General features: G+C 40.3%; 1 long non-coding RNA gene and 7 other non-coding genes across 8 annotated transcripts; 4 read left to right on the top strand and 4 right to left on the bottom strand.

The window, feature by feature from the left end:
* Positions 1-14,720: 14,720 nt before the first annotated feature.
* Positions 14,721-14,793, bottom strand: trnaa-agc (transfer RNA alanine (anticodon AGC)). The gene has a single exon. It is a non-coding gene; the product is annotated as a tRNA-Ala (tRNA).
* Positions 14,794-18,052: 3,259 nt separating this feature from the next.
* trnaa-ugc (transfer RNA alanine (anticodon UGC)) lies at positions 18,053-18,124 on the top strand. Its single transcript has one exon. It is a non-coding gene; the product is annotated as a tRNA-Ala (tRNA).
* Positions 18,125-31,189: 13,065 nt separating this feature from the next.
* Positions 31,190-31,263, top strand: trnat-agu (transfer RNA threonine (anticodon AGU)). Its single transcript has one exon. It is a non-coding gene; the product is annotated as a tRNA-Thr (tRNA).
* A 759-nt stretch (positions 31,264-32,022) lies between these two features.
* Positions 32,023-32,095, top strand: trnat-ugu (transfer RNA threonine (anticodon UGU)). Its single transcript has one exon. It is a non-coding gene; the product is annotated as a tRNA-Thr (tRNA).
* A 2,004-nt stretch (positions 32,096-34,099) lies between these two features.
* trnat-cgu (transfer RNA threonine (anticodon CGU)) lies at positions 34,100-34,172 on the top strand. Its single transcript has one exon. It is a non-coding gene; the product is annotated as a tRNA-Thr (tRNA).
* A 7,221-nt stretch (positions 34,173-41,393) lies between these two features.
* On the bottom strand, positions 41,394-44,903 carry LOC116681991 (uncharacterized). Its single transcript, XR_004330171.1, has 3 exons — positions 44,839-44,903; positions 42,972-43,098; positions 41,394-41,457 (listed from the first exon to the last, which is right to left on the bottom strand). It is a non-coding gene; the product is annotated as an uncharacterized LOC116681991 (long non-coding RNA).
* Positions 44,904-50,148: 5,245 nt separating this feature from the next.
* On the bottom strand, positions 50,149-50,221 carry trnav-uac (transfer RNA valine (anticodon UAC)). Its single transcript has one exon. It is a non-coding gene; the product is annotated as a tRNA-Val (tRNA).
* A 4,015-nt stretch (positions 50,222-54,236) lies between these two features.
* Positions 54,237-54,324, bottom strand: trnay-gua (transfer RNA tyrosine (anticodon GUA)). The gene is given in 2 exon segments: positions 54,237-54,272; positions 54,288-54,324. It is a non-coding gene; the product is annotated as a tRNA-Tyr (tRNA).
* Positions 54,325-72,089: the final 17,765 nt, after the last annotated feature.

Below are 72,089 nucleotides of genomic sequence, written 5' to 3'. Positions count from 1 at the left end.
GAAGATGCCAGAAGAAACATCGGCACTATGGAGAAGATCATGAGCAAAGAAGGTTGCTTACTTTAAGACTTTGATGTTGGTCTAACTCAAGCAATGGCATTGGATTGATTTTAGTTATTGCTAATCTATGGGGTTGTTTTTCTGACAACTGATTCCCAGTATTTTATCTAAAGACTTAACAGTAACAGCTATTTTACGTTGTATTACTAGTTGGACAATGCTAAAATGTGTTATAATTCATTCTAGATTGTGTCTCTGGGTAAATGATTGTTTTGGTAAGTCATTCTTATTACTCTAACTTTAGCATTGACTTGACTGTTGAATTCAGTAAGTGCTACTTGTTGGGGCAGTTGAACATGACAATGGCAATTACTAATTGAAGATGGATGTCATTGTAATAACATTCAGATCACCTCAAATGGAGACTGATGATTATTGTGTTCATAAGTGCTTCTCTTTGGGGTTGTCTTGGTAGTGAGTTTATCATCAGACATATCTCTGAACAAATGCAGAGACAGGCTATTTCACAATTCTTCCCAACACTAGTAAAATGCATTCATCTGGCAGCAGAACTACCCAACACAAGTACTGACTTGAGTTATGTATGCAGTAAGTGCTACTTGTTGGGGTAGTTTTGCTGACCTCTAAAGTCCAGGATTTCCTCCATAAATAAATGTTTAAAAGGGATATTCTCATTGGTTACTGGTTGAACTATGCTGAAATGTTTTCTAAGTCATTCCTATTACCCTAACTTTAGCACTGACTTGACTGTTGAATTCAGTAAGTGCTACTTGTTGGGGCAGTTGAACATGACAATGCTACAGACTGTAAATGAAGATGGATGTCATTGCAATCACATTCAGATCACCTCAAATGGAGACACTGTTGATTATTGTGTTCATAAGTGCTTCTCTTTGGGGTTGTCTTGGTAGTGAGTTCATCATCAGACATATCTCTGAACAAATGCAGAGACAGGCTAATTCACAATTCTTCCCAACACTAGTAAAATGCATTAATCTGGCACCAGAACTACCCAAACAATAAGCACTGACTTAAGTTATGTATGCAGTAAGTGCTACTTGTTGGGGTAGTTTTGCTGACCTCTAAAGTCCAGGATTTCCTCCATAAAGAAATGTTTAAAAGGGATATTCTCCCTGGTTACTGGTTAAACAATGCTAACATTTTTTCTAAGTCTTCCTATTACTCTAACTTTAGCATTGACTTGACTGTTGAATTCAGTAAGTGCTACTTGTTGGGGTAGTTGAACATGACAATGCTACAGACTAACTGAAGATGGATGTCATTGTAATCACATTCAGATCATCTCAAATGGAGACACTGATGATTGTTGTGTTCATAAGTGCTACTCTTTGGGGTTGTCTTGGTTGTGAGTTCATCATCAGACATATCACGGAACAAATGCAGAGACAGTCTGTTTCACAATTCTTCCCAACACTAGTAACATGAAATCATGTGACAGCAAAACTACCCAAACACAAGCACTGACTTGAGTTGTGTATGCAGTAAGTGCTACTTGATGGGGTAGTTTTGCTGACCTCTGAAGTCCAGGATTTCCTCCATGTAGAAATGTTTAAAAGGGATATTCTCCTTGGTTACTGGTTTAACAATGCTGAAATGTTTTCTAAGTCATTCCTATTACCCTAACTTTAGCATTGACTTGACTGTTGAATTCAGTAAGTGCTACTTGTTGGGGCAGTTGAACATGACAATGCTACAGACTAACTGAAGATTGATGTCATTGTAATCACATTCAGATCATCTCAAATGGAGACACTGATGATTATTGGGTTCATAAGTGCTTCTCTTTGGGGTTGTCTTGGTTGTGAGTTCATCATCAGACACTAACACATGCAGAGCAAGTACATTTCAGCAGTTGTCCACCGCTGGCTAAATAAATAAAAGAGTGGGAGTTTTGGAATAGATATTCAGCACTAACTGGTACTTTCTATTACTGAATGAGCTCTGTCTGGAGGAAAAAAGAGTTGCACCAAAGAAAGTTATTGGACTCTAATTGACCACTCATAGACTGTTAATGGCATACATTGAGATGATGGTTGTCTATTCATGAAGCCATTCATTACTTACAATAATCAAGACCACTAAAAGTTGATCAAAAAGAAGGTGTAGTTGAGTAGAAATGGCTGCATTCAGTAATTAAGATGGCAAATCTGTTTAAGGAACCACTTCCACAACACAGAAGATGCCAGAAGAAACATCGGGACTTTGGAGAAGATCATGAGCAAGCAGGTTGCTTACTGTAAGACTTTGACGTTGGTCTAACTCAAGCATTGGCATTGGATTGATTTTAGTTAGTGCTAATATATGGGGTTGTTTTTCTGACAACTGATTCCCAGTATTTTATCTAAAGACTTAACAGTAACAGCTATTTTACGTTGTATTACTAGTTGGACAATGCTAAAATGTGTTATAATTCATTCTAGATTGTGTCTCTGGGTAAATGATTGTTTTGGTAAGTCATTCCTATTACCCTAACTTTAGCATTGACTTGACTGTTTGAATTCAGTAAGTGCTACTTGTTGGGGCAGTTGAACATGACAATGCTACAGACTAACTGAAGATGGATGTCATTGTAATCACATTCAGATCACCTCAAATGGAGACACTGATGATTATTGTGTTCACAAGTGCTTCTCTTTGGGGTTGTCTTGGTAGTGAGTTCATCATCTGTCATATATCTGAACAAATGCAGAGACAGGCTATTTCACAATATTTCCCAACACTCGTAACATGCATTCATCTGGCAGCAGAGCTACCCAAACACAAGCACTGACTTGAGTTATGTATGCAGTAAGTGCTACTTGTTGGGGTAGTTTTGCTGACCTCTAAAGTCCAGGATTTCCTCCATAAAGAAATGTTTAAAAGGGATATTCTCCTTGGTTACTGGTTAAACAATGCTGACATTTTTTTCTAAGTCATTCCTATTACTCTAACTTTAGCATTGACTTGACTGTTGAATTCAGTAAGTGCTACTTGTTGGGGTAGTTGAACATGACAATGCTACAGACTAACTGAAGATGGATGTCATTGTAATCACATTCAGATCACCTCAAATGGAGACACTGATGATTGTCGTGTTCATAAGTGCTACTCTTTGGGGTTGTCTTGGTTGTGAGTTCATCATCAGACATATCACCGAACAAATGCAGAGACAGTCTATTTCACAATTCTTCCCAACATTAGTAAAATTAAAACCAGCAAAACTACCCAAACACAAGCACTGACTTGAGTCATGTATGCAATAAGTGCTACTTGTTGGGGTAGTTTTGCTGACCTCTGAAGTCCAGGATTTCCTCCAAGAAGAAAGTTGTAAAAGGATATTCTTCCTGGTTACTGGTTGAACAATGCTAAAATGTTATTACTATTACCCTAACTTTAGTATTGACTTGACTGTTGAATTCAGTAAGTTCTACTTGTTGGGGCAGTTGAACATGACAATGCTACAGACTGTAAATGAAGATGGATGTCATTGTTATCACATTCAGATCATCTCAAATGGAGACACTGATGATTAATGGGTTCATAAGTGCTTCTCTTTGGGGTTGTCTTGGTTGTGAGTTCATCATCAGACACTAACAAATGCAGAGCAAGTACATTTCAGCTGTGTTCCACCGCTGGCTAAATAATAAAAGAATGGGAGTTGTGGAATAGATATTTAGCACTAACTGGTACTTTCTAATGCTGAATGAGCTCTATCTGGAGGAAAAAGGAGTTGCCCCAAAGAAAGTTATTGGACTCTAATTGACCACTCATAGACTGTTAATGGCATACATTGAGATGATGGTTGTCTATTCATGAAGCCATTCCTTACTTACAATAGACAAGACCACTGAAACTTGATCAAAAAGAAGGTGGGGTTGAGTGAAAATGGCTGCATTCAGTATTTAAGATGGCACATCTGTGTAAGGAACCACTTCCACAACACAGAAGATGCCAGAAGAAACATCGGCACTATGGAGAAGATCATGAGCAAAGAAGGTTGCTTACTTTAAGACTTTGATGTTGGTCTAACTCAAGCAATGGCATTGGATTGATTTTAGTTATTGCTAATCTATGGGGTTGTTTTTCTGACAACTGATTCCCAGTATTTTATCTAAAGACTTAACAGTAACAGCTATTTTACGTTGTATTACTAGTTGGACAATGCTAAAATGTGTTATAATTCATTCTAGATTGTGTCTCTGGGTAAATGATTGTTTTGGTAAGTCATTCTTATTACTCTAACTTTAGCATTGACTTGACTGTTGAATTCAGTAAGTGCTACTTGTTGGGGCAGTTGAACATGACAATGGCAATTACTAATTGAAGATGGATGTCATTGTAATCACATTCAGATCACCTCAAATGGAGACTGATGATTATTGTGTTCATAAGTGCTTCTCTTTGGGGTTGTCTTGGTAGTGAGTTTATCATCAGACATATCTCTGAACAAATGCAGAGACAGGCTATTTCACAATCTTCCCAACACTAGTAAAATGCATTCATCTGGCAGCAGAACTACCCAAACACAAGTACTGACTTGAGTTATGTATGCAGTAAGTGCTACTTGTTGGGGTAGTTTTGCTGACCTCTAAAGTCCAGGATTTCCTCCATAAAGAAATGTTTAAAAGGGATATTCTCATTGGTTACTGGTTGAACTATGCTGAAATGTTTTCTAAGTCATTCCTATTACCCTAACTTTAGCACTGACTTGACTGTTGAATTCAGTAAGTGCTACTTGTTGGGGCAGTTGAACATGACAATGCTACAGACTAATTGAAGATGGATGTCATTGTAATCACATTCAGATCACCTCAAATGGAGACACTGATGATTATTGTGTTCATAAGTGCTTCTCTTTGGGGTTGTCTTGGAAGTGAGTTCATCATCAGACATATCTCTGAACAAATGCAGAGACAGGCTATTTCACAATTCTTCCCAACACTAGTAAAATGCATTAAACTGGCAGCAGAACTACCCAAACACAAGCACTGACTTGAGTTATGTATGCAGTAAGTGCTACTTGTTGGGGTAGTTTTGCTGACCTCTAAAGTCCAGGATTTCCTCCATAAAGAATGTTTAAAGGGATATTCTCCTGGTTACTGGTTGAACAATGCTGAAATGTTTTCTAAGTCATTCCTATTACCCTAACTTTAGCATTGACTTGACTGTTGAATTCAGTAAGTGCTACTTGTTGGGGCAGTTGAACATGACAATGCTACAGACTGTAAATGAAGATGGATGTCATTGTAATCACATTCAGATCACCTCAAATGGAGACACTGATGATTATTGGTTCATAAGTGCTTCTCTTTGGGGTTGTCTTGGTTGTGAGTTCATCATCAGACATATCTCTGAACAAATGCAGAGACAGGCTAATTCACAATTCTTCCCAACACTAGTAAAATGCATTAATCTGGCACCAGAACTACCCAAACAATAAGCACTGACTTAAGTATGTATGCAGTAAGTGCTACTTGTTGGGGTAGTTTTGCTGACCTCTAAAGTCCAGGATTTCCTCCATAAAGAAATGTTTAAAAGGGATATTCTCCCTGGTTACTGGTTAAACAATGCAAATTTTTTCTAAGTCATTCCTATTACTCTAACTTTAGCATTGACTTGACTGTTGAATTCAGTAAGTGCTACTTGTTGGGGCAGTTGAACATGACAATGCTACAGACTAACTGAAGATGGATGTCATTGTAATCACATTCAGATCATCTCAAATGGAGACACTGATGATTGTTGTGTTCATAAGTGCTTCTCTTTGGGGTTGTCTTGGTTGTGAGTTCATCATCAGACATATCTCTGAACAAATGCAGAGACAGTCTATTTCACAATTCTTCCCAACACTAGTAACATGCAATCATGTGACAGCAAAACTACCCAAACACAAGCACTGACTTGAGTTGTGTATGCAGTAAGTGCTACTTGATGGGGTAGTTTTGCTGACCTCTGAAGTCCAGGATTTCCTCCATGTATAAATGTTTAAAAGGGATATTCTCCTTGGTTACTGGTTAACAATGCTGAAATGTTTTCTAAGTCATTCCTATTACCCTAACTTTAGCATTGACTTGACTGTTGAATTCAGTAAGTGCTACTTGTTGGGGCAGTTGAACATGACAATGCTACAGACTAACTGAAGATTGATGTCATTGTAATCACATTCAGATCATCTCAAATGGAGACACTGATGATTATTGGGTTCATAAGTGCTTCTCTTTGGGGTTGTCTTGGTTGTGAGTTCATCATCAGACACTAACACATGCAGAGCAAGTACATTTCAGCAGTTGTCCACCGCTGGTAAATAAATAAAAGAGTGGGAGTTTTGGAATAGATATTCAGCACTAACTGGTACTTTCTATTACTGAATGAGCTCTGTCTGGAGGAAAAAAGAGTTGCACCAAAGAAAGTTATTGGACTCTAATTGACCACTCATAGACTGTTAATGGCATACATTGAGATGATGGTTGTCTATTCATGAAGCCATTCATTACTTACAATAATCAAGACCACTAAAAGTTGATCAAAAAGAAGGTGTAGTTGAGTAGAAATGGCTGCATTCAGTAATTAAGATGGCAAATCTGTTTAAGGAACCACTTCCACAACACAGAAGATGCCAGAAGAAACATCGGGACTTTGGAGAAGATCATGAGCAAAGCAGGTTGCTTACTGTAAGACTTTGACGTTGGTCTAACTCAAGCATTGGCATTGGATTGATTTTAGTTAGTGCTAATATATGGGTTGTTTTTCTGACAACTGATTCCCAGTATTTTATCTAAAGACTTAACAGTAACAGCTATTTACGTTGTATTACTAGTTGGACAATGCTAAAATGTGTTATAATTCATTCTAGATTGTGTCTTGGGTAAATGATTGTTTTGGTAAGTCATTCCTATTACCCTAACTTTAGCATTGACTTGACTGTTTGAATTCAGTAAGTGCTACTTGTTGGGGCAGTTGAACATGACAATGCTACAGACTAACTGAAGATGGATGTCATTGTAATCACATTCAGATCACCTCAAATGGAGACACTGATGATTATTGTGTTCACAAGTGCTTCTCTTTGGGGTTGTCTTGGTAGTGAGTTCATCATCTGTCATATATCTGAACAAATGCAGAGACAGGCTATTTCACAATATTTCCCAACACTCGTAACATGCATTCATCTGGCAGCAGAGCTACCCAAACACAAGCACTGACTTGAGTTATGTATGCAGTAAGTGCTACTTGTTGGGGTAGTTTTGCTGACCTCTAAAGTCCAGGATTTCCTCCATAAAGAAATGTTTAAAAGGGATATTCTCCTTGGTTACTGGTTAAACAATGCTGACATTTTTTTCTAAGTCATTCCTATTACTCTAACTTTAGCATTGACTTGACTGTTGAATTCAGTAAGTGCTACTTGTTGGGGTAGTTGAACATGACAATGCTACAGACTAACTGAAGATGGATGTCATTGTAATCACATTCAGATCACCTCAAATGGAGACACTGATGATTGTCGTGTTCATAAGTGCTACTCTTTGGGGTTGTCTTGGTTGTGAGTTCATCATCAGACATATCACCGAACAAATGCAGAGACAGTCTATTTCACAATTCTTCCCAACATTAGTAAAATTAAAACCAGCAAAACTACCCAAACACAAGCACTGACTTGAGTCATGTATGCAATAAGTGCTACTTGTTGGGGTAGTTTTGCTGACCTCTGAAGTCCAGGATTTCCTCCAAGAAGAAAGTTGTAAAAGGATATTCTTCCTGGTTACTGGTTGAACAATGCTAAAATGTTATTACTATTACCCTAACTTTAGTATTGACTTGACTGTTGAATTCAGTAAGTTCTACTTGTTGGGGCAGTTGAACATGACAATGCTACAGACTGTAAATGAAGATGGATGTCATTGTTATCACATTCAGATCATCTCAAATGGAGACACTGATGATTAATGGGTTCATAAGTGCTTCTCTTTGGGGTTGTCTTGGTTGTGAGTTCATCATCAGACACTAACAAATGCAGAGCAAGTACATTTCAGCTGTGTTCCACCGCTGGCTAAATAAATAAAAGAATGGGAGTTGTGGAATAGATATTTAGCACTAACTGGTACTTTCTAATGCTGAATGAGCTCTATCTGGAGGAAAAAGGAGTTGCCCCAAAGAAAGTTATTGGACTCTAATTGACCACTCATAGACTGTTAATGGCATACATTGAGATGATGGTTGTCTATTCATGAAGCCATTCCTTACTTACAATAGACAAGACCACTGAAACTTGATCAAAAAGAAGGTGGGGTTGAGTGAAAATGGCTGCATTCAGTATTTAAGATGGCACATCTGTGTAAGGAACCACTTCCACAACACAGAAGATGCCAGAAGAAACATCGGCACTATGGAGAAGATCATGAGCAAAGAAGGTTGCTTACTTTAAGACTTTGATGTTGGTCTAACTCAAGCAATGGCATTGGATTGATTTTAGTTATTGCTAATCTATGGGGTTGTTTTTCTGACAACTGATTCCCAGTATTTTATCTAAAGACTTAACAGTAACAGCTATTTTACGTTGTATTACTAGTTGGACAATGCTAAAATGTGTTATAATTCATTCTAGATTGTGTCTCTGGGTAAATGATTGTTTTGGTAAGTCATTCTTATTACTCTAACTTTAGCATTGACTTGACTGTTGAATTCAGTAAGTGCTACTTGTTGGGGCAGTTGAACATGACAATGGCAATTACTAATTGAAGATGGATGTCATTGTAATAACATTCAGATCACCTCAAATGGAGACTGATGATTATTGTGTTCATAAGTGCTTCTCTTTGGGGTTGTCTTGGTAGTGAGTTTATCATCAGACATATCTCTGAACAAATGCAGAGACAGGCTATTTCACAATTCTTCCCAACACTAGTAAAATGCATTCATCTGGCAGCAGAACTACCCAAACACAAGTACTGACTTGAGTTATGTATGCAGTAAGTGCTACTTGTTGGGGTAGTTTTGCTGACCTCTAAAGTCCAGGATTTCCTCCATAAATAAATGTTTAAAAGGGATATTCTCATTGGTTACTGGTTGAACTATGCTGAAATGTTTTCTAAGTCATTCCTATTACCCTAACTTTAGCACTGACTTGACTGTTGAATTCAGTAAGTGCTACTTGTTGGGGCAGTTGAACATGACAATGCTACAGACTGTAAATGAAGATGGATGTCATTGCAATCACATTCAGATCACCTCAAATGGAGACACTGTTGATTATTGTGTTCATAAGTGCTTCTCTTTGGGGTTGTCTTGGTAGTGAGTTCATCATCAGACATATCTCTGAACAAATGCAGAGACAGGCTAATTCACAATTCTTCCCAACACTAGTAAAATGCATTAATCTGGCACCAGAACTACCCAAACAATAAGCACTGACTTAAGTTATGTATGCAGTAAGTGCTACTTGTTGGGGTAGTTTTGCTGACCTCTAAAGTCCAGGATTTCCTCCATAAAGAAATGTTTAAAAGGGATATTCTCCCTGGTTACTGGTTAAACAATGCTAACATTTTTTCTAAGTCATTCCTATTACTCTAACTTTAGCATTGACTTGACTGTTGAATTCAGTAAGTGCTACTTGTTGGGGTAGTTGAACATGACAATGCTACAGACTAACTGAAGATGGATGTCATTGTAATCACATTCAGATCATCTCAAATGGAGACACTGATGATTGTTGTGTTCATAAGTGCTACTCTTTGGGGTTGTCTTGGTTGTGAGTTCATCATCAGACATATCACGGAACAAATGCAGAGACAGTCTGTTTCACAATTCTTCCCAACACTAGTAACATGAAATCATGTGACAGCAAAACTACCCAAACACAAGCACTGACTTGAGTTGTGTATGCAGTAAGTGCTACTTGATGGGGTAGTTTTGCTGACCTCTGAAGTCCAGGATTTCCTCCATGTAGAAATGTTTAAAAGGGATATTCTCCTTGGTTACTGGTTTAACAATGCTGAAATGTTTTCTAAGTCATTCCTATTACCCTAACTTTAGCATTGACTTGACTGTTGAATTCAGTAAGTGCTACTTGTTGGGGCAGTTGAACATGACAATGCTACAGACTAACTGAAGATGGATGTCATTGTAATCACATTCAGATCATCTCAAATGGAGACACTGATGATTATTGTGTTCATAAGTGCTTCTCTTTGGGGTTGTCTTGGTAGTGAGTTCATCATCAGACATATCTCTGAATAAATGCAGAGACAGGCTAATTCACAATTCTTCCCAACACTAGTAAAATGCATTCATCTGGCAACAGAACTACCCAAACACAAGCACTGACTTGAGTTGTGTATGCAGTAAGTGCTACTTGTTGGGGTAGTTTTGCTGACCTCTGAAGTCCAGGATTTCCTCCATGAAGAAATGTTTAAAAGGATATTCTTCCTGGTTACTGGTTTAACAATGCTAAAATGTTATTACTATTACCCTAACTTTAGTATTGACTTGACTGTTGAATTCAGTAAGTGCTACTTGTTGGGTAGGGATGAGCCGAATACTCGGCTGAAACGAGTATCCGGTACGGATAAAGCACTTTTGCCGAGTACAAGTATCATACGAGTAATACGAGTCAATATCCGTACTTGGATTGAATAAGTCTCCACTGACTGTGTCTCCGTTCTGTGATTGGCTAGTCAAACTGCTAGTCACAGCGCCTCTCCCCTACACTATTCTGTGATAGGCTAGTCCCAGCGTCTTTCCCCTACACTATTCTGTGATAGGCTAGTCCCAGCATCCCTCCCCTACACTATTCTGTGATAGGCTAGTCCCAGCATCCCTCCCCTACACTATTCTGTGATAGGCTAGTCCCAGCGTCCCGCCCCTACACTATTCTGTGATAGGCTAGTCCCAGCATCCCTCCCCTACACTATTCTGTGATAGGCTAGTCCCAGCGGCCCTCCAAAGATTCCTCCTGTTGTTGTGTCCCACCGGCCCTGCTCACACACGCTCAGGACACGGAGAAGTGAACGTCTCTCTTCTCAGGTCCGCGGGCTTTTCCGTTAACATTCAGGGTTTCTTCAGCTTCAGGTTTGTTTTATACTTCGGTTCAGACTAGTACCTAGCAACCAGGAGACTTCTGGTAACCGTGGGGATTGTTCAGACATAGTGCTTGGTAGAATGGGACTCGCGTTGCATCTCTAGCGTCTGAGTTTTTTTTTTATTGTTTTTTTTCATACGGCCTGCTGGCTCTAACCAGTTTTTTTGAGTGTCTGAAACTTTCTTGCTGTGTTTTATAAAAAAAATAAAAGGCAGTTGCGGTATAAATAAATAATATTACAAATTAAGATACACACACAAACACATTCCAACCCCCTCTGTTTCTCTCTCTCTGTATCTCTTACTCACTCATAGACACACACACTCAAAAAACCTGTGAAAGTAAAAAATGATTAAGAGTTAAAAAAAAGAGTATGAAAACTCTTGTTCATTACAATTTACTTAATAATTGCAACCACATTGTTGTATTTATTGTTGCAAAACTTGTTATCTACTGTAGGCCTATATAGTTTGTTTGTTACCATGACAACACCACTGATCTGAAGCTCAATGCTGATGCTGTCACGGAAATAGTTTTCTAATCAGCAATAAATATAACAATTTCTGATCAACGCACATCAATTGAATGCTTAAATAACATACCGGTTAAAGCCACGCCCATTTCAAGACAACCCGACCACTTCCGGGTTAGGCCCCGCCCAGTCCGAGTACGTATACGGATACAGATAATTCATGTGGTAAACCGATACAGATACAGATAATGCTGTACTCGCTCATCCCTAATAGTATGTCAAAAAAATCATAAAAGTCATAGTATAGTATGTCGAAAAATTCAAAAATAGTCACAGTATAATATGTCGAAAATTCGTAAAAGTCATATTACAGTATGACAAAATATTCATAAAATGTCATAAAAAGTCATAGTATAGTATGTTGAAGAATTCATAAAAAGTCATAGTATAGTATGATGAAAAATGAATAAAAAGTCATAGTATAGTATGTAGAAATATTCTTAAAAGTCATAGTATAGTATGATGAAAAATGAATAAAAAGTCATAGTATAGTATGTCGAAAAATTAATAAGTCATAGTATACTTTTGGACAGCAGAGGAACATATGTCAGAATGCTGTTTCTAGATTACAGTTTGGCTTTTAACACCATCCACCCGGGTAGGCTGATTGAGAAGCTGACAGACCTCGGCGTTCCGACTCCCACCTGTAACTGGATCCTGGATTTCCTGATTGAAAGACCACAGGTGGTGAGGATGGGAAAGAGGGTGTCCGCGAGCTCATCGCCAGCACAGGGTCACCACAAGGCTGTTGCCTTAGTTCTACACTATTCAACCTGTATACATACGACTGTGTTCCCACCCAGGATAACACCATCATTCCTAAGTATGCAGATGATACTACTATCCTGGGTCTCATTAAGGGGGGGATGAGTCGGGTTACAGGAGTGTGGTAAACATTTGTGTCTTTTGTGAGTTGAACAACTTATGCCTTAACGCAGATAAGACAAGAGAAGTAATTATGGATTTCAGGAGAACCCCACCTCCCTTGCAGCCCCTTATCGTCAAGGGGACTGAGGTGGAGAGGGCTGACAGCTACAAATTCCTGGGACTACAGGCAACATCGGATCTGAACTGGACTGCGAAAACTGTTGCCACAGTGAAGAAAGCCCAGCAGAGAGTGTACTTCATCAGGCTGCTTAGAAAAGCTGGTCTGCACTGTCGCCCTCTCACCCTCGTCTACAAAGGACTGATAAAGAGCATCCTCACCGCAGGCATCACTGTTTGGTACGGAAACACCACCCAGACAGAGAGGAAGGCTCTGAAAAGAGTCGTAAAGACTGCAGAGAGGATTATTAGAACAGAACTCCCCTCCATGGACACAATCTACACAAAGCGCTGCCAGAAAAGAGCAGAGAGAATTATTAGGGACACATCACATCCAGCTCACCCCCTGCTCGTACACAAAAATTGTAAATATAATCTCAGGCACAAGCGTACGGACAGCATCATCACAAAGAGAACACGCTTCTACAAGAGCTTCTTTCGAGCCGCAGTGAGACTTTTGGCCAAAACTAAATGAACTATTCTTCTTAGGGTCTGTGTAATATAACACATATGTGCAATATACCTGTGCATCTTCTTTATTTATTTAATAATAATTGTGCATTTTAATATTTTATAAGAGGCAAATGGCAATATGCAATTATATTTTTGGCAAGTTTAGGAATGCAATTTTATTTACTTTTATTTGTACTTTTTAATGGTTTTGTGCAATGTTATTCATTTATAATGTAAATGCTTTGTGTCTTTTTAAACTTGACTTGACTTTCTGTGCAATAACCGCACAAGAGTTCCTATGTGAGAAAAAAAAAATGGCAAATAAAGTTCTTGATTTATGTAAAAAAAAATCATAAAAAAGTCATAAACAGTCATAGTATGTCAAAAAAAAATTATAAAGTCGTAACAAGTCATAGTATGTCAAAATATTCATAAACATCATTGTTTAGTATGTCGAAAAAACATAAAAAAGTCATACTGTAGTATGTCAAAATATTCCTAAAAAGTCGTAGTGTAGTATGTCGTAACAAGTCCAGATTTATAGTTCTTGTTGTAAAACAAGAAGAATCCAAGGTCCTGTGGAGAATGCGGGCGTTGATCCCGCTACCTCTCGCATGCTAAGCAAGCGCTCTACCATTTGAGCTAATTCCCCTTCTCGAAAAAAGTCATGGTATAGTATGTTGAAAATTCTTGAAAAGTCATGGTATAGCATGTCAAAAAAATTCTTAGTATGGTATGTCATAAAATTCATAAAAGTCATAGTATAGTATGACAAAAATTCATGAAAGGTCATAAAAAGTCATAGTATAATATGTCAAAAAATCATAAAAGTCATAGTATACTTTGTCAAAAATTCATAAAAAGTCATACTATGTCAAAGAATTCTTAAAAAGTTGTAAAAAGTCATAGTATGTTGAAATATTCATAAAGTCATTGTTTAGTATGTCGAAAAAAACATAAAATGTCATACTGTAGTATGTCAAAATATTTTTTTTAAATGTATAGTATAGTTGTCAAAAAATTCATAGAAAGTCATAAAAAGTCATTGTATAGTATGTCGAAATATTCCTAAAAAGTCGTAGAGTCGTAAAGTCCAGATTTATAGTTCTTGTTGTAAAACAAGAAGAATCTAAAGTCCTCTGGAGAATGCAGGCATTGATCCCGCTACCTCTCGCATGCTAAGCAAGCGCTCTACCATTTGAGCTAATTCCCCTTTTCAAAAAGAGTCATAGTATAGTATGTCAAAAATTCATAAAAATTCATAAAAAGTTATAGTATGTCGAAAATTCGTAAAAAGAAAATCATAAAAAGTCATAGTATATTATGTCAAAAATTCAGAAAAATTCAGAAAAAGTCATAGTATAGTATGTAAAAAAAATTCATAGTATAGGATGTCAAAATATTCATAAAAAGTCATAGTATAATATATCGAAAATTCATAGAAGTCATAGTATAGTATGACAAAATATTCATAAAATGTCATAAAAAGTCATAGTATAGTATGTTGAAAAATTCCTAAAAAGTCGTAGTGTAGTATGTTGTAAAAAGTCAAAATTTATAATACTTGTTGTAAAACAAGAAGAAACTAAAGTCCTCTGGAGAATGCGGGCATTGATCCCGCTACCTCTCGCATGCTAAGCAAGCGCTCTACCATTTGAGCTAATTCCCCTTTTCAAAAAAAATCACAGTATGTTGAAAAAAGTCATAGTATAGTGTGTAAAAAAATTCATAAAAGTCATAGTATAGTATGACAAAAAATTCATAAAAGTAATACCCTGATCTATAATTTAAGTAAGTTTTATCTTGAAGCTTTTGAGTGTTCTTCAGGTTTTTATCTGCTTTAACTATTACCGGTAATGGCTCTTTACAGTGAATATGCAAAAGAAGATGTTCACAAGTTTAGACCAGGTAAATGGTAAACGCTCAGCCCATATTCAAAAACACCGAAACGTACTCACTTAATGCTATTACCAATTTTCTAATAATCAATGCCAGAGAAAAATGTCAAAGTGTGATAACATTTTTAATAAAGTATTGGCTTTTTCCTTGCAAAGGTTTTTTTCCCAATAACATTTACAAGCATACCGTTAGTTACGGTCCCTGTGTCTGTCACGATGTGGAGAGCTGATACTTGCAGGTAGTGTGGCTGAGTGGTCTAAGGCGCTGGATTAAGTCTCCACTCTCTGGAAGCATAGCTGGACGCTAACCAATGTGATGTCTTACAGCTGTGGCATTTGGCCTGAACTGGGTGAAGTAACTAGAATCATCCATCAATGACTTTGCTGAGATTGTTCCTTGTTAACCTGAGGTTCAACAATTGGTGATTCCTTCTTTTCCAGCACTTTGGAGAAGAAAATCAACAAATAATTGTATTCTCCATATTGATCAAAGTATTTGTCGTTATCATTTTGGCCATAATCATGCTACTAAAAGAGATTTTATCAAACCAGGTTGGGCAAGTAACCTTTCTGCTGACTTCTTGTAAAAAAAGTAACACAACTGAAAGAAAGCTACTGCAATGGCTGGGAATCGAACCCAGGACAACTACTTGGAAGGCAGCTATGCTCACCACCATACCACCATCACTAGGCGATGCTATATTCACTTCAAATCTTGTAATACATCTGGGCATTGAGACTGAAAGTGCGCTCTAATTATCACAAGAATGGGAAGTGAGTGTGTCAGCGGTAGCTCCCTTCAATAGCTCATTTGGTAGAGCGGAGGACTGTAGAGGGATAAATGTGAAATCCTTAGGTTGCTGGTTCAAATCCAGCTTGAAGGAGAAGGTTTTAACCAGAGTTTAACTTCAGGGATCAATCAAGAATTTCTGATTCTGATGTAGAGATGGACAGACGACCCAAAAGCATAATACTTCTTGCCGAGACATTACATGAAACAAAAAAAAGAGTTAGGGTATATATGAGCGCAGAAATCCTTTTACAACAGGCTTTACGTGATAATCATGAAACGTTCATATCACACCAATCAGAGCGTAAGAATGATCGGACATTGATAAATGCAGCGGCTGGAAAGCGACTACATTTTGCCACTAAGAAGTGATAGTAGTATTGTGATGAATTTGCCTCGCGTATGACACTCTTTTCCATCATATTCAATAAATAAACCGGATTATTCAATCCATTCCTCTACTTATATGCAAAGTAGTCTCATCCAGGACCTACAATTGTACTGGCTCCTAATCTGGGTTAATTTAATAAATTGGATTTTAAAGTACAGATAAGGGTTGAAACAGTACCTTTCTTCAGGGCTCATCAGGGAGTTGAACCCAGGACCTCTCTCCCCGAAGCGAGAATCATATCTTTAGACCAACGAGCCACGTAAAAATAACTCATTAGCAATTTTCCATCAAGTAAATGTGATCAGTCAGTGAATCGAAAGGCAATTGTTAAGTAGTTCGTTTGGCATGTGGTGTTTTTATGGCTCCACTGCCAGACTGAGCTTTCTGATTATATTGGACGAAAGACTATTTTAGAAGCAAAACATTTTACCAACATTAGAACTTGAATTTTTCGGTCAGAAGTGACAGAAGATAAGCCTAGTTTCCACCATCTATTGGACGACGGACTTTTGCCAAAATTGGAAATTGAACATTGGTAAAAAGGAAATGCAGCTTGAAAAAGGAAATGCAGCTTAGATTTGTCACTGACTTGAAAGACTATGGTCAGGTAGATTGGCATGGGGTCTTTTCATGGCTCCACTGCCCGATTCAGCTTTCCCATAACATTTGACAACAGGAAACATTTGATACAAAATATTTTTACCAAAACACAGACATGATTTTGTCAGTAAAAAGTGATAGTAGTAGTGAATTTGCCACGCCGATGACACTCTCTTTTCCATCACACTCAATAAATAAACCAGATTATTCAATCCATGCTTCCACTTCTATGCAAAGTGTTCTCATCCAGGACCTATCGTACCCTAAGCGAGAATCATAAACCTAGACCAACGAACAAGGAGAGTCATGTCCTGCTCGTTTGTTCCTCATATTTTTTCCCCGTTTTTTCTGTTGCGTGCAGTTGAAGCAGGACATGAAAAATTTGCCAACATGCTCTACTACAATTTCGCTTGCTCCTAATCTGTGTTAAATTAACAAAAAACTGGATTTTATGTGACAAATTAGGGTTGTAACAGCTCCTAACTTTAGTGCTCGCCCAGGAGTTGAATCTGGGACCTCTCGCACCCTAAGTGAGAATCATACCGCTAGACCAACGAGCCACGTAAAAACATGTAATCAGCAATTTTCCATCGAGTGAAAGGCAGTAAGTAGTCTGTCTTTCTTTCTAAAGTCCTGTTTGAAGTCTGATTCTAAAGTCTATTCATGGTAATGAGTCTGAACACCAGACCAGCGAGGTTCTCCTGGAGATTAATGACCAGAAGTACTTATTAACTGTAGGGACTTTGGATAAATGCCCTTACTCAGTTATTCTAGGCCAAGAAATCAGGTACAGTAATGTAGGAACGTCCGTCCTCCCCACATTTAGACGGCATTAAAGTCTTTTGTGAGGACTTCCTGAAGCTTCCACAGGCGCATGCTTTTCTGCTGTTAAGACCCCTGATGAGGCTAGGGAAGCCATGAGGGAGGGTGACACATGTTTTGTTTGGTCAGGACACCTCATCTCATAGGTACTGGAAGCCACCCGTCTCCACCAATGCATTACTCGATGCCCAAATGTGTTACAAGATTTGCAGTGAGCGTTGTATTGTCAAGCAGAAAGGCAACAGATGTGTTACTTTTCAACTATGATTTATACCATAGCGGTGTAAGCATTTTGCCCAGATTTGATTTCAAGCCACCGCCATGTTTTGAAAACCATATACAAAATAAATATTACATATTTCACCCAGGTTTCTTCTCTTATTTAATGATCTCAGAAAAAAAGTAAAAACAAATCTGAAAATATTCAGGGAATGTAGCTCAGTGGTAGAGCGCATGCTTTGCATGTATGAGGCCCTGGGTTCAATCCCCGGCATCTCCAACAAGTGTTATTGTCCAGTCTATAACAGAGCTGCAGAAGCTCTTATTCTGAAAGAAAAAAGTATTAAAAGGCAATCTCCTTGTGTTCATGGTGATTAATGCAAAAATCAATCTTTATGTCCAGATGTGTTGCAAGATTTGCAGGGAGCAGTACATTGCCCAGTGATAGTGGTGAGCATAGCTACCTTCCGAGCAGTTGACCGGTGTTGGCTTCTCAGCAATCGCAGTAGCTTTCCTTGAGTGATGTTACTTTTTAACTATGATTTATACCATAGTAGTGCAAGCATTTTGCCATGGTTTGATTTCCAGCCACTACCATGTTTTGAAGCAATATACAACATTAACATTACATATTCCACCCAGGTTTCTTCTCTTATTCAGTGATCTCACCAAAAAGTCAAAAGAATCTGAAAATCATTAGGGGCTGGAGCTCAGTGTTAGAGCCCATTTTGAGTCTCAATACCCAGATGTATTAAAAGATTTTCAGTGAACTTTGCGTTGTCAAGTGATGGTGGTATAGTGGTGAGCATAGCTACCGTCCAAGCAGTTAACCTGGGTTCGATTCCCGGCCATCGCAGTAGTTTATATTGTGTGGTTACTTGCTTTATTTGTCAAGATTAGCCAGAAAGGTTACTTGTCCAACCCGATTTGATAAAATATTAGATCTCTGTTATGGTACAAATAAGGGAGCATATCAATCAATCAAGCTGCCTCCATGAGGATCCACAGACACAGGGAGTGCTCTGCGATTTGCACTTTGCCCGTGTCTGGAAACTACTACTAACCAATTGAAAAGTTTATCAACAGAGCAGCAAGCAGAAGAAAGGCAACAGGTGTGTTACTTTTCGACTATGATTTATACCATAGCAGTGCAATCATTTTGCCTAGGTTTGATTTCCAGCTACAGCAGTTGCATGTACAGGTTTTGAAGCCATATTCACATTAACATTACATGTTTTACCCAGTTTTCTTCTTTTATTCCGTAATATTTCAATTTCCTTGCGGTTAGTCATCCCAAAAGGATTAATAAAGATAAGTCTTAGTCTGTCTCGGAAAAAAGTTTAAAAAATCTGAAATTCTTCAGGAGATGTTTATGGTAATAGAAGACTATTATGGAAGAGTCTTTAAAAGAGCTCCAAAAGATATTACCTCCTGTGGTAATCTGACTGGTAGAGTTATAGACAGGGGTGCACATAACCTTTTCAGTGAGTTACTCAGGTGAGTACCAGGAAATGGTGTTTGGTACTCACTCCTTATGCAGCGAAGTCTTCATAAGTGCAGTCTTCCCCACTGTCCTCTTCAGTGTCGTCCCCACTGTCCTCTTCAGCGTCGTCCCCACTGTCCCCTTCAGTGTCATCCCCACTGTCCCCTTCAGTGTCATCCCCACTGTCCTCTGCTTCAGCTTCCTGCATGGTGATGAAGATGCTGCAGATGCACGTCCCTGTCCTTGGTTGAGCCTCTGATTAGCTGTCTCCATCAACAGGTCAACAGCTTGCTTTGGGTTAAACGTCTCTGTGGTCTGCTTTGACAGGTGAATGTGCATCAGGGCTGAGAGACAAGCATGTGACAGACGAGATCTGTACTTGGTTTTTATTCTGTTAAGATGTGAGAATCCCCTCTTACAAGCTGCACTGCCAAAAGGCAGTGTAAGAGACAGCTTAACCACCTTGTTGGAGTAAGCATCTGGGTTACTTGTATTTACTATTTGGACCAAGTCATACACAGAAGAGGCTCCCAGGTGTTTTCCTGCCTGCTTTAAGCACATCCATTCTGTCACAGTGGTGTCTTTGTCAAGTTGCAAGGTGGCCTCATATTTCTTGAAAATGTTGCAAACTGTTGTGTTTCCCAAACTGTGGAGATCTTGCATTTCCTGAGGCCATGTTGAAGGATCAAATACTAAGAAATGATCACATGACTTAAGGGAGTCATATCTACTTTCAAACTCTTCAATTAATCCCCTGAGTAAGTTTGATTTGTCTATGTCAGCATCAGCAGTAGAAACAGTGTGTGCCCTTTGGCCTTTACCATCAAGCAGAAGTGTGAACTGTCCAATGGCCACTATGAGTTCATCTTTACATTCTCCAATGGTCAGTTTTTCCTTCTGAAACCTAATGGATGTGGTCTTTAAAATGTTGCCAATGCATGTTTGACAGAATGCACTGAAAACGCTCTGTGCCGATATGCTGCAAGTCACTGTTATCACTCGTAGCCAGTTGCGTTTTATTGGCTGGCAATAGTCTTGATATTTTTAACAGTGTTTCATGCCTCCAGGCAGACCATCTGATATTATGAAACTTACCCAGTTTCACAAAGGAAATCCCATTTTCTTTACATTGCTTCTTCAGTGCAGCAGCTTTTTTTGCTCCACCTTTTTGTAAATAAAACTGCAGCAGCTTGACCACAGAGCGATTAAATGTCTCACAGTAAGGAACGTTGCAATCAGCTGATTTTACGCAATTCTCCAATAGGTGCACAGAATGTGCACAAGGGAGTCTCCAACCGCAGCAAGTTGCCGGAGTTTTGGCACAACGCCGTTGTAGATTCCGACGTTGACAGCCATCTGTACACACAGCGACCAACTGTGTTGTCCAGTCATCCAAGCCTGAGTCCTGGAAAAGTCTCACAAGTCCGTCTATTATGGCCTGCGCAGTTCGGTCAGCACCCAGTTCAATCAATCCAATAAAGTCTGAGGTAAACTCTCTGTTGCTGGACACAGACACGATGTAAACGATTTCCTGCTCAGTTTTTGTGATGTCCTCAGATCTATCAAAAAGTTGCCCCCAAAACTCAGCAGACTGCAACCTGGCTCTCTGATGGTGTGAGCGATGCTCTGCATTATCCGTGCGCCCGCTTCACGTGAATGATATGCACCTCCGACATTTACTCCTAGCCGCTTCAGTAACGGAATATCCTCAGAATAGGAAGACATGGGACGTGCGTGTTTAGCTTTATGGAAGGCAACAAGAAAAATTTTAAACAGAGCTTGCTGCTGTTCTTCATTCAGCTTGTCCTGGACATTTTGTGTCGGCTAGCTTGTTTATTAGCAATGGCTTGCGCCACATTCGTGTGCTCCTTGCTCTTTTCATGTTTGTCAAATAAAGGATGGTTGAAATTCTTTGAGCCTTTATAAAACGCACCTGTTTTGTCCGCTAGATGTGGATTTGAGCGGCAAATCTTGCACCACATTTTCAGTGCGCTCATCGGCTCTGGCTCCAGTTGGCGTTTCTTTATAGGTGGCGAAACACCAAATATCTTGACTGTAGACAACAGGGTTGATGTTTTACAAGCTTTTTAAGAAAATAAAACCAGACGGAAATTAAACTGTAAAAATGGCCTCAGGGCCCAGAGCGTTAAAGAAACAAGTAGAAAGCTGCTACCAGCCAGGCTAAAGCTAAAATAGTTCGCTTAAAGAAACAAGCAGAAAGCTGCTATCAGCCAAGCTAAAGCTAATATAGTTAGCTTAAAGAAACAAGCAGAAAGCTGCTACCAGCCAGGCTAAAGCTAAAATAGTTAGCTTAAAGAAACAAGCAGAAAGGCGCTACCAGCCAGGCTAAAGCTAAAATAGTTAGCTTAAAGAAACAAGCAGAAAGCTGCTACCAGCCGGTCTAAAGCTAATATAGTTAGCTTAAAGAAACAAGCAGAAAGCTGCTACCAGCCAGGCTAAAGCTAATAAACAAGAGCCCAAAGAAACAAGAGGCATGCAGGTCTGGTCAGTTTATCAAACTGACGAGCTGGCCGAGCGGGGAAACATCGCTAGAAATCTCTGCTGCCGACCTCAACGGGATCTGATCTCCAGCGAGACATGGAAAGCTCCAGACCCGATAGCAGCGGCACAACCCCCCGGGAGCCCACCGCCAGTGTTGGGGGAATAGCAAGCTAGCGTTAGCGAACTAACCAACCAGCTCGCTTAAAAAAAAAAAAAAAAGTAATTTAAAAGGCACGCATTATACCCACTGATGGTGGTCCGTCCGTGGCTGCAAGACCTGGAGCTCACCGCCAGTGTTTCAGTTTGACTGTTTAAAGTGTTAGGATAATTAAAATGTAGTTATTTATAAGCGGGGTTAGTTTGCTAACGCTAGCTTGCTATTCCACCAACACTAGTGCAGGGCTGCCAACTCTCACGCATTGGCCGTGAGACACACGCATTTGACTGGTTTCACACGCGCACACGCCACACCCCCGATTTCTCACGCTGAAGTGTCAGCCCGGTCGGTCAAATTTCTGAAAGTTTATCTATGTTTTTACCTGTTGAGCCACTTGTGATCGACTAGTTGTGCTTTCAGAGACTGTGAGGGGTTCAAGAGCGCTCCCTGTCTGTGGAATTTTCAAATTGTCGCAAACTGAGAACATTTTTTTCACGATCCATCCCAGGTGCATTCCCGGCTTCAGGTATGAGCTCTGAGTATCACAGACCCGTCCGTCGCTTTGTGTCCTCTCTCTCTGTAAAAATAGAGGTGAGCAGCGCGGCTGGTAGTGTAGCAACTTCAGTTCATGTTATTGGACTCGCTCTGGGGGGGGGGCAATGACGCGTTGCATCCGTGTAGTCCTCTGATAAAGAGCAGCGTACGGCCACCTCTAAACTCTGTCAGAGACCAGAGACCCAAATGGGCCTCTGTGTCCGTCAGACGGTCTGAGTGAGATCCACCATTTCAGCGGAGCAATGACATGTACAGCAGACTATATCACATCTCTCCAAATCTCGTACAACAGAGATGGGAGGAGTTATATTTTGAATGTGCACAAAGTTGTAAATATGAGCAGAAATCTGGTGAAATCTGAGCTATACTATATGTACTATATATATATATATATATATATATATATATACACGATACTGCAACGTTGGGCCACTATTGTGCATCTCTAACCTCTGCATCTCTAAATGTAACTGTAAATAATTAATTTGGTGTTTTTTAAAATGAACAAATAGTCTTTATTTTCACAAAAAAGTAAAAACAGTAAGTGGGGCCAGAGGATGACAGCCAAACATTACTGAGCCTTGGCACAAAGGTTAAAGGATTAGAATTTCTGTAACTCAGTGGTTCTCATTCTTTAGAATTTCAGTGGTCTTAGTTGATCCCTCAACATTAATTTAACTTTGGGTCCCTGGTCCCTACACCAGGGACCCCTGGACCTGTTCACCACAGACCCAGATCTTCTCAGCTGTTGCTGACATATGCTCCTGTCTCTTCATGTGGTTCAATATGTTTGGCACATTGTCTGGGTCAGTTCTTATATCATAAGAAGTTCATAATGTAAATACTGAATGCCCTAAAACCTGTTGATACTACAACAATGCAAAGGTTCTTAACCCTACAGTTTTGCACATATCATGCAAGACTTGATTTCTCCATTTTTTTTGCAAAAAAACTCTCCAGAAAGTGCCATTTAATGGTTTATTTTTCAAATTCTTTTCCTGGGGGGGCATACCCCCAGACCCCCCTAGGGAGAGCCCCATCCACCCACATATAACAAATCCCAATTTAAACCCTAAAGGATAAAGACCCAAAGAAATTGCTTTGTAGGCCTACGCGGAAAAATATTGGCCCCCCCAAATCTCACTCCAAGGTTTTGGGAAAAGTTGGCAGCCCTGCTAGTGGTGAGCGGGTCTGAAGCTATCCATGTCCGTCTGCAGCTGCAGGACCTGGAGCTCACCGCCAGTGTTTCAGTTTGACTGTTAAAAAGTGTTGAGATAATTAAAAAGTATTTGTTTGGAAGCAGGCTGGCTGCTAGTTAGCTAACGCTAGCTTCCATGCTACATAAATAAGCCGGACAGAGTTGTCCCTCACAGAAAAAAACACAGGTAAAATTAAAAAACACTGCATAAGCTTTGCTACTGTGTGTTCATTTTAATAGAAGTACACCTACATGTAGGGTGACGAGATTGCAATATAAGCCTTTATATTAATATTAGGACTATCCATATGTCAAGGGTGTATATTAGGCGGTGCAGTACAGCCCAATCCAGCAGGGGAGAGTTCTAGCCCAACCAGGCTCCTCTCTTTACATTGTAAGCCTCACTGGGTGTCCAAACTAAAATGATAAGAGGCAACTTGGTAGACTCCTTACTGATGTTTATATCTGTTCTCACAATGCCCTTTTTTTAAAAAACACCAGCCAATCACAAGTGTTACATGTGAATAATCAATGTGTGAGTAATCAGGGAGCTCAAATAAAAGATAGTTGCAAGGTCTCCCAAATGTTTAACTTTACTACCCGTAAGCAGTTGGAACCTTGGTTGCCACAGGTTCCCAAATCTCCCCACAAAATGTCAATCACATATTTTCCAGCCCCTGATTGTTATCAGCAGAGCAGAGTGGCGCAGCGGAAGCGTGCTGGGCCCATAACCCAGAGGTCGATGGATCAAAACCATCCTCTGCTAATTCCTGTCCTTTGTATCAGCAGTGTATTTCCAGTCTGTTGATGTTTAACAAAGCCTCTGATGTTGCAAGTGTCTGAAGTGGAATGTCTCTCCACCTGCTGAAGAGTAAACTTATTGTCATGTTGAGATTATTTCATCCATAAATAAAGACAGTGCTCATACACTTTTATTCCTGCTATAACACCCATAAAAACTGGAGTGTAATACAGTAAATATACTACACTACAGGTAATAAATACTGTAAATGGAAACTGTGAAACATGTACGTTCAAAGTCCTTGTTGTGTTGTTTACCAGTCAGATTACCACAGGAGGTAATATCTGTTTCAGCTCTTTTAAAGACTCTACCATAATACCTGCTGGAGATGCCAGGTCCTCATACATGTAAAGCATGTGCTCTACCACTGAGCTACATCCCCTGAAGATTTTGAAATTCTTTTGACTTTTTTCTGAGATAGACTTAGATTTATCTTTATTAATGCTTTTGGGATGACTCTTGCAAGGAAATTGAAATATGTTGTGTATGGCTTTAAAACCTGTAAATGCAACTGCGGTAGCTGGAAATCAAACCTGGGCAAAATGATTGCACTGCTATGGTATAAATCATAGTTGAAAAGTAACACACCTGTTGCCTTTCTGCTGGACAATACAACGTTCACTGCAAATCTTGTAAGACAGATTGATAAGAAATACCTTGGTGGAGACTGGTGGCTTCCAGTACCTATGAGATAAGACAATATTGTTTATGAAAGCACATCTGCGGTTTGGTATACTCTGATGTGTCATTGGTTTGCTACCACTCTTAAAAAACACTGCTCGTTGTCAGCAGGATTTGAACCTGCGCGGGGAGACCCCAATGGATTTCTAGTCCATCGCCTTAACCACTCTGCCACAACAACATGATAAGCCGTGCTATGACTGTTTGCAGAAATGTTCATGTAGCACCTCAACACACCATATAATGCCTAAGCTGCACTTGCAAAATAGCAGGGTGTTCAAATACTTATTTTCCTCACTGTAAGATTCCTATACATTGTGTATGGTAGCCTTTACAATGTTGTTTATTTCTTTTATTACCACACACACATTCATAGCAGAGCTGCCCCCCCATGTTTATACTGATGATTGATTGTAATAAAGCAGTAACAGAGAGTTGTCTCCGTCTGTGTTTTAACAGACACACCTGGGCCGAAGTTGGAAACCAGAATCAGCTTTAAATCCAGTTCTAATCTAGTCCTCACTAAATTTCAAATAATTTCCCTGGAGTTACCATTACAAAATTTAATCTAATTAAATTGGAACATACACAGACTTCTCACAAAATCACACTTGAATTCATATCTTGCTACTCGGTCAGAATCTTATTAACCTGGAGTCCCGGTCTCTGTCAGTATAAATAGGCTATATGTTTATATATGTTTTAGGCCTATTGGCAGACGGCCATTTAAAATGTAGGCAATGGCATATAAAGAATAAAGAATAAAGAGTCTTTTCTCCATGTCCACTGTAGTTTTTCAGTGCGCTCTCTAGTATCATCTGTCTGGTAGAGGTAGCTTTGTCATTCATAAGGCTACTTTTACTTTTATATTTTAAGTATATTGCTAAGCCTGTACTTTGGTACTTTTACTTGAGTAAAGAAGTTAAATCAGTACTTCTACTTTTACCAGAGTATTTGTTAACACAATTATCTCTTCTTCTACTTGAGCACGGGCAGTGAGTACTTTTGCCATCTCTGACGGTCTCTGTATTGTTCTGTTTAGAGTATGTATATATTGTGTGTACAGACTAGTGTGTATATTTTGTTGTTTTGTGTTTTGTGTGTAAGCACAGTGTGAGCAACAATGCTCCAAAGAAAAATTCCTCATATGTGTCCTCATACCTGGCGAATAAAGCTGATTCTGATTCTGATTCTGATTCTGGTATGCAGGTCACTTGATGTAATCCAAGCAAATACATAAGGCCCCCCCCAACAGTTTTGTGATACGTGGCGTGTAACTGTATGATCAAGCTTGTTGCTGTGACCAAGAAACCACCAGCACAATGACTGATACATCATCAGTTCCCAAATTGTCTTGGATGCCAAATATTTGAATTCAAAGTCAGAATCCAATTGACATGTAAGAAAAATACAACGCACGTCCAGCTTCTACATTTCCGCATGAGTCAGCTTCCCCAATTTCTGAGGAACAGGAAAATAGCCTGATAAGCATACATGTGCAGCTCAACCTCAAAAAGCCATAAAGCAAATGCTTGTGGCTTAAAGATGGAGCTCCCTCTCATTAAGTTGCAGCTAGGAGTAGTCTCTGTGGCGCAATAGGTCAGCGCAGTCGGCTGTTAAAAAATCCGAAAGGACGGTGGTTCAAGTCCACCCAGGGACATTTGATGCTTAAAGGGGCGATAGAATGTAAAACCAATTTTACCTTGTCATATGTGAATAATGAGAGTTCAGTGGGTAAATAGGACATACATAAAAGCTCTAAATCCCATTGATATGCCTTTCATCTGCAAATCTCACATTCTGAAACTAACGCTGAAAATTGGTGAATCCCAACAAAGCTAAAAGATGACGTCAATGTCTCAGGACCTCTACCTTTGTCACGCCCATGGATGTATTAGGAGAATGGTCACGCCCCAACTTTTACATACAGGCCACTGACCTGAGACCAGTTCGGAATGTAGCAAGGTTAAGTGGATGTAAAACTGAGAACGCTGCTTGTGTACTTTGAAAGGATTTACGAAGAAGAAAGTTTGGAATATTTTCCAGGATATTGACAATGAACCAGGGTCGTAAATGCAGAGTTCCAGGCTGTACAGGGAATGGAAACACTTCTCATAGTCTTCACAAGGAAGTAACCACTTGACGGGCTCGGCTGATGTTTCTCTACAAGGAGATCCCTGTGAAGTTCAACACTCAATTATTAATTTGCTCGAACCATTTCACCAAAGACAGTTTTCAAAACTATGGACAATTTAAAGCAGGATTTGCTAAACTGCTGTTGCTGAAAAAAGGGGCCGTTCCGACTGCATGGTCATCCCAACCACAAGCTAAGTAGGATTTTGCTAACAGTAACATTAGCAATGCTAACATATCCTGTAGCTAACATAGGTAGAATGTGTGTTGGCAAAGGGGCTAACGTTTCATTTTCCTTTCAAATAACCTTTGTTGTCATGTAGCTCCATCTATAGTTCCCGATTAATGTTTGTGCACTTTGTCAGGTTAAGTTTTATTGTATTTCAGAAAGATAGCTAACTGCAGCTGAGTAGAATCATGATAGATTGGTTGCTAGCTAGCGTTAAGCTGTAACGTTACTCAGCTAGCTAGCTAGCTAGCTATGTCAATCCCGTTTGCTTTGACAACAGAACTGGAAACGTTATCATTTCATATGATATCTAGTCAATCTCGTGAAAACATTGTGTTTGAAGGCTGCAATATATTATTTTAAAAGTTTTTTTTAAGTTCAGAATACACCACAAGAACGACAACACACGAAAGATGCAGCTTGCCAAACAGATGCTCCAGGTGTGGCTTCTCGCAGGACACAACTGTCTCATATGACAATAAGACCTCACATACGAAGTAAAGCTAACCTTTCTAATTATTCTTACAAAACCAGATGTATTTTGGTGTTTGTGTAGCATTATGACTGGGTGGCATTTAGCAGAGCAGTGTTATCCAGCGGTTTGCTCCCAAAAATGTTGTTTTCTCCTTCATTGGAATGTTACGCAGGTATGTACACTCCCTATGAACTTCATCATTCAACAAAACAAGTCTTTAGAAAAGGCGGGCTGGTCAATCAAACAGGTTGTCTCCTCAGGAACCTGGATCATTCTTCTCATGACCTGTAAAAATAAACACAATGAGCCTGCTGCTATTTCATAATGTTGAATGAGCAGAAAGCATAAAGTAGCTTGAGTTAATGTACAGTATCTCTAGTTTTAGTTACCTGAGGTATTTCTCTACAACATATATTTTCTCTCTCCTGGGACATGTGTGCACAGTTTCCACAAGTACACCTGTCACGGTAAGAATGATGTACCGTAGCTTTAATTTTACATGTTAAGGTAATAATCTCATAGTCAGATGATCTAATCAGCAGGATAGTAGTTCCAAGATAACGTTTGAGTAGTAATACGTTAGACGCAGCATACAAACTGAACAGAAATAGTAGGCTCCTGTCCAGCTAAAGGGACGTCCTGTTGTATGATAACATATTACTACTTCATGGCAAAGAATATACGGAACTGATAATCATAATCACAATCAATCACTATTCAGCAGGAGAGTACACGGTAACAATGTCACAAAAGTGAATAAGAGACTTTGGTTGTGAGCAGCTCTATGAACTGGCCACTAACTTTTCAGCCAACTGGACATCTTGACTGAAATTGCGAGGGTACAAGTTGTAAAATATTTGTCTGTGTGCAAATTAATAACTTATGTTGCTTACAATGGTAAAAAAAAAAACTAATACAAAGTTATGCTTAGGCTACAACACTGAAGTGTGAGTATTACACTAGTATAACAATGAATGGCTAATGTTGGGCTATGTGTTGAAAATGCTAGGGGCCTGAAGGGGTTATTTCCAATTTACTGGCAGGTTGCTCCTCTATGTCAGATCCTTACTCTGATTCAGGCTCAAACAGATACGGTTCAACACATAAAGTAACCATGCTATCTCCACCTTGGATCTTTTAGTGCGTGCTGTTGGTCATGTCCAATCAGGCCGCAGCTCATTTCAATATTCATGAGCAGACCCTATAAGACGGAACACCTCTCGTTTCAATCATGGTGAATTTAACAGGGTAGCATGAGGGCCAAAAAAACTGCAAAAACAACATTGTCCGCCAAACAAATGTTACATACCCTATCAGGAGACGTTAAGGAACAGCGTGATATACTCTATATAACCATTCTATTACCTCTTTAAAGACACCTCCTGCTTTTTCCAGTGATGGTGGTATAGTGGTGAGCGTAGCTGCCTTCCAAGCAGTTGACCTAGGTTCGATTCCCAGCCGTTGCATTAGTTTTCTTTGTGTGGTTACTTGCTTTATTTGTCAAGAAGTAACCAGAAAGGGTAATTGTCCAACCCGATTTTATAAAATATTAGATCTCTGTTATGGTAAAATAAGAGAGCATATCAATCAATCAAGCAGCCTCCTCACAAACAATATTGTATTATCTCATAGGTACTGGAAGCCATCCGTCTCCACCAATGTATCTCTTAGCATTTATTTTTAGTCTGTGTTACAAGATTTGCAGTGAACGTTGTATTACCTCCTGTGGTAATCTGACTGGTTGGGTTATAGAACGTAGTGGTAGACTAAGACCTCCTGTGACACAAACTAAGCGGTATGCTCTCTCTTTTATCAGACAGCACAACAAGCCCTTTAAGAATACATGTTTTACAGTTTATATTTTACTGGTAAAGTCTACTCCAAGGTGCTGGAAAGGAGGGTTCGGCCGATAGTCAAACCTCGGATTGAAGAGGAACAATGCAGATTCCGTCCTGGTCGTGGAACACGGATCAGATCTTCACTCTTGCAAGGATCCTGGAGGGAGCCTGGGAGTATGCCCAACCAGTCTACATGTGTTTTGTGGATCTGGAGAAAGCGTATGACCGGGTCCCCCGGGAGACACTGTGGGAGGTGCTGCGGGAGTATGGGGTGAGGGGGTCCCTTCTCAGGGCCATCCAATCTCTGTATGACCAAAGTGAGAGCTGTGTACGTGTTCTTGGCAGTAAGTCGGACTCATTCAGGTGAGGGTTGGCCTCTGCCAAGGCTGCGCTTTGTCACCAATCCTGTTTCTAATATTTATGGACAGGATATAGAGGCGTAGTTGGGGTGGGGAAGGGTTGCAGTTTGGTGGGCTCAGGATCTCATTGCTGCTTTTTGCAGATGATGTGGTCCTGATGGCGTCATCGGTCTGTGACCTTCAGCACTCACTGGATCGGTTCACCGCCGAGTGTGAAGCGGCTGGGATGAGGATCAGTACCTCTAAATCTGAGGCCATGGTTATCAGCAGGTAACCGATGGAGTGCTTTCTTCAGGTAGTGAGTGAGTCCTTACCCCAAGTGAAGGAGTTTAAATACCTTGGGGTCTTTTTCGGGAGTGAGTGGACTATGGAGCTTGAGATTGGTCGGAGAATCGGAGCAGCGGGTGCGGGTGCTTAGCCAGAAGTCAAAGCTCTCGATCTACCAGTCAGTGTTTGTTCCTACCCTCACCTATGGTCATGAAGGCTGGGTCATGACCGAAAGAACGAGATCCAGGGTACAAGTGGCCAAAATGGGTTTCCTCAGGAAGGTGGCTGGGGTCTCCCTTAGAGATAGGGTGAGAAGCTCAGTCATCTGAGAGGAGCTCGGAGTAGAGCCGCTGCTCCTTTGCGTTGAAAGGAGCCAGTTGAGGTGGTTCGGGCATCTGGTAAGGATGCCTCCGGGCGCCTCCCTAGGGAGGTGTTCCAGGCACGTCCAGCTGGGAGGAGGCCCCGGGGAAGACCCAGGACTAGGTAGGAGAGATTATATCTCCAACCTGGCCTGGGAACGCCTCGGGATCCCCCAGACGGAGCTGGTTGATGTGGCTCGGGAAAGGGAAGTTTGGGGTCCCCTACTGGAGCTGCTGCCCCCGCGACCCGATACCGGATAAGCGGATGAAGATGGATGGATGGATGGAAGGTGAAAGTACACAAGGAGGTGCTGTGGCTTAGTTGGTTAAAGTGCCTGTCAAGTAAACAGGAGATCCTGGGTTCAAATCCCAGCAGCACCTTGTCGTTGTAGCGATTACCTCAGTTTGCTTCATCATTGCTACACATTAAGCCCTTGTAGCAAATGAAAAAGGCATGTTACATTCCTACAAATACAATAGATTAATGCAGATTTAAGATGACACATGAAATGCAGAGCAATTAACCTTTAAGCTACAATATACACCTAGTTCATTTATCAGGGTTTGTGGTTCGGTTTATAGAAACAACCTCCTGTTATATTGTGTGATCATACATGAATTCGCGAGATCCCGTGGGTCCATGTGACTTCAGCTGTCAGTCATGGCCTGCAACAAATCCGGACCTGGTGGATGTTGACGAACTGTGGATCACAGAGCAGACACGAAGCAGAGTGGATCCGCAGCTGGTGGGAGTCAGGGGCAAGGCCTCCTGTGTGGCGTGAGCATGGCATTTCTGTTGCGTGGCATTTTCTTGGTCTTTGCACACCAGAAACGTTTCTGACGCAGCGCTGCTCCTATCCTTGTCTGTACACATGTATGTTTCTCATTGACATGTGATTCAATAACTTGTTAATTGTTACTTTGGACTTGTTCGGAAATGAATCAGATCATCTAAAGGGGGTGGATTAACTACCCACTTTACACCTGGAATACCCTCAAGATGTAAATGATCCTTTGGAACTGAAATGCCCGGGAATCCCCATCAGTCATTCAGAACTGCCCAAGGTACTTGTGAGATCGGCTTGTTGTTGTCTGATTGATGGTACTAACTGTAATGAAGTCTGTCAGGGCTCTGTAGAAGGTGCTGTAGCTTAGTGGTTAAAGCGCCTGTCTTGTAAACAGGAGATTCTGGGTCCAAATCCCAGCAGTGCCTGGTTATCAGTAAATGAAGTGTTTCCACATAGTTGCCGATACTTAACATGTGCAACCTGATTTTTTTAGATCACTAAAGTGACATGTGATGTTGTATTGTACCCTAACATTACATGTGTCCATGTAAAGCGAATAAAAGCTTTTTGTTGGAGGTGTTTTTGCAACTTTAGTGTGAAGATTATAAAGTTTTTATTATCATGAATTTCAGTCTTACCTTGGAAGCTTAGGGCTCCTGCACACTGCCTGCGTGGCGTGAGCGTGTCAGCTGAGGTTAGAATGCCTACCGTATTGGTCAATACTGTTAACATGGGAGGAATAAAAACAGACACGCCACACAGCAAACGCTATGTTGACTGTTGAGGAGGACTAAACTAGGACTGTGTTTTAAGCTTTCCATGGCTTGCCATGATAACAGCTGTTTTCAGTGTTGATGGAACATGGCCTGACCGGAGGGAGTGGTTAATGAACTTTGTGATGAGGGGACTTATGGCATGGAGGTTGGATTTTACCAGGGCTTTGGGGAAAGGGTCTCTCATCTCTCAAGGTCCTTGCATAGGACTTCTCTTGTTCCCGGCCCTGCTGGGTGAGAAGCTGACAGCGATGAAGATGGATCCCCCCCTCGTGTCCTGGATTGTTGACTACCTGACTGGCAGACCACAGTATGTGCGCCTGCAACACTGTGTATCAGACAGAGTGGTCAGCAACACCGGGGCCCCGCAGGGGACTGTCCTCTCTCCCTTCCTCTTCACCATCTACACCACAGACTTCAACTACCACACAGAGTCCTGCCATCTTCAGAAGTTTTCTGATGACTCTGCTGTGGTTGGATGTATCAGCGAGGGGGACGAGGCTGAGTACAGAGCTGTGGTGGGGGACTTTGTCACATGGAGTGAGCAGAACCATCTCCAGCTCAATGTGACAAAGACCAAGGAGCTGGTGGTGGATCTAAGGAGAGCCAAGGCAGCAGTGAGCCCTGTTTCCATCCAGGGGGTCAGTGTGGACATTGTGGAGGACTACAAATACCTGGGAGTGCACTTGGACAATAAACTGGACTGGGCCAAGAACACTCAAGCCCTCTACAGGAAGGGCCAAAGCCGTCTCTATTTTCTGAGGAGGCTGAGGTCCTTTAACATCTGCAGGACAATGCTGAAGATGTTTTATGAGTCTGTGGTGGCCAGTGCTATCCTCTTTGCTGTTGCATGCTGGGGCAGCAAGCTGAGGGTAGCGGATGCCAACAGACTCAACAAACTGATTCGCAAGGCCAGTGACGTCGTGGGGGTGGATCTGGACTCTCTGTCGGGTGTGTCAGAGAGGAGGACGCTGTCCAAACTACATGCCATCTTGGACAATGTCTCGCACCCACTCCATGGCTTGTTGCTCAATCACAGGAGCACTTTCAGTGACAGACTCATTCTCCCAAAATGCACCACAGAGCGCCACAGGAAGTCATTCCTGCCTGTGGCCATCAAACTTTATAACTCCTCCCTCTAAGTGTCTGACACACACACACTTAGAGAGGTTGAAACTGGACAATATTATCTGTATTATCTGTTTTGTGCAATAACACTGGCCTGACATGTGTGCAATTTCAAATACTACAATTATTATTATTATTATTATTTAACTTTTCACCATTCCAAATCCTTAATTATGTTCATTATGTAAATAATGTATAATAACATTCCTTTATGTAAATACCGTACGTATCCAATTCCTTATATTTCTTTATTTCTTGTATTTCTACTCTATTTATAATATTTGTGCAACTACAACACAGAGTTTCCCTTCGGGGATCAATAAAGTATTTCTGATTCTGATTCTGATTCTGGTAGGCCTGCCTATGAACACTGAGTCCTGAGGCGTCGCTCAACGACACGTCCAGCTGTTTTCATTTGCCGGAGTTCATAGGGGTCCCCTGCTGGAACGGCTGGACGAAGACGAATGGATGGAATCAACCCTGTTCATTAGCTCGTTGTATTCTTGCATGACAGGGTTCTCTGTAGAAGGCGCCGTAGCTTAGTGGTTAAAGCGCCTGTCTCGTAAACAGGAGATCCTGGGTCCAGTTCCCAGCAGTGCCTGGTTCTTACTAATGAAGTGTATGCATGTGATTCTTAACAGGTGCAACAGAATTACCAGTTGCCTGATTTTTCCAGAGCACAAAAGTGACATGTGATGTTGTCTTATAACATCATATGTGGCTGAAACAGTCTATACAGGGGACTTTAGATTCTTCTTGTTTTACAACAAGATTTATAAATCTGGACTTGTTACGACATAATATACTACGACTTTTTAGGAATATTTCGACATACTACAGTGTGACTTTTTATGTTTTTTTCGACATACTAAACAATGACTTTTAGGAATATTTCGACATACTATGACTTTTTACAACTTTTTTAGAATTTTTTGACATACTATAGTATGACTTTCATGATTTTTTTGTCATACTAAACTATGACTTTTATGAATTTTATACATGTTATACCATGACTTTTTAAGACTTATGATTTTTTTGACATACTATCCTACGACTTATGATTTTTTTGACATACTATCCTACGACTTATGAATTTTTTGACATACTATACTATGACTTTTATGAATTTTAGAAATACTATACTATGACTTTTATGATTTTTTTGACATATTATACTATGACTTTTATAAAGTTTTTGAAATACTATACTGTGACTTTTTATGAATATTTTGACTTACTATACTATGACTGATTTTTTTTGACATTTTATGAATTTTTGACATAGTAGACTATGACTTTTTACGATTTTTGACATACTATACTATGACTTTTTATGATTTTTTTGACATACTATACTATGACTGTGAATTTTTTGACATACTATACTATGACTTTTATGAATTTTTGACTTTTTATGGATTTTTGACATAGTATACTATTACTTTTTATGAATTTTTGACATGCTATACTATGACTTTTTATGAATTTTTGTCATACTATACTATGACTTTTATTAATTTTTTGACGTACTATACTACAAATTTTTTGAAAAGGGGAATTAGCTCAAATAGTAGAGCGCTTGCCTAGCATGCGAGAGGTAGCGGGATCAATGCTCGCATTCTTGTTTTACAACAAGAACTATAAATTTGGACTTGTTACGACATACTATACTACACCTTTATAGGAATATTTTGGCATACTATACTATGACTTTTTTTGAATTTTTTTGACAACTATACTATTAATTTTATACATGTTATACTATGACTTTTTGTGACTTTTTATGATTTTTTCAACATACTATCCTATGACTTTTCCTTTTGAATTTTTTGACAAACTATAGTATGACCTTTTATGATTTTTTTGTCATACTAAACTATGACTTTTATGAATTTTTTGACATGTTATACTATGACTTTTTATGAATTTTTTGAAATACTATACTGTGACTGTTTATGATTTTTTTTTACTTTTTATGAAATTTTTCGACATACTAGACTGACTTTTTATGACATTTTATGATTTTTTGACATACTATACTATGAATTTTACAAAACTAAAAGGATCTTACTCTCTAACTAAAAGCTCTATCTCTGTAGGGATCCCCCCCTCATAATGTTGTCACACACTTAGCATAATAATCTGAGTCTTTCAACACTTTTAGTGGATGGAAACGTTCTCTTATCAAGGAGTTTAAACACAGAAAGGGCAGGAAGGATAAATCCACCATATCAAGTCTCAAATAATCAGCACGAGGCCTCGTTTACTTTATTTTATTTTAACTATAAAACAACAATAACTTGAGAGCGTACAATTAAAAATGGCCAACTTCTAGTGTGCTGGTAATGATGAGAGGACCAATTTACACAAATATTTAATTTGCGCTTTTTCTAAACTCCCAACTTTTCATAGTTTCATCCCAAACCCACTATATAAATAAAAATTACAATGACTTTCTGTCAGCCAAAAAAAAGTATGTTTCTAGAGATGAGAAGAAAGTTTTTACAAAATAAAAAAGTTTCAAACATGTCTAAGTTTTCCAACCACAACATCTTTAAACGTCTTAATGTTTCTCCTTTGGGCCTTCTCCTTCCCACGGCGGGTGCCGTAACACCCGGTATCTCTCAGACCGAATAGTAATGGGGATTTTGGGGCCTCATTTCGGTGCTACTGAAACACCAGCGCTGCCTTTTTCCATCTAGTGGTTGTTTTTGTCATTTAGCAGCAATTTACTAGAGAAATATGTTATTACATATTTTTTCTTACATTTAATTTGGACCATATAGAAATAAACAAGCGGTTCTTAAATGTTGCTGGCTGTCTTGTTGTGCTCCCTTTTTTTTATTTAAACATATACATTTAAAAAATATATTTTTAAAAGAACGGGTTCAGGCACCGATTCTGGTGCCTAAATGGTAAAGGGTTCTGAGGAAAGGCAGAAAACAGTCCAGCTGATCCACAATAACATACATGTTGGTCAGAAGATAAAGTTACTGCTGGTCAGCCTTCAATGTGGAGAGAAGATCAGAATATAACAACACAGCTATCAGGGCATGAGGAGGAGGAGGAGGAAACAGCTTGGCTCTGAAACATGTTCACAACGAGGCAGCGTGAACGCGCTGGTGTCTATTAAGGTTACAACTCTGAGAAAAGGTTTTCCCACATTGTTCACACCAGTACGGCTTCTCTCCAGTGTGAATGCGCTGGTGTCTTTTAAGGCTACTACTCTGAGAAAAGGTTTCCCCACATTGATCACAGCTGTACGGCTTCTCTCCAGTGTGAATGCGCTGGTGAGCTTTAAGGCTACCACTCAGAGAAAAGGTTTCCCCACACTGATCACAGCTGTACGGCTTCTCTCCAGTGTGAATGCGTTGATGTCTTTTTAGGTGACTCAGTACTGTGAAAGCTGCCCCACATTGCTCACAGCTGTAAGGTTTCTCTCCAGTGTGAACTCTCTGATGAATCTTTAAATATCCTGATGTGAAGGATTTGTCACACTGCTGACAGCGGTGACGTTTGACTCCTCTTCCTCTCCATTTCTACCAACAGAGAAAAACCAAGAGAGTGAGTTAGTGAGGTGCCATGCTGTAGAGTTCTATCTTAAACTAGAAACAACATTTAGAGCATGTCTATGGAATATTGTTTGACTGACGCATTACTTTTCTTTATTATCTGCCAACCTCAATATTATGGAGTTGCATTATGGGAAATGTAACATTCAGTGTTGGTTAGTTTGTGATAAATAAACTACTTTTGATAAATTTATGTGTGGCCTCCATTTTGTTGCCAGCCAGTCCCAAATGGGGGATTATCCGGGATTTTTAGTGCCGGGAGAGTTGTAAATATAACATATTCCCACAGATTTTTAGATTTCACTGGTATCTGTAGGGGTTACCGTGTTGTCTTCATGTTGCTGGAACAGCTCTTCTCCAGTAAAGTAAATTGGAACCATTGTCCCTGATAGACATTAGCAATGAGGAGCACCAGTTGACCTTTGACCTTTAGTTTTAGGTTGTTGTTTTTGCTAAATCAAACTTGTGTGGACAACTGGTATTGTCCACACAATTGAAAGGAGCATGTTCAAAATAAAACATTGTGTTGTGTAAAATTAGTGAGCTGATTGATTCTGTGAAGAAACAGGTGTCAGTTATGGCCAATAATTAATCTATATACTGTATATTAGGGCTGCAGAATTAATTGAATTTTTATCGTGATCACAATTTTGACTTCCCACAATCAAATTTCAAATCAGTTGTCCCTGCACAGCGCAGCTTAGTTTCTAGATGGAGACATTCACAGAGGACAGAGTAACGGGAGAAAAACTCAACAGATAGCAGTCGGTTATACGTCTGTCTCAAGGTTTACCAGTTTACCAGTAAACGCAACATTTTGTCCCGTCTGTGTTATTCAGAGAACAGCAGTGACCAGTGCTAGTCGGTGCTAGTAGCGTCTGTTAGCCGTTAGCTCCTCTAGGACGCAGCGGGGCTAATGTCCTCGCATCCGCTGCAATGCTGTTAATATGGATGTGGTTTAATATTGCGATACATGACCCATTTCGTCTGTAAAGCCGTGCCTGTGTTGAATCTCTCTACTCTCTCTCCTCTTACTGTCCGCATCTGGCCACACAGCGCCGGTCCACACTTCTGACATTTGTCTACAGTTTTATTTTTTAATTAACACAGCTGTATATTGTTAAATATGAGGGGCAACCCTGTATTTGTACCATTGTTTCTGCGGGTAACTCTGCTATCGTGGCCGCCACGGCAAAGAACACAGAAGAAATTATTGAAAGCAACTAACTACAGATGGTAGAGTAACAGCGTGTGAGACGGAGCTGCTGGACCTGGACCAGGACCTGGACCTGGGCCAGAGATGTGACCCATTGCGAGAATATCATAGTTCATAAAAATGCAGTGAAGATACAGACGTTTCATACACACGACGTGTATCCACCATTCAACCTGAAATGTTCATAATGATCAGCCGTCTCTCTGTGAGTAGCGTCCATCACACTCCCTCTCGCAGTTATAAATAGCCTACATGACGATAAAATTTGTTTTGGTTAAAATCAACAAATAATTGTGAGAATAATCGCGATCAAAATTTTGATCAAAATAATCAGGATTTTTATTTTGGCCATAATCGTGCAGCCCTACTTTATATATACATATTTAAGGAAGGAAGGAAGCACATGTTGAACATGGAGAGGTTATAGTGCATTTCACACTGAAATACTCAGCAAAATGGCTCGTTCCAGACATTGCTCTGAGGAACAGAGGACTTTGATTAAAAAGTTGATATGAGAGAGGAAAACATATAAAGAAGTGCAGAAGATTATAAGCTGCTCTGCCAAAAGGATTTCAGATGCCTTGAAATGGCATCCAAAGCCTGACCGACGTGGGAAACAACCAAAGGACACATTGACTGGCCAACGGAGAAATAGAGCAACATTCTGGGGACTGATGAGAGGGAAACTGTTCTTTTTGGGTCTAGGAGCCGCAGACAGTTTGTCCTCCGACCCCCCTGCACTGAAATCAAGCCCCAGTCCACTGTGAAGACAGTAAAGCATGCTGGTTATGGGATGTTTCTCATACTGTGGTGTTGGGCTTGTTTATCACATACCAAGGATTGTGGATCAGTTTCAATACATCAGAATACTTGGAGTTAGCTCGCTCCACCATGGCGCCTTACTAAGTAAAACCAGAAGCATCGTTCACAGGATGTCTGTGTCCAAGTTCGACTGCTGCATTACCATTGTTACACTGTGTGTTTGTGTGTTAATAAAGTTTGGATTGAATATCTGTGTGGCCTTTTTGTTGCTGGCCTTGACCTGCTCTCTATGGAAAGACCAGGGAGATACAGTGAGGAAAATAAGTATTTGAACACCCTGCTATTTTGAAAATTCTCCCACTTAGAAATCATGGAGGGTCTGAAATTGTCATCGTAGGTGCATGTCCACTGTGAGAGACCTAATCTAAAAAAAAAAAATCCAGAAATCACAATGTATGATTTTTAGACTATTTGTATGATACAGTTGCAAATAAGTATTTGAACACCTGTCTATCAGCTACAATTCTGACCCTCAAAGACCTGTTAATCTGCCTTCAAAATGTCCACCTCCACTCCATTTATTATCCTAAATTAGATGCACCTGTTTGAGGTTGTTAGCTGCATAAAGACATCTGTCCACCCCATACAATCAGTGAGAATCCAACTACTAACATGGCCAACACCAAAGAGCTGTCCAAAGACACTAGAGACAAAATTGTCCACCTCCACAATGCTGCAAAGGGCTATGGGAAAATGTCCAAGCAGCTTGGTGAAAAAAGGTCCACTGTTGGAGCAATCATTAGAAAATGGAAGAAGCTAAACATGACTGTCATTCTCCCTCGGACTGGGGCTCCATGCAAGATCTCACCTCGTGGGGTCTCAATGATCATAAGAAAGGTGAGAAATCAGTCCAGAACTACACGGGAGGAGCTGGACCTGAAAAGAGCTGGGACCACCGTTTCCAAGGTTACTGTTGGTAATACACTAAGACGTCATTGGTTTTGAATTTGTTTTTTTAGATTATGTCTCTCACAGTGGACATGCACCTACGATGACAATTTGAGACCCCTCCATGATTTCTAAGTGGGAGAACTATAGCAGGGTGTTCAAATACTTATTTTCCTCACTGTAAATAACATTCCAGAGTCCAGTCTAGACCTGCTCTTTATCTTTATGGAAAGCGCAAAGAAATAACTGTTAAAATTGAATTGAATATCTGCGTGGCCTTTTTGTTGGCGGCCTTGAGCCAGGCGGTAATAACCGGGGGATGGTCTGGGATTGGTAGTGCTGGAAACTTTGAGGGAGTGTTTGACTCCCAGTTGAACTTGATCTAGTATCTGTAGGGGTCATCAGCTTCTCCGACTCAGGGGATTGGTTGGCACTCTTTGTTTCTTAATTAGATCAAAAATAAAAATGTGATAACAAAAAATAATACTTTACATGAGAACAATAATCCAGAAAAACAAAGTGTGAATATATTGTTGAATCTGTTACGTTAAATTGGTAGTACATTACAATACACTTGACTGCACATTATATGAAAGGCACCAAGGAGATTATCCACAATTACTTTTTCCCGGCCTTTATTTATCCGTGTTGCCCCCCCGGCCACTATCAGAGGGCCGCAGTTTAATTGACCATCGGTTTTTCTTTGAGGAATTACGGTATGATATATAAATCCTAAAAGACATTTGTGAAACCTGTGTGCATTCATAAATATTGAGATTAGATTTCTGGGACTCTTCAGTCTGGAGTACCCTCTTTCCTTCACTCACCTCCTCCTCCCTGACACCTTTCCTCTTGCCCTCCTTCTTCTTCTTCTTCTTCTCCGTCTCCTTGTGTTTCTGCAGGTACTCGGTGATAAGGTCCAGGTCCAGGTTGTCTTGCGGCTCCCATGTGTTATCCTCACTGGAAAGGTGAGTGCAGACAGAAGAACATCTCCTCACACTTTGTTCTTAGACAATCCATTCTCACTTTAATTATCCTTCCTATTATTCCTTTTTTCTATTGCCATCTTGTAAGGTTGTTTGTGGGTCTGCAACGTAGTGTCAAAATACCAAACCTTCAACTTTGAGGGCATGATACCATGCTGACACTTATTTGCAATATGTAAATATATATTATATATCTCAGGACCAAGAACACCAAGCATTAATATTATAGACTCATACTTACTCTGAGAACCCCTTCCATTTCAGCAGAAACTCCACTCTTCCCTTCACCACTCTGCGGTCCAAAACCTTCTCCACCACATACTCCTCCTCCTCTTCCACCTCCTCCTTCTTGCCCTTCTTTCCTGCTCTGGTCGCCAGCTTGCCGTCTGCTGAAGGTGCCTTTAGTAGACCCATGGAGGTGGAGGGGGGGGGGATGACGACATGCAGAGATAATGATACAAGGGTTAGAAGAACTAATGGGAGGTGTAAGTGAATTCTAGTTGACCGTGTTTTACTAGATTCAAATCTTCTGTGTGAATGGAGAAAATGCAAGGGCTGATGAGGGGACCAATCCATAGGACTCCAGAGTGTCAAGTATCTCCTGCATTCAAACTGAAAGAACTACTAAAATGTAAGGCCCAAAAGTCATTAACTGGAGCAACAAGCTACATGCACAGTAGTCTGGACCAACCACACTTCATTTGTGAAAATGGAAAATTCAGAAAGACGTTTTGATGGTGCAACAAGGCAGGCCTGGTCGCTTCTTTAAGGGAATAACTGTAAAGATTCACAAAGAATATGTTTACCATTAGCGAGGGCTGTGCAATTAATAGAATTTTGTTTTTAATATAGATTTTGACTCCAACGATCACAAAAATAGTATAATCGAGAAAAAAAAATTCTGTGTTGAAGAACACTCATTTTGTCTTGTGTTCTGAATGACACACGCATGCACACATCTGCCCTTCCCAAAGCCATCAAACCTCTCAGCAGTCAGGGGGCAAGGTGTGTGCATCCAGTGGAATTTAAAAAACTCAGCACGAGTAAAGATGGCAGAAGGAGGGCAGCAAAAGCAGCGTTTGGTCTGCAAAAAAGGCAAATCCAACTCCGTTGTCTGAAAAAAGTTAACGTCAGCTAACTTTGCGGTTCCTCTGCCTGAGCCGCACAACAACGTGTTGTAGAGCCCAGGAGCCCTGGCTCTTATCTAACATGTGTCTGTGTAAATAATATTTAAAAAAAGACAAAAATGGTTTGACTAAAACTTGGCCATGATACCCGAGTTCTCTTTGGACTAAAACGATAAATGGACTGTTCTCTATAGCACTTTTCTAGAGTCAACGACTACTCAAAGTTCTTCTACATAATACAGCAACCATTCACACACAGAAGTACACTGTGGCCGAGGCTGCTGTACAAGTACACCCCGTACTCAGGGTTCAGTGTTTTCGACTTTGACGTAGGACTGCAGGGATTGAACGACCAACCTTCTAATTGGCAGGCGACCGCTTTTCTACTTAGCCACAGCCGCCGTCTTTTAGTGTTGATATGTTGATGGCGGCCCACCACGGTATAGGGCAGACGCACAACAGGGTTTCTGCTATGTACACCGCCGCTCCTTCAGCTGGTCATGAAAAGTCATGAAGTCGTAATTACGCGACTCTGCAGAGCCGTCTGCTCTACTGGACTCGAGCCAACTGTCATCCGCTCTCTTTCGCCAAAGCAATTGGAATTGCCTAGTCTTACTATTTTGCATGTATGTATGTATGTATGTATGTATGTAATATGCACATGCATATTGTAATGACGAGAGTCATTTATATATAAATCCTAAAAGACATTTGTGAAACCCTCTGTGTGCATTCATTAATATTGAGATTAGATTTCTGGGACTCTCCAGTCTGGAGTACCCTCACCTCCTCCTTCCCGACACCTTTCCTCTTGCCCTCCTTCTTCTTCTCCTCCGTCTCCTTGTGTTTCTGCATGTACTCGGCGATAAGGTCAAGTTCCAGGTTGTCTTGCGGCTCCCATGTGTTATCCTCACTGGAAAGGTGAGTGCAGACAGAAGAACATCTCCTCACACTTTGTTTTTAGACAATCCATTGATCATTTGAGGGCATGATACAATGCTGCAATCTATGCTGTAGATTATTTGCATACAGACACATATACAGTACAGGCCAAAAGTTTGAACACACCTTCTTATTCAATGCATTTCCTTTATTTTCATGACTATTTACATTATAGATTATCACTGAAGGCCTCACAACTATGAATGAACACATGTGGCATTATGTACTTAACAAAAAACTGTGAAATAACTGAAAACATGTCTTATATTCTAGTTCTTCAAAGTAGCCCCCCTTTGCTTTTTTGATAGTGCTGCAAACACTTGGTGTTCTCTCAATGAGGTTCATGAGGGAGTCACCTGAAATGGTTTCCACTTTACAGGTGGGCATTTTCAGGGTTAATTAGTGGACTTTCTTACCTTATTAATGGAGTTGGGACCATCAGTTGTGTTGTGCAGAAGTCAGGTTGATACACAGCCGACAGCCCTATTGGACAACTGTTACAATTCATATTATGGCATGAACCAATCAGCTAAGTGAAGAGAAACGAGTGGCCATCATTACTTTAAGAAATGAAGGTCAGTCGGTCCGGAAAATTTGAATGTGTCCCCAAGTGCAGCCGCTAAAACCATCAAGCGCTACAACGAAACTGGCTCACATGAGGACCGCCCCAGGAAAGGAAGACCAAGAGTCACCTTTGCTGCTGAGGATAAGTTCATCTGAGTCACCAGCCTCAGAAATCACAAGTTAACAGCAGCTCAGATTAGAGACCAGATGAATACCACACAGAGTTCTAGCAGCAGGCATAGCTCTAGAACAACTGTTAAGAGGAGACTGAATCAGGCCTTCATGGTCAAATAGTAGCTAGGAAAACACTGCTAAGGAGAAGAAGAGATTTGTTTGGGCCAAGAAACACAAGGAATGGACATCAGACCAGTGGAAATCTGTGCTTTGGTCTGATGAGTCCAAGTTTGAGATCTTTGGTTCCAACCGCTGTGTCTTTGCGTGACGGAGAAAAGGTGACCGGATGGGTTCTACATGCCTGGTTCCCACCGTGAAGCATGGAGGAGGAGGTGTGATGGTGTGGGGGTGCTTTGCTGGTGACACTGTTGGGGATTTATTCAAAATTGAAGGCATACTGAACCAGCATGGCTACTACAGCATCCTGCAGCGACATTCCATCCCATCCGGTCTGCGTTTAGTTGGACCATCATTTATTTTTCAACAGGACAATGACTCCTAACACACCTCCAGGCTGTGTAAGGGCTATTTGACCAAGAAGGAGAGTGATGGAGTGCTTTGCTTCCACACTCACCGGACCTGAACCCAATCCAGATTGTTTGGGGAGAGCTGGACCGCAGAGTGAAGGAAAAGGGCCAACAAGTGCTAAGCATTCTGGGAACTCCTTCAAGACTGTTGGGAAACTATTTCAGGTGACAACCATTCAAGAGAATGCAAAGAGTGTGCAAAGCAGTAATCACAGTAAAGGGGGGGTACTTTGAGGAAACTAGACTATATATGACATGTTTTCAGTTATTTCACACTTTTCATAATTCCACATGTGTTCATTCATAGTTGTGATGCCTTCAGTAATAATCTACAATGTAAATAGTCATGAAAATAAAGGAAATGCATTGAGTTATATGATAATGATATATACACAGTATATCAGGACCAAGAACACCAAACATTAATATTCTAGACTCATACTTACTCTGAGAACCCCTTCCATTTCAGCAGAAACTCTACTCTTCCCTTCACCACTCTGCGGTCCAGAACCTCCTCCACCACATACTCCTCTTCTTCCTCTTCCACCTCCTCCTCCTTCTTGCCTTCCTTTCCTGCTCTGGTCGCCAGCTTGCCGTCTTCTGAAGGTGCCTTTACTAGACCCAAGGAGGGGGGGGGGGGGGACATGCAGATATAAAGATACAAGGGTTAGAAGAACTAATGGGAGGTGTAAGTAAATTCTAGTTGACCGTGTTTTACTAGATTAAAATCTTCTGTTTGAATGGAGAAAATGCAAGGGCTGATGAGGGGACCAATCCATAGGACTCCAGAGTGTCAAGTATCTCCTGCATTCAGACTGGAAGAACTACTACAATGTAAGGCCCAAAAGTCATTAACTGGAGCAACAAGCTACATGCACAGTAGCCTGGACCAACCACACTTCATTTAGCAGAACATCTCCAAGGCAAGGCAGCTTTATTTGTAGAGCACATTTCAGCAACAGGGCAATTCAAAGTGCTTTACACGAAATCAGTTAAACAGATAAAACACAAGTACAAACAGTTAAAAATCATAAACATTAAAAATTAATAAAACACATGAATAGACAGTTAAAAACAAAATAGAAACATTAGGACACATAAAACACAAAAATAAAAGTTACAGTGCAGCATAAGAAATTTAAAGAAATGAGCATTCATTTAAAGAAAGGCAGCATCAAAAAGAAAGGTCTTCAGCCTTGATTTAAAAGAACTGAGAGTAGCAGCGGATCTACAGGTTTCTGGGAGTTTATTCCAGATATGAGGAGCATAGAAACTGAATGAAAAAAAAAAAACTCCAGATGTTCCAGTGTGAAAATGGAAAGTTCAGAAAGACATTTTGATGGTGCAACAAGGCAGGCCTGGCCGCTTCTTTAAGGGAATAACTGTAAAGATTCCCAAAGAATATGTTAACATTAGCCATCTTATATCTAACTGGGATGTTTTGGGAGTGATTGGAGCAGGATTGCTGAGGACGAAGTAAAGTTACACAGACTGATAAGCCATGGATGCAGCACATTGACATAGTGTGTGTGTGTGTGTGTGTGTCTGTCTGCTCTCTGTCGACATGCACATGTGTTTCTTCTATCAGGGTGAACAGTTCCTTCCTGAGACTATGTAGCAGAGCCAAAGTCGTTGCGTCCAGAGCTCAGCCCCGCCCACGACTATTCTGATTGGTTTAAAGAAAACAAACAAGCCAAAACATTTCTTCTACAGTAAAAGAACGAAGCAAAAAAATCCCAGTTAAAGCTGTTTTTAACTTTAATAAATGAAAACATCTTTCTAAGAGACAACAAGGAATCCTGTTAAATAATCCTGATTTCAATAGAAACCAAAGTAATTGGGATTCATATCTCTTTCCCTAACGTACGACACGGAAAAGCTTCAAATGATCACATTTCAGAAACATAAAAATCAGCAATTGTTTGTTTGTTTGAAGATATATTTCAGGCAACGCATTAAAGCTTGGTCTATTTGCTGGAATGTTCCAAGGTAACTGTTGGTAGCTAACGTTAGCAGATAAGCCCGTTGACAGTGTTGTCATGAAAAGTTAAAAACAATGTACTTATGCTAAAGTATGCTGCAGTCGGGTTGAGAAGATTTGATTTAATTCAGTGGTGAATGCTCCATATCAAGCTGTTTAATTATCATCTGTTGTCTCAGTGACGAGTAGATCAGGACGGCCCTATTGTCCCCCCCCCCGCTGTCTTAGACTATAAGACGATACGATGTTGATTAACTGTATTTTTGTGTCTCTTTTATGTAGTGTTAACTAGCATGTTAGTTAGCAGTAATTGGCCTGTGTCTATGTTAATGTTAACTAGCATGCTTGTTAGCAGTAATTAGCCTGTGCCTATGTTAATGTTAACTAGCATGTTAGTTAGCAGTAATTAGCCTGTGCCTATGTTAACTAACATTTTAGTTAGCAGTAATTAGCCTGTGTCTGTTAATGTTAACTAGCATGTTAGTTAGCAGTAATTAGCCTGTGCCTATGTTAATGTTAACTAGCATGTTAGTTAGCAGTAATTAGCCTGTGCCTATGTTAATGTTAACTAGCATGTTAGTTAGCAGTAATTAGCCTGTGCCTATGTTAATGTTAACTAGCATGTTAGTTAGCAGTAATTAGCCTGTACCTATGTTAATGTTAACTAGCATGTTAGTTAGCAGTAATTAGCCTGTGTCTGTTAATGTTAACTAGCATGTTAGCAGTAATTAGCCTGTGCCTATGTTAATGTTAACTAGCATGTTAGTTAGCAGTAATTAGCCTGTGCCTATGTTAATGTTAACTAGCATGTTAGTTAGCAGTAATTACTTACAGTTACAACTTTCAGACAGGTTGCTCAGGTCACATTTACGTCGTCAGTTGGAGGCTGCGCAGTAACGCTCAGCATCACCGGAAAAGCGCTTCTAATAGACTTCACTGGTCTCCATGGAAACAACGGGACCTGTTGGTCCACTTCTTTAACTGTCTATAGTTTCACTCACTCACTTAAAACAACTACTAACCGGCTCTATTAGACTACAAGCTAGTGCTAGCTTGTAGGCTAATAGAGCCAGTTAGGTCAGTTGGGTCAGTGTTTTCTTTCTTTCATTCCAATTTCAGGTCTGTCAGTCACAGTGAAAACCGGGGACATTTCCAGGGACAGGTCACCAAAACAGGGGACTGTTCCCGGAAACCGGGGACGTCTGGTCACCCTCCACAAGGACTTTAGCTTGTGCTACACTAACTGCTAACGATGCTAACGGGCTAACGATGCTAACAGCCATTGGTATCATAACTTTAACAAACTGTATGGATGTAAAACAATATTAACACACACACACACACACATATGTATGTTTTTCATATGTTTACATATGGAAATGAATGAATGTATGAATGTTTACCTTCTGTCTGGTTCACTAAGTGTAGCTAATCAGCCCCGGTAAAGATAACTGATTCTCTTCATAATCACGGATAACGGTCGCCGAAGGCCCGCCCCTCTGCCCTCACATCGACAGCTGATTGGACGGGACGTTAACAGCAACCAATAGAATTGAAGTAGGTCAACAGATTTTAAAACACTGTATTTTTACTGTAACACTGAACACATTAAAAATAAATTATTTAACGGTTACAAAAAACAAAGGAAAAACTACAAAATAATATGTAATATAGAGTATACATAATTAAATCAACCTGACATGTGTGTAGTAATAACAATAACTGAACTTTTCTTTCATAAACATTATATTAATATTTAAAATCCTGAAAATGTAGAAAGTATATGTGTGTGTGTGTGTGTGTGTGTATGTGTTAATATTGTGAGTACATTTCTTGAGTTATTATTGTATGAAATTATGGTTTAAATTATGATAAATTATATATTAACTCAATGTTCACATCACTCCAGTTTGGAGGTCTTTACACTTTTTTCCTGCCCCTCAAAGAATGTATTTCAAAATGCTACTGCATACACAGAACCACGGGGGGGATGGAGTCCAGGTTGAAATATACACAAGTTATACTTTAAATATTAACAGATTATTAAAATGAAAAGTGGGCGTGTACAGGGAGGGATAAGAGGCTGATTCACATATGCACACTTGTAGGTAATATGTGATTTATAAACAGAATATTACATACAGATGTGCATACACATGGTTTTATCGAGCTGATTTATTTTTGGCTTTTGGGTGTACGTACACTTTCCGTAAGGATCCTACATGCAGTTTTATAAATAAAACCCCAGATTATATGGATTATGGTGGGTTTGGTGATAGTGCTCTATAAAAGTAGTGATTATTTACATGGAGTCTGGTGGAGAAATGCTGTTCTATACACGCTAAAAGTAGTGATTATTTACATGGAGTCTGGTGGAGATATGCTGCTCTATACACTAGAAGTAGTGATTCTTTAGATAGATAGATATTCATTGATCCCAAAAAAATGGGAAATTACAGTGTTACAGCAGCACACAAAATATACATACATACAATATACATGAAATAATAATAATAATAATGACAAAATATAAGAATATAAGAACAAATATTTAAATATGTACAAGATGGGAAAAACAAAATCTGCAACTGTTTAAGTATGCTAAAATGTAAATGAACCAATCGTGCCGGTTGCCCTTATTGCAATATTGTGGTGTCTCAGAGTCTCCTCTAGCACCCAGGGATGACGCGTTGAAGAGTTTTATTGCCTGTGGTAGGAATGATTTCCTGTAGCGGTCCGACAGTTTAAATGCAGCACGGACTTCTTGTAAACAGCAGTGCTGTTGGTCTTCCAGTTCAGCCTGCTGTCAATGTTGACACCCAGGTATCTGTACTCCTCCACCATGTCCACGTCACTTCCCAGTATGCAAAGGGGCTGCGGAGCCGTTCCCTTCATCCTGAAGTCAATCACCATCTCTCTGGTCTTATCCACGTTCAGAAGCAGGCAGTTCTTACCAGACCACTCCACAAATTCATCCACCAGTGCCCTGTACTCTCCCTCCTGTCCATCCCTTATACACCCAACAACTGCAGAGTCATCAGAAAACTTCTGTAGGTGACATGACTCTGAGTTGTACTGGAAGTCTGTGGTGTACAAGGTGAACAGAAAAGGAGACAGCACAGTCCCCTGTGGGGCCCCCGTGCCACTCACCATCAACTCAACATCAGATGGAACACGGTCCAGACCGACGAACTGTGGTCTGTCTGTCAGGTTGTCAGTGATCCAGGAGACTGTGGACGCACCGACACCCGTCACCCGCAGCTTCTCACCTAGTAGCACAGTAAATGGGTCAGTAAAACAGTAATATTTTTCATTCATGGGTACACTGCCAAGAATGAGAGACAAAACATATTTGTAGAACCTGTAAGAAAGTCCATTTTCCATTCATTTTTACAATTCTATGTATAACTATGCCCTAATTGACTGAGAAGAGAAGGCATTGCTGTGGGTTTTTATTCAATTGTTGAGCAACCCTTTTCAAACGGTAACAGGACATAGTTCTCACTTCAAACCATAAGTCTGATTCCACTAGGGATTGAACCCAGGACCTTCTGCATGTAAAGCAGATGTGATAACTAATACACTATGTAACCTCTGACGTACTGCCATCTTTAACATAATCAGAACAATACAGTAAAAATAATGGTTTGAGGTGAGGTTCCGAAAAGACATGGGCTTATATTTTATTATTTGCATTGAATTCTTTCTAAAGACTTTTTAAATGACAATTGCCAGGTGGTACAAAATACATAGTTCTTACTTTAAAGCATAAGTCTGGTTCCACTGGGGATTGAACCCAGGACCTTCTGTGTGTAAAGCAGATATGATAACTACTACACTATGGAACCTCTGTAATACTGTTACTTTTAACATAATCAGAACCATACTGTAAATAAAATGGATGGAGGTCAGGTTCTAAGAAGTGAAACCAATGCAAGAGCACTGAAGAAGTCTTTCAGATAGACGATATGTCTTTGGAGCATGTTTTTTTTGATTGTCGAGTATAGTTCACTCCAATTTTTAAGACCTTTCAAGGGACGCCTGCCAGGTGATAACAGGACATAGTTCTTACTTTAGATTGACTGTAGAATTAGCTGTACTGTAGCTCCGGTTCTGAAAAGTGAAAACAATGCAATGGTGAACGAAGTGAAGTGAGGTTTCTTTTCAGCACTGTAGCCAGGCTGACGGAAGGTCACAGCTCTATTGAGCCAAGTATTCCCATAGCTCTTAGTAGTAATGACTTTATGAGATTCGTCAATGATAAAATTACAACTATTAGGAGCAAAATTCACCAAGACATGCCTTTAACTGGCACTGACTTATCTCTAAAGTCAGGAACCTTAGAAACATCAGTAAAACCAGATACGTGTTTAGACTGCTTTGCTTCACTTGATCTTTATCAATTTAATTCAATTATTTCTTCATCTAAACCATCAACCTGCCTCTTAGATCCCATCCCGACTAGGCTACTTAAAGAAGTTTGACCATTAGTCAACACTTCTTTACTAGATATAACCAATCTGTCTTTATTAACAGGCTATGTACCACAGTACTTTAAAGTAGCTGTAATTAAACCTCTTCTGAAAAAGCCCAACCTTGATCCAGATGTTTTAGCCAACTATAGACCTATATCCAACCTTCCATTTCTTTTTAAGATTCTTGAGAAAGCAGTCGCCAAACAGCTGTGTGACTTTTTGCATAGCAACAGCTTATTTGAGGATTTTCAGTCAGGATTTAGAGTTAATCATAGCACAGAGACAGCACTTGTGAAAATTACTAATGACCTCCTAATTGCATCAGACACAGGACTTATCTCTGTATTGGTGTTATTAGATCTTAGTGCTGCATTTGATACCATCGACCATCTTATCTCATTATAGAGATTGGAACATTTAATTGGTATTAAAGGAACTGCTCTAAGCTGGTTTAAGTCTTATTTATCAAATTGATCTCAATTTGTGGTCCAAGATTGTTGAGCTCAAACGGCTCACACATTATGATTGCAGCCTTCACAGGAAGAAACAATTAGCAGTAAATACCTTTAACTGTCTATGGCAAATACAGATGTTTCATAAAAACAGTAAAAACATGCAGGGCTATAACATAACCTTATGTCTGCACTAAATAACCAAAACAGTGGCATTAAGATGGAAATAGACTAGATAGTTCAACTTGATGTCCCTTAAATTCACAGTTTATTTTTGTAACATATTGGTGTATGTATAATTAGAGATTTTTTTAAGATGTGTTAAGTCCTGACCATTCCCTGACCGGGAATTGAACCCGGGCCACGGCGGTGAGAGCGCCTAATCCTAGCCACTAGACCACCAGGGAGTCACATTTATCAAATTTATTTTTGTAGATGTGAGTTTCCTTTGAGGGTAATTTAGCATCTTTCTTATCTTTTCTCTCATTTCCTCTTTTTTCCTCCTTTTTCCTCTTTTTCCTTCTTCCCTACCTCTTTCCCTTTTTCCTCTTCTTGCCCCCCCCTTACAGATTATTGCTCCCCAGCTTTGGCGCAATGGATAAGGCGTCTGATTAGGAATCAGAAGATTCTAGGTTCAACTCCTGGCTAGATCGTAGTGCTCTTTAGCAACTAAATCCCTTGTTTGTCATTTCCAACTTTACCCCCCAGGACAAACTCTACAAAAATGTACATCTATAAATAGCCAAATGATGAGTAATTATTGTTTCCACATGTGTGTAAGTTCATCTATAGTCATCATAGTGTCAGTCAACTACAGCAATAATCAAGCTCTTGTTGTTGGTTTTCTGTTTTTGCTTGCTAATCATTTTTCCTTGAACATAAAAATTGTCCCTGAAGGACAGAATCAGCAGTGCTAGATAAACCATCCATAAAATGTTCATTTGTTAGTCATTAATCAGGGAAAGCGGGAAAATATTAGTAGAGTTGATATTCAGAGTTCCCACTATGCTTTCACAATAACAAGGCCCTTCTGCTACCAAGTGGCCGTGATCGTAAGTGGTTAGTACTCTGCGTTGTGGCCGCAGCAACCCCGTTCGAATCCTGGTCACGGCAGCTTTGTAAAGCTAGTTCTCTTTTATGCCTCCAAATTGTTCCATCCTCCGCTTCATTTTACATTGATAGAAACTGCAAAGCAGGGGGGGCCAACTAGTCAAGGAACAGCAAGAGACTTGGTATTTAAGACTACAAACTGACTATGTGACAGATGTGTAATCTGTCATGTCCTGCCTTCTGAAGCTCTAGCCAGGCGCCATTCCTCGCCTAAAACAATATGAGTCATTCCAGTAAGTGAAAAGAAAACTCACATCTACAAAGATAAATTTCATAGACGTGACTCCCTGATGGTCTAGTGGCTAGGATTCGGCGCTCTCACTGCTGCGGCCTTGGTTCAATTCCTGGTCAGGGAATAGTCTGGACTTGAAGGATTCAGGTGTAAGATTTGAAAGAATAAGTTCCTGGACTTGTTTTTGGTTCATTTAGATTTGTCAAATTCTTCCTCATTAGTTTAACGTTAGAACCCCAACACTTTTAAAGAGTACCATTTCCTTTAAATCAGACCCCCGACAGCGGATGTATCCTTTTGTCATCATTGATGGGTCATAAACACTTCATCTGCCTCTATCTCAATAACAATTCTTTTCGTTTTTTTCAAGCAGTAACTTGTGACGGAAAATTACATTTAACCAATGATTTTCATATCAATTGTTCATAATAAGATCTCCAATGCCTCTCAGAATATATGACTTCTGTATCTTTCCTCAGTGTCTTCTCCTTGTAGGAGACAACTGGATTTGTTATGACTTTGCATTTTCCCACCAAGGACAAAATGGCCTAAAGTCTGACAGAAACAGTTGTCTAAAGCTGTGTTTATCATAGCAGGTCCCAGGTCAAGACCATAGCCTATCCAAGAGACAAGATGTCCTTATTCAGCTAAGATACAATGACCGGTCAGGAAACTTGGACACACAAGGGGCAGATTCAGAAATACGTAAGAGCTCCAACCGTCTGCCTGAGGTCCACTAATTGTGTAACTGGTTTCCAAACAAGGGTTGGTTTTCCTCTGGGGGCATTGGATATAAAGAAGTGTATTACTGAATGTATTCAAACAGAACTGTTGTGACTCTGTAACTCTGTTCATTGTGAAAGCTGTTCTTGTCATCAAATTGTTTTCTTGAGAAAACAATTAAACCTTTTCACCAAATACCAAAACCTGTAATTCAGTTTGCAGCCTGTCTTTATTTTGTTTCAACAAGGTCTCTTCTCCAATCCAAAATTCCTCCTTCGCTGTAACAAGAAACATCCACAACAAACTTGGCGTTGTCGGCAGGATTTCAAGGAGGGATCAGATCGGGACTCCACCGGTGACTGATGACGGTGCACTCCAAGGAACTGATGGTCACCTGCCTCTAAACCTCGCCAAACATCTTTGAGAGAGAGGGTCAGAAACCACGGAGGGCTTGCTGATTCAACTCTGAAATCCAAAAGACAAGGAAGCAATTTCAAACAGCGGGGGTAAGTTAAAGTTTCAATTCTGTCAGATAAATTATTTAAATTGGACATTGAGACGGTTTGTGAGACAAATATTGACTGTGTTTTAACTGAGGGATTCGGTGAAAGTTATCTTTTGTTTTGTACAAAACAGGTGAAAAGAGAAGCTAGTTTTTTTCCCAATTCTTTTGGTCACACTTGGCTCTATTTCACAACTTTTGTCTGTAATTCTCTATTCTGTCGGGGCTTAACTCTATCTCCCCCACCTCTTCTTTTTTTTCTTGTTATGTATGACAAGAAGTATTATGCTTTTGGGTCGTCTGTCCATCTCTACATCAAAATCATTTATTCTTTATGGATCCCTGAAGGGAAACTCTGGAAAAGAGCACTCCTTCGAGCTGGAGTTGAACCAGCGACCTAAGGATTTCAGCGTTATACCTCTACAGTCCTCCACTCTACCAACTGAGCTATCGAAGGGCATCCATCTAGATGAATGCACTTCCCATTGTTGTGAATGTGAAAACACAGGACCCCCTGGAGGGAATTTCTGAATCATCAGGGGCTGTAGCTCAGTGATAGAGCGCACTTTCAGTCTCAATGCCCAGATGTATTACAAGATTTGAAGTGAACTTTATATAGCACAGTGATGGTGGTATAGTGGTGAGCATAGCTGCCTTCCAAGCAGTTGACCTGGGTTCGATCCCCAGCCATCGCAGTAGCTTTCTTTGAGTTGTGTTACTTGCTTTTTTTACAAGAAGTCAGCAGAAAGGTTACTTGCCCAACCTGGTTTGATAAAATCTCTTTGAGCTGCATGATTATGGCCAAAATGATAACGACAATTACTATCAATATGGAGATCACGATTAATTATCACAACTATTTGTTGATTTTCTACTCCAAAGCGCTGAAGGTTTCATCAAACGTTGAACCTCAGGTTAACAAGGAACAATCTCAGCAAGGTGATTAATTGATGATTCTAGTTACTTCACCAAGTTCAGCCCAAATGATACAGCTGTAAGACATCACATTGGTTGTCTTCCAGTAACGTAAATGAAAAATGGCAGTGGTGGGATTTGAACCCACGCCTCCAGAGAGACTGGAGCCTTAATCCAGCGCCTTAGACCAATCGACCACATTACCTGCAAGCAAATGGCATCTTTGATGGCGGCAAAGGCCACTGATTTGCAAAGTGTATAGCTGTAAATCTGCTCCTTAAAAACAATAACAGGTCCGGGACTCCTTTCCCTCTTTTCTCTTTTGGCTTCTTCATCACTCTTCTTTGCGCTCGTTCCCACTTGGACCTCCACAGGAAATAAAAGATGGCTCGTTCCAGGTCACAAATCACTTAAAAAAAGAGCTGATGAGTAAATCAAAGCTAAAATCACTGCCTTTTTTAAAACACCAATGTGAATAGTCAACATGTGAGCAATCAGGAAGGTCACATAAAAGATAGCTGTTGGAACCTTGGTCCTTCTCCAACCTTCCCTCAAAATGTGAATCACAGATTTTCCAGCCCTGGGCAGGTTAAGGAGAGCAGAGTGGCGCAGCGGAAGCATGCTGAGCCCATAACCCAGAGAACGATGGATCCAAACTCTCCTCTGTTAATTGCTATGAATTCTTTCTACTTTTTTCTGAGATAGACTTAGACTTATCTTTATTAATGCTTTTGGGAAGACTCCCGCAAGGATATTTTAATATCACTGAATAAAAGAAGAAACCTGGGTAAAACATGTAATGTTAATGTTGTGTATGGCTTAAAAACCTGTAAATGAAACTGCAGTGGCTGGAAATCAAACCTGGACCCTGCACTGCTATGGTATGAATCATAGTCAAAAAGTAACACACCTGTTCCCTTTCTGCTGGAAAATACAACGTTCACTGCAAATCTTGTAAGACAGAGTTAAAATAAATGATAAGAAAGACATTGGTGGAGACTGGTTTCTTCCAGTACCTATGAGATAACACAATATTGTTTATGAAGGCACATCTGCGATTTGGTATACTGTGACGTGTCATTGGTTTGCTACCACTCTTGAAGAATGCCTCTCGTTGTCGGCAGGATTCGAATATGCATTCAAACATTTAATTCCTATTTTTAGTGAACTTCAGCACCACTGTATGCATGTATACCTGCATCCATTTTCAAAATGTAGGCCAAGTATGTACAGCAGAAAGCCCCATTTTATGGACACACAGCAGACCTACAATGAAAGTGTAATTGCACTGCTATGAAAATAGTAAGAACCTTCTTCATCACAAACCTGATGGTGCAGTACTTGATCCACATGGATCCACTTGCTGTCCCTCTGGCTGTTCCTCTCTCTGTCCCATTTATGTTTTCTTCCTCCTCACTCTCTTCTTCATCCTCCTCACCCTCTTCTTCATCCTCCTCACCCTTGTGAATATCCCTCTCTGTGTCAGAGCCCTCCCTTTCATCACACGCCCTCTCTCCAAACTCCCAGAACTCCTCTGGCTCTCCCTCTTCCTGCTCTTCAGTCCCTTGATTTGTTTCTCTCACTGCTGTTTTTCTCACTTTTTGTTTACTAGGGCGCTATATCGCTTCCTCGTTTCATGATAAATATTAGAAGAAGATAAAACGTAGGAGTATGCATTACATTTCCCTCCCTACTCAACACGGGCATAAAGCCTGTCAATTACTTTACACAAATGTAGCTATTTGTTATTGCAATGCAACAGCAAAGACTAATGAAGTTACGTGTTAACATCCAGAGATGCCAAAAGTACTCACTTCCCGTACTCAAGTAGAAGTAGACTTAATTGTGTTAACAAATACTCTGGTAAAAGTAGAAGTACTGATTTAACTTCTTTACTCAAATACAAGTAACAAAGTACAGGCTTGGAAATTTACTTAAAGTATGAAAGTAAAAGTAGCCTTGCTGATGTTACTAGAGAGCATAAAAGTAAAAGTAGCCTTATGAATGACAAAGCTCCCTGGACCAGACATATGTTACTAGAGAGCACACTGAGAAACTACAGTGGACATGGAGAAAAGACTCTTTATTCTTTATTCTTTATTTGCCATTGCCTACATTTTAAATGGCCGTCTGCCAATAGGCCTAAAACATATATAAAACATATAGCCTATTTATATTGACAGAGACTGGGACTCCAGGTTAATAAGATTCTGACCGAGTAGAAAGATATGAATTGAGTTATTTTGTGAGAAGTCTGTGTATGTTCCCATCCAATTAGATTCAATTTGGTATTGATGACCAAAAATAATAACTAACTCCAGTGAAATTATTTGAAACTTAATGAGGACTAGATTAGGATTTAAAAAGATGTAAAGCTGATTCTGGTTTCCAACCTGGTCCCAGGTGTGTCTGTTAACACACAGAAGGAGACAACTTCTCTCTGTTGATGCTTCATTACAATCAAGCATCAGTATAAAGATGGGAGGGGGGGGGGGGCAGCTCTGCTATGGCTGTGTGTGTGGTAATAAAAGAAATAAATAACAATGTAAAGGCTACCGTACATAATGATGTTGATACAAATCTCAGCTGATTATCCTTCGGGCAGCTAGTCTCTTTTTCTTTTCTCTCATTTTTTTTCCATGGGGTGTGCGCGCCCGCTCGCGGTGTGAGGCGCGTGTCCGCGCTATTCTCCGCTATTCCCAATCACTCCTGATACACGACCTTTAGTACAAAACTAAAGTAACGAGCCAATTTTGTAAAATGTAAGCAGTAGAAAATACTGATATTCGTTTTAAAATGCAAGGAGTACAAGTAAAAAGTCGCCAAAAAATAAATAGTAAAAATCAACTTGAGTACAGTAATGAAGTGTTTGCACTTCGTTATCGAAGTATTTGTACTTTGTTACTTCCCATCTCTGATGACAGTAAAGATTAATATGTACAGGGTTTGTACAAGCGCTATATAAATACATTACATTTATATGGTTTGCATAACTGCACCTTCTGATAGACATAAGGCCACTTGGGTTATCTTTGGGCTGCTCTATGGTCTCCTGCAGAAGGATAAACCCTAGAGTTGGCTCACTCCAGATTATTTAAGCATCAAACGTCCCTGGGTGGACTTGAACCACCATCCTCTCAGCTAATAGCCGACTACGCTGACCTATTGCGCCACAGAGACTACGCCTCCCTGATGTTTTATGAGAGGGAGCTCGATCTTTAAGCCACAAGCATTTGCTTTATGGCTTTTTGAGGTTGAGCTGCACATGTATGCTTATCAGGCTATTTTCCTGTTACTCAGAAATTGGGGAAGCTGACTCATGCTGAAATGTAGAAGCTGGACGTGCATTGTATTGTTCTTAAATGTCAATTGAATTCTGACTTTGAATTCAAATATTTAGCATCCAAAAACATTCACATGAACTCGCAGATCAATTAATGAGATTTTGGGGGTCAAAGGTTCAATGTCAAGGTGACTGTGTCCTCATGTCTGTCCATCCGATTCTTGTGAATGCAATATCTCTGAACGCCTAGAGGGAAGCACTTTAAATTTGGCATACATAACCTCTTGGAGTCGCCGATAAACTGATTTTGACCTTGGAGGTCAAAGGTCAAGGTTACTGTTTCATTATGTCTCCAGAACTGTATATGTATTTCTCCTGAACTGGTGAACTTGGGTGATGTAAAGCCCCGGTGGCCTAATGGATAAGGTACTGGCCTCCTAAACCAGGGATTGTAGGTTTGAGTCCCTTCTGGGGTGTTTTCAGCAGAGTGGTGCAGCGGAAGTGGGATGGCCATAACCCAGAGGTTGATGGCTTGAAACTATCCTCTGATAATCCTATTTTGCTGGTGACACAATGGTAGACACTCTGAAAGGGTGATGCAACAAGAGATGATGACCCTCACCCTGATTTCCATGGTGAGATGAGTCATGATATAACTGCTGGAAAAGTTGTTGACAGCCCATGAAAAGTGGCAAGTCATGTTCGCCACAAAAATAAATAGTAAAGTAAAAATATCTAAAAAAAACTACTTGAGTTCAGTAACAAAGTATTTGTACTTCGTTAATTCCCATGATCAGTATTGCAAATTAGACTTCATTTTAAGAGCATGTCCCACATTATGAGTTGAAAATATTGAAATTTTTGAGTGAATTACTCCCTAATTTTAAGATGAAAAATATTGAAAATATTTTGAGTTAATTACTCCCTAATTTTAAGGTGTAAAATATTGACATTTTTGAGTGAATTACTCCCTAATTATAAGTTGAGGAATATCAATATTTATAAGATAAAATTAAAATAATTTAAGGCAACTGTAAATCTAATTTTTATTTTACGTATACTTAAAAAATTTAATAACATCACTTAAATATGTTTGTGTAATCTGTTACAAAATAATTTTGGAGTTCTGTGAACTTATTAGGGTTTACAGAGCAGAATATGTGGGTGTGGGACGCCCGGGTAGCTCAGTTGGTGCATGTCATTCCCTCTCTCTCTTCCCTTACATGTCTTCAGCTGTTCTATATAAATAAAGACCCAAAATGGACAAAAAAGAATCTTAAAAAAAAAAAAATGTATAGGTATGGTCCCCTACCATGCCACAGTTTCTCCAGCAAATGTTGGGAGCATTGCAACATTGATTAATGGTTAATATATTTGAAAGTTTTTCATTTAATTTTCTTTCATTATATTCAATCTAGTACTCTTCTTATTAAAGCAACCTTCTTTATAGCAACTGTGCCTCTTAGACATCTCATGGTATTCAATACATTCATCTTCAGTGTTACTGATATGAATTATAACCCCGGGCATTTTATCAAACCAAGATCCCCAAAATGTAAAAGTTGTCTCCCCTTGTAATCTTTTATTACACAACTTCAGACAAACATCATTGACTGGCACAGGAACCAGTTTCTCTTGGTGACTGGAGTGATGGCAGCTGTTTGGGTCTTTGTTGTTTGTGCGCTGACTGTTTGGATTAACAAAGGTTGTTACATTTCTTCTGTTTGAAGCTTGTATTCAAATATGTAGTGGAGTACAGCAAATTTAAAGAGTATGGTAAATTATTAAATTACTGAAATGAACTTTAGCTGGAACAAGTTGATATGTGGCGTCAAACAGCAGAAACATTTGATTAACAGCAGTTGCACTGTCCTCAGGCTTGAGTTTGCCAGTTGGCGGCACATATGAAAGACATGATGATGAGCTGCAGAGGAGAATGATTAGAGGTAAGAACGTTCGTGACAAACCAAGTAAATGCAGCACATGAACACAACTGCTGTGTTAGCTCGTTACAGTTTCTGTAATGTTGTAAAAAAAACTCAAATGGCCTAATTACCAATGAAGTGTTTTGGGGATATCGAGTCTTAAAAGGAAGTGCTTTGCGTTTTAATAAAACAAAATTAAAAGACTTGTAAATTCTTTACAGTGTCAAAGTCAAGGGTAGTTGGAACTTAACAATTTCTACAGATCTTTCAGCACAACTGGAAACCTGACGTTGGGCTATCCGCCAGCCAACCAGACGTCCCTTAAATCATTGATTAGAGGCTGGTAAAAAATCTCCCCGTTGAGAAATGGAACCCTATGTGTCCTTAAAAATGTTTTTTTTTTGTGTCAACATGGCTCTGTATCTTTTAAGTACATACGTGGCCTACATTTTCAAATGCATGCAGGTATACATGCACACAGTGGTATGCATGCGTTTATGAACCTATGCTGAAGTTGACTAAAAAGAGGAATTAAAAAAATATCCTCTTGGAAATTGATCTTAATGCCTTAAATTAATATAAAGGAAAAATCTCGACCTTTCAGGACACCAACTTTGTTGTCCAGTGATGGTGGTATAGTGGTGAGCATAGCTGCCTTCCAAGCAGTTGACCTGGGTTTGACTCACAGCCGTCACAGTAGTTTTCGTTGTGTGGTTACTTGCTTCATTTGTCAAGAAGTAACCAGAAAGGTTGCATTCCCAACCTGATTTAATAAAACATTAATCTCTTTAATGGTACAAATAAGTAAGTATATCAATCAAGCTGCCTCCATGAGGATCCACAGACACAGGCAGCGCACTACGATTTGCACTTTGCCTGGCAACTACTTCTAACCAATTAAAATGTATGAACATTTTTGCAAACAGGTATAGCACTGCTTTTCAGGTTGTCATGGCCGAGTGGTTAAGGCAAGGGACTAGAAATCCATTTGGGGTCTCCCTGCGCAGGTTAGAATCCTGCCGACAACGTGAGGCATTAAGATTGGTAGTAAACCAAATCGCAGAGGTTTCTTCATGAACAATATTGTGTTCTCTCATAGGTGGAAGCCACCAATGTATTTCTCAGCATTTCTTTTGTCTGTGTTACAAGATTTGGAGTGAACGTTGTATTGTCCAGCAGAAAGGCAACATATGTTACTTTTCGACTATAATTTATTTTGTAACAGTGCAAGCATTTTGCCCAGGTTTGATTTCCAGCCACCACAGTTGCATTTACAGGTTTTGAAGCCATATACAACATTAAACACAGAAACGGCAGGAAGGATAAATCCACCAAATTAGGTCACAAATAATCAGCACAAGGCCTTGTTTAATTTCTTTTATTTTGTATTTAATTGTTCCACATTGCAAAACATTTGAAACAATTCAACCAATGTTATTTTACAAGTCAGATGAATAAACTAGCTGTTTGCTTTTTATTTTCTGATTTTGTATGACATCATCAGGGTCTTTACTTTCAGTCTGAACAGACCTCGACAGATTTAAAACCACATTCAGTCACAGAAAATATAAAATGTCAGACAAAACCCGGTGCTAGTACGGCACCGGTGCCTTAACACCCGGTATCTATCGGACCGAATAGTAACGGGGATTTTGGGGACTCATTTCGGTGCTACTGAAACACCAGCGCTGCCTCTTTCCACCTAGTGGTTGTTTTTGTCGTTTAGCAGCAATTTACTGGAGAAATATGTTATTACATATATTTTTAACATTTAATTTGGACCATATAGCAATAAACAAGCTGTTCTTAAATTTTGCTGACTGTCTTTTTGTGCTCATTTCTTTTTTTTAACATATACATTTAAAAAAAATATTTTTAAAAGGATAGGTTCAGGCACCGATTTTGGTGCCTAAATGGTAAAGGGTTCTGAGGAAAGGCAGAAAACAGTCCAGCTGATCCACAATAACATATATGCTGCTCAGAAGATAAAGTTACTGCTGGTCAGCCTTCAATGTGGAGAGAAGATCCGAATATAACAACACAGCTATCAGGACATGAGGAGGAGGAAACAGCTTGGCTCTGAAACATGTTCACAACGAGGCAGAGTGAATGCGCTGGTGTCTATTAAGGCTACCACTCTGAGAAAAGGTTTTCCCACATTGTTCACACCAGTACGGCTTCTCTCCAGTGTGAATGCGCTGGTGTTTTTTAAGGTGACTACTATTAGAAAAGGTTTTCCCACATTGTTCACAGCTGTACGGCTTCTCTCCAGTGTGAATGCGCTGGTGAGCTCTAAGGTTACCACTCTGAGAAAAGGTTTTCCCACATTGTTCACACCAGTACGGCTTCTCTCCAGTGTGAATGCGCTGGTGTTTTTTAAGGTGACTACTATTAGAAAAGGTTTCCCCACATTGTTCACACCAGTACGGCTTCTCTCCTGTGTGAATTTGTTGATGTTTTTTTAGGGAACCCTGTACTGTGAAAGCTGCCCCACATTGTTCACAGCTGTAAGGTTTCTCTCCAGTGTGAATGCGTTGATGTGTTTTTAGGGCACTCTGTTGTGTGAAAGCCGCCCCACATTGATCACAGCTGTACGGTTTCTCTCCAGTGTGAGCTCTCTGATGAATCTTTAAATATCCTGATGTGAAGGATTTGTCACAGTGCTGACAGCGGTGACGTTTGACTCCTCTTCCTCTCCGTTTCTATCAACAGACAGAAAAACCAAGAGAGTGAGTTAGTGAGGTGCCATGCTGTAGAGCTCTATCTTAAACTAGAAACAACATTTACAGCATGTCTATGGAATATTGTTTGACAGATGAATTACCTTTAATTATATGCCAACATCACTATTATGGAGTTGCAGCATGGGAAATGTAACACCCAGTGTTTGTTAGTTTGTGGTAAATAAACTACTTTTGATCAATTTATGTGTGGCCTCCATTTTGTTGCCAGCATTTAGCCAGCCGGTAACACATGGGGGATAATCCGGGATTTTTAGTGCTGGGAAAGTTGTAAATGTAACATTTTCCCACCGATTCTTTACCTTTCACTGGTATCTGTCAGTTATGGCCCATATTTAATCTATATACTGTATACATAAGTATTTAACCTCTTTAGAAACACTTTTCTCACCTAAATGTTTACCCCCCAAAAAGTGATGCACTTCCCACATCCTTCTGCCCTCTGGGATGACCCTGAGGTCATTGGAAAATTAACACTCAGGTTGTTGTTTCTAGTGGCATTGTGACACTAGGCCTTACTGACACAGAGCTAAAGAGATTAGAATAGAGAATTTCTATTTACGTCCAAGTAAATCATCTGAAAAATTAATAAAAAACACTACTGTAAGCATATTACATGGGCTATATCCAAAAATAGTACCGTAGCCACATGTCTAAACTTAGAACAGAAAAAATCCAGAAAAATATTACTCATTAAATGGATTTTATATAAATTTATTTATACAGATATGTCTGTGCGTTTTTTCCTATTTCCAAAAAAGCCAAAAAAGTGCAAAATACAAAACACAAAACACATCCACATCACTCACACACATACCTGAAATAACTACATACATAAATGTATAGGATTAAGTAATTATAAATTGATGAAATGGTGAAATGACATAAGGCGGCCATATTTTTGCTTTGACACCGCTGGCGCCATCACAGGGTTAATATTTTCTGGTCATGTTTGGTATCAATCAACTCGTCTTCTTATTGGCTACACAGGGAGCCCGGTTTCATAACCTCTACTTCTAACTGGAAGGAAAAACCGTCAATCCTTCCCACGTGGGCCCAATGGGGACTGTGGAACTTGATAGGCTTGTCTCAGGGACAGCTCGGGTTAGACTGAAGCGATTGGCTGGGAACAAAGTGAAATCTGCAGAAGCCAGAGAGTCTGGTGGTGTACGGAGTGACTTTGTAGCGCGCCGAGGGAATAAGATACAAGTTGTCAAAACCCAGAAATTATGATCTATCTAGATTTCTCCACGTCGAAACTTGGCTAGAAACTACAAGATTGTGAGGGGACCAGCTCATTTTGGATTACAAAGCTTGGATATTCTAATACCTTGGAGAGTTGGCGATGTAGGGAAAAAAAGTTTTTGGCGATCTTTCACCGCTGTGATTAAAGACACGAGAAGACAGGTTGGAAAACACTCAACTTAGACTCAAATCTTTCTGTGTTTCCTTACTTCATAACATGATTATAACCGCTGTGAGTCACCTTATTGCTTGTGTGTGGGCTTGATGGAGTCATGAAACTTTAAACTTTCAAATGATGTGCTGCTTGTGCGTGTTTATGAAGATGTAATGCTTGCAACAACGTGGGAAACAACCAAAGGACACATTGACTGGCCAAAGGAGAAATGGAGTAACATTCTGGGGACTGATGAGAGGGAAACTGTTCTTTTTGGGTCTAGGAACCGCAGACAGTTTGTCCTCCGACCCCCCTGCACTGAAATCAAGCCCCAGTCCACTGTGAAGACAGTAAAGCATGGTGGTTATGGGATGTTTCTCATACTGTGGTGTTGGGCCTGTTTATCACATACCAGGGATCATGGATCAGTTTCAATACATCAGAATACTTGAAGAGGTCATGTTGCCTTATGCTGAAGAGGAATGCCTTTGAAACGGGTCTTTCAACAAGACAAGGACCCAAACACACCAGGAAGGAGCAAAGTCTTGGTTCCAGATGAACCAGATGGATGTTATGGAGGGGCCAGCCCAACCCCCGGACCTCAATCCCAGAGAACACTTGTAGGTTGACATCATAAATGCTGTTTCTGAGGCCAAACCCAGTAATGCAGAGGAATTATGGGATGTAGTTCAATGGTCCTTGGCTGGAATACCTGTTCACAGGTGACTCCATGCAACACAGATATGAAGCAGTTCTCAGAAATAATGGTTATGCAACTAAATATTAGTGCAGGGATTCAAACCCTGACACATTTTTCAGTTTAAATAGTCCACATTTGAGTTTGTAAAGAAAAATGCAAATACTGCTAATATTCCTCTTTTTTTAACACAAACTTGATCCATGTTGGTCATGTTTTGATTTGGAAATGAATGGGCAGTGTTCCCAATGCATTGGTATTATGGAATTAAAAGCTATTCGAAGGATTTTGAGCATTATTCACTTCTTTAAAACACAGCTGTTATTATGAACACAACTGTATGTAAAGGTTTTACATACAAAGATGTAATGATTGGTCGAAAGGGGGGTGGCCTCATACAGCCCCCCCCCCCAAAAAAAATTACATGCATCTCCATTGATCTGCATTTGTATATCAACAGACAGAGTGAGTGAGTTAGTAAGGCGCCATGGTGGAGCGAGCTAAGTAAAACCAGAAGCATCGTTCACAGCATGTCTGTGTCTAAGTTCCCCTGCTGCATTACCATGGTTACGCTCTCTGTGTGTTAATAAAGTTTGGATTGATATATCCAGGTTCCAGTTTGGGTTCAGGAGGCAGACACCGTCTCCACATTTAAAAGTAGGCTTAAGACTTTCCTCTTTGATAAAGTTTATAGTTAGGGCTGGCTCAGGAGAGTCCTGAACCATCCCTTAGTTACGCTGCTATAGGCCTAGACTTTTGGGGGACTTCCCATGATGCATTAAGCACCTCTCTCCTCCTTCTCTCCATCTGTATGCAACCTCATCCCATTAATGCATGTTACTAACTCTGTAACAACTCTTTCCTGGAGTCTTGTGTTTTCTCGCCCCTCTCCTCTCTCTTCCTGCAGGGGTTTCTGGCGCTGGATCTGTGGTTGGAGTCACCTGCTGCCTCCATGTTCCTGCTCTACACCCTCTGCTAAAATTCTTCATGTCTGTCTGTCTGTCTGTCTGTCTGTCTGTCTGTCTGTCTGTCTCTTTCTCCCAACCGGTCGAGGCAGATGCCCCCCCACCCTGAGCCATGGTTCTGCTCGAGGTTTCTGCCTCTTAAAGGAAGTGTGTCCTTGCCTCTGTCACCTAGTGCTTTCTCTTGGTGGGAATTGTTGGGTTTCTGTTAATAACATCCCAGAGTCCGGTCTAGACCGGGGGCCTGTTGCACAAAAGTAGAATAAAGATATCCAGGATAAGAAAAAGAGCAGCTTGACTTAGTGTGATCTGCTCATCGCGGCTTAATCGGTTGCACGTTTGTCGAGCCAGGACGAACAGGTGAAGCTATGTCCAGCCAGGTGGAGATAGCTGGGATAAGTGCACGTTCACAGCTTTTCTTAAATAGACCATGGTATCGATCACAGATTTACTGATGCAGAAATGAGAATACGCATGCGCCATATGTTTCACCCAATGAGCAGCAGCTTCTAATGGAAAGTAACGAGGAGGGGAAGAATATAATATGTAAAGTAACGAGGAGGGAAGAATATAATATGCAGGAAGGGAAATACGGCTCTTATCAAACAGAGAGAAAAAGCCCAACATAGCGGGCCCGACTGAATGTGTAAGGATGTAAAAATATCTCCTTAGCCTATAGTCACTCCACATTTTTTCCAAAGTTGTAGGCTGTGTGCCTAAATGTGCTGGTTTTACTGTAAAGTGTCTTTGAGTAGCCTACCATGTAAAGCACTACATACAGTGAGGAAAATAAGTATTTGAACACCCTGTTATTTTGCAAGTTCTCCCACTTAGAAATCATGGAGGGGTCTGAAATTGTCATCGTAGGTGCATGTCCACTGTGAGAGACATAATAGAAAAAAAATGTATTTGCATAATACAGCTGCAAAAAAGTATTTGAGCACCTGTCTATCAGCTACAATTCTGACCCTCAAAGACCGGTTAGTCTGCCTTCAAAATGTCCACCTCCACTCCATTTATTATCCTAAATTAGATGCACCTGTTTGAGGTCGTTAGCTGCATAAAGACATCTGTCCACCCCATACAATCAGTAAGAATCCAACTACTAACATGGCCAAGACCAAAGAGCTGTCCAAAGACACTAGAGACTAAATTTTCCACCTCCACAAGGCTGGAAAGGACTACGGGGACATGTCCAAGCAGCTTGGTGAAAAAAGGTCCACTGTTGGAGTAATCATTAGAAAATGAAAGAAGCTAAACATGACTGTCAGTCTCCCTCGGACTGGGGCTCCATACAAGATCTCACCTCGTGGGTTTCAATGATCCTAAGAAATGTGAGAAATCAGCCCAGAACTACACGGGAGGAGCTGGTCAATGACCTGAAAAGAGCTGGGACCACCGTTTCCAAGGTTACTGTTGGTAATACACCAAGACGTCATGGTTTGAAATCATGCATGGCACGGAAGGTTCCCCTGCTTAAACCAGCACATGTCAAGGCCCGTCTTAAGTCTGCCAACGACCATTTGGATGATCCAGAGGAGTCAAGAGAGAAGGTCGTGTGGTCAGATGAGACCAAAATAGAACTTTTTGGTCATAATTCCACTAACTGTGTTTGGAGGAAGAAGAATGATAAGTACCATCCCAAGAACACCATCCCTACTGTGAAGCATGGGGGGGGTAGCATCATGCTTTGGGGGTGTTTTTCTGGGACAGGGCGACTGCACTGTATTAAGGAGAGGATGACCGGGCCATGTATTGCGAGATTTTGGGAAACAACCTCCTTCCCTCAGTTAGAACATTGAAGATGGGTCGAGGCTGGGTCTTCCAACATGACAATGACCCGAAGCACACAGCCAGGAGAACCAAGGGGGGGCTCTGGAAGAAGCAGATCAAGGTTCTGGCGCGGCCCAGCCGCTCTCCAGACCTAAACCCAAAAGAGAATCTTTGGAGGGAGCTCAAACTCTGTGTTTCTCAGCGACAGCCCAGAAACCTGACTGATCTAGAGAAGATCTGTGTGGAAGAGTGGGCCAAAATCCCTTCTGCAGTGTGTTCAAACCTGGTGAAAAACTACAGGAAACGTTTGACCTCTGTAATTGCAAACAAAGGATACTGTACCAAATATTAACATTGATTTTCTCAGGTGTTCAAATACTTATTTGCAGCTGTATCATACAAATAATAGTTAAAAAATCATACATTATGATTTCTGGATTTTATTTTTGATTATGTCTCTCACAGTGGACATGCACCTACGATGACAATTTCAGACCCTCCATGATTTCTAAGTGGGAGAACTTGCAAAATAGCAGGGCGTTCAACTACTTGTTTTCCTCACTGTAAATACAATGTATTATTATTTAGCCTTTGCCTTAAAAGTCAGCAGAGAGAATTATGTTCCTGGGGAAATGGACCCTAAGGACTCTGCATCATTTCTGTCTTTCCCCTTTTTTTGCGCGTTCACGCAGGACCTAGTGGTGTCCCAATACGTTTTGTGATAGAGGGCTACGGGGTGCATGGCCCTAGAAACCATAGACAGTGAAAGACAAAATCTAGGGAGAACGCGAGCATACTTGAAACCGAGGGGTAGGATATACATGGTGCAACAGGCAACAATGGCTGCCGCATCGACCAGAGAGACGCATAAATGTAAGTATTTTCGGCTTAAATCATTGATTTAAATTGATTTAAAAATTACGACAGTCTTGTTTTATGGTATAGTCCTTTACATATATACTTGCAACCATGATCCTAACTGAAACTTTTTTTAAATCGCTAGCTTGCAATGCTAACGTTAATCGATAACGCTAATCGCTAACGTTGATTAGCACAACAGTCCCACATTTCTCTGCCTTGAATGGACTGTATACATTGCATAGACTGTATATATATATATATATATATATATATATATATATATATATATATATATATATTTTTTTTTTTTTTATTAACAGTCTATGATACATTGCTACGTGCTTTACATATACCGTCCTGTATCACACAGGAGGACACAGCAGCTGATCCACTTTGGGGCTGAAAACGAGCAGAAGTTTCCTAAATCATGTGTTCATGTTGTACCCATTCATTATTGCATTGGTACTGTATTATTGTAATCATGATATTCTGGCCATGGGTTCCATCTCTGGCCAAGGTACAGCAGCTCCGTCTCCCACGCTGTTACTCTACCAACTGAAGTTAATTGCATTCAATAACTTCTTCTGTGTTCTTCGCCGTGGCGACCGCGACAGTTACCCGCGGAACACTGGTACAAATACAGGTTTGGCCCTCATGCTTAACAATATACAGCTGTGTTAATAACAAAACTGTGGACAAATGTCAGAAGCGTGGACCGGCGCTGTTTGATCGTGGGAAGCCAAAATCGGCATCGCGATTAAAATTTGATTAATTGTGCAGCACTACCTCTTTCCTTCACTCACCTCCTCCTCCCTGACACCTTTCCTCTTGCCCTCCTTCTTCTTCTCCTCCGTCTCTTGTGTTTCTGCATGTACTCGGCAATAAGGTCCAGGTCCAGGTTGTCTTGTGGCTCCCATGTGTTCTCCTCACTGGAAAGGTGTGCAGACAGAAGAACATCTCCTCACACTTTGTTTTTAGACAATTCATTCTCACCCTAATTATCATTCCTTTTATTCCTTTTTTCTATTGCCATCTTGTAAGTTATTTGTGGGTCTGCAACATAGTGTCAAAATACCAAACCTTCAACTTTGAGGGCATGATACCATGCTGACATTTATTTGCAATATGTAAATATATATTATATATCTCAGGACCAAGAACACCAAGCATTAATATTCTAGACTCATACTTACTCTGAGAACCCCTTCCATTTCAGTAGAAACTCTACTCTTCCCTTCACCACTCTGCGGTCCAAAACCTTCTCCACCACATATTCCTCTTCTTCCTCCTTCACTGCTGCTGCAGGCTCCTCCACCTCCTCCTCCTCCTTCACTGCTGCAGGTTCCTCCTCCTCTTCCTCCTTCACTGCTGCAGGCTGCTCCTCCTCCTCTTCCTCCTTCACTGCTGTAAGCTCCTCCTCTCCTCCTCCTTTCCTGCTTCGGTCGCCAGCTTGACGTCTGCCCCAAGGGGGTTGTTTCAAATCGAGTAACCGGGGTAACAAATGAATTTTCTTGATTGGGGTTCACTACTTAACTCTCATTAGAGAAACCCTGGAAAGCAGAATCATGGAGTCAGTGAGTGAGAGAACGAACCGCCGTCCTCCTCTCTAAATCTCTGTCTGTTTATTACAAATTCTCCCAAACACAAAAGCATAAAACAGTCCTCAACAACAACATTCCCCTCGTGGAAACACGTTTTACTTCAATTTAAGGACCGTAACACCATTTTCTTTACTCCCCAAATCTTCCACACTCAAATTCCCAGAAATAGTCTTGTCCTTACCAAAATAAATATCACCTTTACTGTACCGTTTCAATGATAATATATATCTCTTCTTTCTACCTCCAAAACTCCTCCATTATACTAATGTCATCATGGAAATCATAAACCCTTTTTGGCTGGAAATAAATATTCAAACAACTTCAGAGTCAAAACATGAACCATCATACACCTGGGGATAATAGTTCAACTTATAATACATTCCTTTTCTAGTACTCTGTAGAACTTTTAGGAGGAACTCCCCTTTAAGAGTTAATCAACATTTTAACATCAACAATCCTGTCAGGATACATTAAAAACCACGAAATAACTCATTACCAGGGAATGGAAGCAACAGCACCCAGAATCACACACACAACAACCCTACGTTAGTAGCAATAATTAGCCTGTGCCTATGTTAATGTTAACTAGCATGTTAGTTAGCAGTAATTAGCCTGTGTCTATGTTAATGTTAACTAGCATGTTAGTTAGCAGTAATTAACCTGTGCTTATGTTAATGTTAACTAGCATGTTAGTTAGCAGTAATTAGACTGTGTCTATGTTAATGTTAACTAGCATGTTAGTTAGCAGTAATTAGACTGTGTCTATGTTAATGTTAACTAGCATGTTAGTTAGCAGTAATTAGACTGTGTCTATGTTAATGTTAACTAGCATGTTAGTTAGCAGTAATTAGCCTGTGCCTATGTTATCACCTAACATATACCTACCTCTCCGTCTCTGCTGATGGGAATGATTGAGATTTGTCTTGCACAGCTACCAGAAGACTTACAGCTTTCAGACAGGTTGCTCACGTCACATCTACGTCTTCAAGCTCAGTTGGAGGCTGCGCAGTAACGCTCAGCATCACCGGAAAGCTTCTAATAGACTTCACTGGTCTCCGTCCAGAGCAACGGGACCTGTTGGTCCACTTCTTTAACTGTCTATGATCCCCCCCGATACACACCTGTTAGCTAGCCGCTAGCTCTATTGTTTACGAAACCCGTTTCCCCGGTTACAAACGCGGCTCTGTAGCTCGCATTTACACATCATAAACTCCATAACTAACCCACCACAGCTTCAGTACACCAGACACACGTCAGAGGGAAACCGTCGTTTGTCATTTTTACCGAGTACCAACCTGGAAAGCAGAATTACGGCATCAGTGAGTGAGAAAACAAACCGCCCTCCTCGTTTCCAAAGAGGAGGAAAGTGTCCGTCACCTGGGTACCGTGGTGTACCGATACCTGCACATTGGTTCCGCTTTCTTTGTTCCCCGATACGTTAATATTGCTTACCAATAATTTGAAATTCATACGCTACGCTGGTTATTATGTTATCCCTTAAGGGTGTATCACACATTCAAGCTGAAATAAATGTGGCGATATGCAGCTCTATACACGCTAAAAGTAGTGATTATTTACATGGAGTCTGGTGGAGATATGCTGCTCTATACACGCTAAAAGTAGTGATTATTTACATGGAGTCTGGTGGAGATATGCTGCTCTATACACACTAAAAGTAGTGATTATTTACATAGAGTCTGGTGGAGATATGCTGCTCTGTACACACTAAAAGTAGTGATTATTTACATGAAGTCTGGTGGAGATATGCTGCTCTATACACGCTGAAAGTAGTGATTACTTACATGGAGTCTGGTGGAGATATGCTGCTCTATACACACAAAAGTAGTGATTATTTACATAGAGTCTGGTGGAGATATGCTGCTCTGTACACACTAAAAGTAGTGATTACTTACATGGAGTCTGGTGGAGATATGCTGCTCTATACACGCTGAAAGTAGTGATTACTTACATGGAGTCTGGTGGGTTTGATGATGGTGATTTCGGGGTGATTCATGTTAAACTAAAAGGATCTTACTCTTTAACTAAAGGTCTATCTCTGTAGGGA

This window comes from Etheostoma spectabile, unplaced genomic scaffold (genome assembly GCF_008692095.1).
Source record: "Etheostoma spectabile isolate EspeVRDwgs_2016 unplaced genomic scaffold, UIUC_Espe_1.0 scaffold00018780, whole genome shotgun sequence".
Classification (NCBI taxonomy): domain Eukaryota; kingdom Metazoa; phylum Chordata; class Actinopteri; order Perciformes; family Percidae; genus Etheostoma; species Etheostoma spectabile.
This window is presented reverse-complemented; position numbering and strand designations above follow the sequence as displayed.